Source organism: Chiloscyllium punctatum, chromosome 45, assembly GCF_047496795.1.
Source record: "Chiloscyllium punctatum isolate Juve2018m chromosome 45, sChiPun1.3, whole genome shotgun sequence".
Classification (NCBI taxonomy): domain Eukaryota; kingdom Metazoa; phylum Chordata; class Chondrichthyes; order Orectolobiformes; family Hemiscylliidae; genus Chiloscyllium; species Chiloscyllium punctatum.
In genome coordinates this window covers 7,051,334-7,118,989 of record NC_092783.1, presented here as the reverse complement: position 1 = coordinate 7,118,989, position 67,656 = coordinate 7,051,334, and the positions used below count along the sequence as shown (strand labels likewise).

Below are 67,656 nucleotides of genomic sequence, written 5' to 3'. Positions count from 1 at the left end.
ACGTGAAGTATTTCACTTTGGCAGGAGAAAGAAAAGAAGTATATTATTTAAATAGAGTTCTGAGGTACAGAAGGATCTAGGTGTTCTAGTGCGTGACTAAAAATGGTTTAGTATATTGGTACAAGCCCAGTGAACCTTTTTACATTTGTTTGTGGGATGTGGACGTCACTGGCTGACCAGCATTTATTGCCCATCCCTAGTTGCCCTTGAGAAGGTGGTGATGAGCTGCCTTCTTGAACCACTGCAGTCCACCTGCTGTGGGTTGGCCCACAATGCTATTAGGGAGGGAATTCCAGGATATTGGCCCAGTGACAGTCAAGGAATAGTGAAATATTTCCAAGAAGGCCAATTCATGTTATTCATTCCATGATAGGAATGTAACAAAACATTAAGGATTTTATGCTTTATTTGTATGTGACATTGATGAGAACATAACTCAAAAACTATGCAGTTTAGGTCTTCTTCTTTAAGGATGATGTAAATGTGGTTTAGATTAAGTTTGCTAGATTGATACCTTGAATGGATGAACAGGTTGTCTTATGAGGAAAGATTGAACAAGCTGGACTTGTTTTCAATGGCATTTTAAAAAGAGTGAGGGGTGATTTGATTGACTGCAAAATTCTGAATGGTTTTGTCAAGATGAATGGAGAAAAGATGTTTACACTTGTGGGTTTGTCCAGAAGAAAGGAAAACTGTTTCAAAATTTACACAAGCCCTTTTGGGACATAGATGAAGGGATTTTTTTTCCATTTGAGGATTTTGTGATTTTGGTACTTTCTGCCTCAGAGGGCAGAGTCATTAAATATTTTTAAGGTAGAGGCAAATTCTTGTAACACAAAAATATCAACGGTTGAGAGGAACAGATGAGACTGTGGAATTTGGAACAGCTCAGTCAGGATTGTACTGAAGGTATTTTAATCAACCTGTTCAAGGATGCTATACAAACCTTAAGAACAGCTTATACTTGAACCCAGATCTCTAGGCTCAGAAGTAGGGACATTACCCCTGCACCACAAGAGCTTTTGCTTGAAGAAGTAGGTTATCCATTTAACTAAGACTCACATAGGCTGTTAGAAATGGCATCAATCTTGTCAACATTAAGCCTGGGAGTGATAGTCCCCTGCATCCCACGAACCCTCTTTATTGTAATGACTAACAGAGGGTTGAATGGCCTACACCTGCTCTTAATTGAGATGTTAGTGCCTATGTATGTATGCTATGAAACCTTGTCTGTTATTGGACCTTTGATTCTTACTGCTCTTTACATTTATTTGTTAATAGAAATATTCTTCAACAGTTGAGTCTATGGGAAGATTACTGAGGCCAAGCTGAGGGAATTTTACTCACCATGCTAATTCTTCTGAGAAAATATTGTGTTTACTTTGAGATGTAAATGGTTCTATTTCCTAGCACTGACATTCCTCACTTCATTGAAAACAAACAAAGTTACATGAAATACCCTGGTCTTAATTTAGTGTTGAGATCCATTCAAGCTCTTATCTTGGGTGGCTTTGATCCAGTGAATGTGACTTGAAGCAGGATCCATTCCTTCCTCTCCTAAATTAGTAAAAGCTGCTTTAGATTTGTGAAAGGACATAATTGAATTGTTTGAAAGGTGATAACCAAAGGAATGGGAGACTCTTCCAAAAATAAGAACAGCTGTTCTTTCTCCTTCACAATGACTGCTCCTCAGAGAATTCCAGCTTTCCCCAGTAATCATTCCACATTTCTTTTCAAACCAAATTTAGCTTTATCCTAAACATTAAAACTTTCATTATGTAGTAATTTACTTCTACAAGAAAACTAATTTGTTATAACGTATAGGTTTGTCTCATTCAAATCCTAGAAGCAGAAAAGTGCCTTTTATGATATCTGTTTATTCATAGCACAATTAGAAAGCTTTTTCTTTGGATTTGTAACTTTTTTATAATCAAATTGTTTCAAAGTTTGATCATTTAGAGTTTTTTTGACTTTACAGTATTGTGCATATAAACTTCATAAGAGCTTGACATATGGTCTGTATTGATTGACTTCTTTATTGGTGAAGCTATTGAAGGTAAAGCAAAGGAATTAATGAGTAGACTGCAGCATACTCCCTAAAGTTTTGTTTGTGGTATGGAGAAATTGTCCAAATGCATGAGCCCTTTAATTATTTTTTAAAATTTTGCACAGTTGTACATGCATAATATGTTAAAGAGGGTAACTTAAAAGCCAATATGAAAACTCTGGTGATCTGTCCAAACAGCTTAGAAGGAACTTTAGTGCAATATACCTGTGTGTAGCAATTTATAAATGATCAACATAGTATAGATTGAATATACTTGCCTTTTTTTCATTAATATACTGCCACAGTTGTTACTGTAGCAATGCTGGATCCCCATTGTAAAAGTATCTTTTAGGAATTAGGCCTTTGATATTTAAATTTGGAGAACAGTGGCGAGACTGCCTTCTGTCCCAAATTGACATGCAATTTCTCAATGTTTATTTCCAGCCTCCGAGAGCAACCAAGATGCTAAGTGTGTACAGTCTCTTGAGGTATATTTTGCTACTAGCTAACTGGCTTAAATTGTAATAATAAGTGACCAGCATTCGAAAATTTAATCTAGTTATTTTCTTTTATTAAAAAAAGACAAATCTGAGCTGTTGTCATTTACACATTACAAAAAGCCTTTTCTTCTTAGTTTGATAAATTTTATAACCGTAGGGTTTAAAAGCTAAGAGAGTTCTAACCACAAATCCATTGGATTGTAGACATAAATTCATTTCCCTCATGATTACTCTACATTTCTCTTCAAATTAAATTTATCTTTATTCTACAAATCAAAATTTTAAATATGCAGTTATTTAAAATTATACTCATGAGCAAAGACACTTTTGAATAATTTTACAGAAGCGGTGTTAGCACCTGTTTAAATTCAACAAATAGGCTCCTTTGAGTTTGTGTGATAAAACCCACACTGATTCTTAGTACAGTCAAATCATTATCCAAAATGTTCACAATGTTCATAGGAATTATCACACAAAATTCAATTTATCTGATGCTATTCAATAAATTAGATAAGTTTTGTGGTAGGAATTTTATGTTTCCTGTACTTTTATCTTTTGTCTCTTAATTGTATTAATCAGATAAATGCAGCTCAAATCAACAAAGCAATTTATTATATACATGACATTGTTATGGAATCAGGAAGGCAAAAAGATGAGACTTGCATATCATAAAATTGTACAGGATATAAGAGAGCGTGGAATGAAAAAATGCAATCTGATCCACTAGCTTCTGAAGATATCTCAAGAATCTCCATGAAATAGCAAAAATAAGCCAATGCTTCAAACTTTTTGTTCTTCACAGGAACAATTGTTACTTGTGTCTGAAACCAGATATCTCATCATAAAAATAAATTGACTTCCACAGCTGTACAGATAGGTTGGATTCCACCTCCCTCCACCAACGCCCCCCCCACCCCCCAACTTTTGGTGATAAATCGAGAAAATAATCTTTTTTGAGTTTATTATTTTGATCATATACTTTGCTTATACTTGCCTCCTGCATTATTATGTTTCCAGTCTCTTTCCATCCCCAAAACACATTTATGCCTTTCCAGTGACACTCACCATCCTGACATCTAAGAATAGCAAGATTCATGAGCCATGACAAAGTGATGGTCTTTTATGGATTAGTGACTCGTGCTTCTGTTCAGAACAGGCGAACCAGCATCTTTCTAAAATAGAACATTCAACCCTTCCTCACCAATCAGGAAATATCTGGTCTTGGGGTTGGACTGGATTTTAAGCACAGAATTCTGAAGTAAACTCAGATACTTACAAGTCAGCTGTGGTGTTTATTTGTGCTGCTTTTCTTCTGGGTAAGAAAGTATTCTTTTTTCCAAATTACTTTATTAGAGTAAGTTGTGATTTTATTTGGTTACAATTTGAAATTATTTTTTACGGAATATTCAAGTAACATTTTTACCAAAATAGGTCACATATTTTTATTCTGTTTACTTGATGTGAATTATAAAAGCTGGAAAATTTGAACCTATTTGATGACTTAGATGATTACATTTGTTCACACTAACATGAATAAAAGCCACACTTAGTGCTGCACTTAATGTAAATGTTACTGTGATACTGGTTTCACAACTTAGAAAGATCAATGCTGCTGACATTTAGCATTTCAATTACTAGATGTTTGTTTTGTAGATACAGAATGATTAAATCCTACTAATATATAGTATGCGTATTTTCACGATAATATACTGACTAGGAAAATCACAGGCATATATGACATTTAAATATGATTTTGAGAATCAGATTTCAACAGTATTTAAATTCAGGAACAAAAGTCTGTTTTGCACTAAGTTTTCTCACCTTTGAATACTGAAATGTACTTTAATTGATGGTGTGCATAAGATTTTTAAAAATGAGTTTATGTCCTATTACTGGCTCCTCTTATCTGAAAAGATAAAATTCTTTATAAAACATTTCCCTTTAAAAGGTCAAAGAATTTCAATGATTTCTGTTACGTAGGGATCTAAGTTGGCCACTTGAAAGCAGTCATCACTGCCCAATAGCTATCAAGTGCTTACCTTTAAATGTAATACTGATATAAATACATATTTCTTTGTAGTGTGAAGTGCTTTAAACAGAATTTGAACTTTTACTTTGGGAAAGATTTCTACGTTGACCCTTAATTCTTTCCCTTCAATATAAACATTTCTAAAGCTTAAACAAAAGTTTATATTGATTCCTTCAAAAGAATTAAATTTTCAGTGTTTTGAACACTTAACTGTCCAAAACTGCATGACAGAATTAAAGTCAATAAATTTATACTTCTGGGTTTTTTTCATTGAAGAATTTTATTCTTCAAGAATACTCATTCTTGAATAGGCTGTTTAAATGTACAGAATCACAGAATCACACAGTTGTTACAGAATTTAAGGAGGCCATTCAGCCTGCCATGTCTCAACTAGCCCTTGAAATGTATAATTTACTTAGTTGCATTCTTCACTGCACCTCCTCAAGGGCTTCTTGCCTATTTAATTGAGTGGAAGCTCCAGTACCACCAGCAGAGCCATGGTCAGAGTAATGGTACTGTTAGAACTTCAGCAAGGCCTAACTTCAGAGAAGACAGCATCTATCCTGGAGAGAGGCATGTCTAAGGTTTTGGGATAAAAGAAAGTGAGGACTGCAGGTGCTGGAGATCAGAGCTGAAAATGTATTGCTGGAAAAGCACAGCAGGTCAGGCAGCATCCAAGGAACAGGAGAATCAACGTTTCGGGCATAAGCCCTTCTTCAAGTTTTGGGATAGCAAGTTAACAAAGCTTAACAAGAGGCAGGCTTTGGAGAATGTGGTTTTCAGAGCAGATTGGTGGGAAGAAAAGACAGGTGCTACATTCAGAAAGGGTGCAACAAACACTCCTTGAATATAGCAACCTCAATTTCTTCCCGCCAGTTTCTAAAATTCTTTAAAAAAGGCTTGCTAAGTCCTGTCCAGTTGTTTCTACTAACCATATTTTAGCATGGGCAGTATGTTATGAAGATCAAATGAACTTTCAACAAGTTTAACTGACCCATATTTATTCAGATGTGATGAACAGTTTGCCAGTTTTGACTGCCTACCCTCTGTACTATGGAAATGAGTCTAGGGATAGGTGGGAAGTTACATGGCTGGGTATCTAATATACATTACACACCACCCATCAAAAAAACAACACACCCAGTGAGGATACATCATAGGGACTGCATAAGCCAGCCAACATTTCAATTCAAGTAACCTTGACAGAGTCTTAGATAGGAATTTCCAGTAATAATTTGCTTTCTAAATGTTGCCAATTAGTTTTATCTCTGTATTCAACCAATTTTCATCCTTTTATATTTATTATAGTTTTGCCAACATGCATATTCTCACTGCCAGCGCAATATGCAGCACATGCTACATCATCTTGATTACAACAATAGATACTACAAATCAGTGCCCAACTTAAATCAGAATCAAAATGTCTAAATATTTTATAGCTTTTCAAAATTGGTCAATTGATTGAAACTAGACAGCATTGTGAGCAAGCATTCATTTGAGCCATGCGTTATATGAGAACCAAGCTCCTCAATTCTGTTGATCTTCTGGCAGGATCACAGTGAACCTGCATCTACCTCAAGCAAATGGTAGTGACATAGTTACCTTTGAGGTTCCCAGATTCCTTTGACTGGCCTTTTAAGGCATAGCACCTTGGGAAGGAAACTGGTGGAGGACCATTTACTGAGAGCCTTTATCATGACTCAATGAACCCAAGAAGGCTTGATTGAATAGCTAGGTAGAGGTCTCTATGGTGGGGTCCAGACCAGAGAAGGTCTTCCTGAAAACAAATGGTTTTGTTTTTATGAAAAATTACAACTGGAACCTCTAGGCAGAGGGCTGATGAGGACATAGACTAATGTCAAAGGACATTGACATTTCCAGCCACACGCACCTGTATTGGTGATTTTTTGGTACATATCTCAGCCATGCAATTGAGATGCAATTCACTGACTTCCCAAACTATCGCCCAAGAAAAATTCTTCCCAGCTGTTTTTTGTTTCTTCTAAACAAGGGCAAATGGTTTCGTATCAAAGTGATCCGAACCTCAAATATTATGCTGATGTCCTGAAGGAAGTGCAGCAGTTGTCAATTTAATCTAATTTGGAATTCTACACCTTCATATTTGAATGAGAATCCTTCTGCAAACTCTTTTGCTATGCAAGCGTTTATCTTGTGGTTTATTTCTGAAGCAAAGTGGCAGAAATGCATTATGTCTATTATCTTTTCAGACCCAAGAAATCACTTTTGAGTATGTCAGACACAGAAGACTTTGTGGAGGAAGTTGAGTAAGTACAATTTTCCATTGATGCTTCTTTTTTATTCTGTTACCTTACTCATTGCTTAAATGTTTTCAATTATTCAGTGCACAATTTGTGATATTTTCATTCCAAATTCTTTCCAAACCATTACCTTCTTGGAGCCACTGATCTTTTACCCAATACCTCACTCAAGAATCTATTCGACATAAGAGAACCTTGACCTCCTGTTTCCCTAGCTATGATGCTGGTGGATGTGTTATTTTGAAGCCCAAACCTGCCATCTCTTAACTACCATTAACTACTATTGGAAAAATTCCCATGATTAGGACTCTGGTCCAACTTTTTCTCTCTAACCCAAAGAGCCCAAATTTCAGTACTATGTTAGCATCCCAGCTGGAATCAACTAATTTAACAGAGATTTGAATGTGAATCGATGATTTCTCTGTTTTGCACACTTTTCTCACTTTCTCAGTCAACTTGCTCAGTATTTGAGGAGGTTTTTAATTGGTTATTATTTTATTACAGGGAACAAGAAGGTAAGAAGTCAGATATGAAAATGCTGCAGTCCCTTTTCTTTTCAAAAGGAACACTCTAGAGATCTATAGTAAATATGTTTCTTTATGTTTCATTTGCCCGTTACAACAGAAGAAGTGGCTGAAGGTATGTATTTTTTTCCCTATTTAAGATTATTTAATGTTTCTCTTGTTAATTTATTGATGATAAATACAAACTAGAAAGGCACTTCAACTCACTTTCTATAAGCCAATGATATCTTTAACACAGTATTTAACTATCTCATGATTTAACAATATTATTTTTACTTCTCCTACTTAATATACCGTTCCTGGTATTAATCATTCTTTGCAAAGCAGTAAGTTCTGACATTGGTCTTATAAATATTTAAATTGGTTATTATCTCTGTCTCTTTGGTTTACATTCATAACTTAACTTGAAATACTGAAGAGGATTAAATTAATCTTTTCTGTTTTACTTTGCTTTATATTATATACATATATATATAAAGGAGCCCTCATATTTGTCTTTTAAGTTTGAATGAATGGAAGCTTTTCTCATTTTTTTCCTCATAATGCAGTCCTCCGGATTCTGACATTGGTCCTTTATCTTTCACCAGCTGCAGGACATATTATGGTCCCCTGACCAGAACACAACTCATTATTTCAGCTCAATTGCCTCTTTTAGCTTGACATTTGGTTTTGAATTGTGCTTGCTTTTACTGATTATGCCAAGATTTGGCTCATTTCAAGATTACTATTGTTATGACACAGAGACAGACAGTCCGATCAAAAATCAGCCTCTGTATCCTTGTATCCACCACAGTAAAATGAAAATACCCAAAGGCCATCAAAATTGACCAATGGTTCATAATCAGACTTTGAAAATAACCTTTGTGAATAACCAATACTAGACACTCAGTTTATATCTTACAAGGATTAATTACTAAATACAGTAGCAGACAACAGTAAAAGAACAAAGCATTCTAATTAATGTCTATGATATAAAGCCAATCTTCTTTGAATCTATACTCCACTCACACAAAGATAGACAGACAAACAGACAGACGCAGTTAAGGAATAAATCAAAAGTAAAATAAATGAGATGTAACTGGCCAATTCATTTAAGCAGTGATTGGTAATATTACAGGCACATGGGATCGCATTTTTTCTTGGTTTCTGAAGACACCAGTCAATGTAAATAATTTCCAGTAGGCTCTTTAGAATATTCTCTTAATTCTTATACCTGGATTCTATTCTCTGAGCTTTCAATAAGTTGATAATGGAAGGATAACCAGGGAACAATCCTGTAGCTTACACAGCCACACTTTTTCTGGTAAAGAAAATCACAGTTCGAAACCAGTGTAAACTTTGGTTTCTTGTTCTGTTTCTTTAGCCTTCTCTTAGCATCAACCATTCTGTCAGGCCATGTTAACATGCAAATATTGAAAAATCTTGTTTGAGCATAATGTCTCTCTCATGTCATAATATTTATAAAATACTTTGAACAAGAATAAACCTGCAATTATCTTGCAGACCAGACCTCATACACAAATATCAGGATTTTTGTTCTTAAATAAAATATCAGGCTGCTGCTCACAGCTCAAGCCCTCGGCTCCCAGTCCACAGCTCCAAACCAAAATAATAAAGTAAAGAAAACATTAGCATGGTTCCAACTTTTTCATGACCAAAGCTTATTGGATCATCCGTTGACTAGTCTAGCTTCAGTCATTTAAGAATTTTTCCAATCATTTGTCATCGTGATAAAGTTGTACCATTTCTACATGTTAAATTTAATCTCTCATAGTTTGGCTATTTAGTGACATTTTAACCTTGATTATTTTATCACATTCTACTGTTCTAGCTAATTTATGATTTATATGTCTGAGCAATTTAGAGAGCAGCTAACCTATATTAATCAGTTTTCTCACATCTCAAATGAACCACCTTTTTTGAATGTCAAGATATTTATGTAATAAGACTTTCTAATAAGGACTTGAATGGCGGTTGCTCCAGAGAAAATCAAATCAGGGAGGTTGTTCAGACACTTATTTCATAGATGAAATCTTCCAGGTTATTCCTTGTATAACAACTCAGATTATTGTGTCTATGTTGGTTTATTTTCCATCCAATGAGATCTTCCCTACTATCATTGACATCTGTAAGTATGAAAATTGTGAAATTCGTTCCTAGTTTCAATTAGCATCCATTGGGGATTATCATCTATTTCCTTAGGCTTTGCTAGGCATAAAATTGAAGCTTGCTTGATGTTGCCATAAGCAAATAGACTACTGTTTTACTCTACAACTTTGGTCCACACCTCAAAGTAAATAATTGACTACGATCTGCTTTGGGACATTTTATGAATGACAAAGAATCTACCTAACTGAAAGTGCATTTTATTTTGCAAGTGACATAGAAACCATATTTCTGTAACTTCTTCCTTTGTTGTTTGCTGACATTTAACCCTTTGCTTTTCACACTAGCAGTTTACAAAAATGCAAATTTAAACCCAGACTAGATGATAAAGTAAGGATGTGACTCTGAGGGCATGGCAATCACTTTACCATCACTGGGTCAATTTATGCTAGTTCTTAACAATGATTTTAGTTGAAACTTCTCATTGCAGTTAACATGGGATTATTAACCTAACTATTCTGATGGGGAGAATTGCAGATTGCTTCCAAATCCTATCTCTTTCTCGGAACATAGCACTGCAATTGAAAAAAGGCAATAATGCAAATGTAAGACAATAACAGAAAACATTATAGGTCATCACAATTGATATGAATTATAATCCTATATTTTGTCATGCCTTGTTTAAGCATTAAGTTTTTACAAATTTGAAGGCTATGCTTAAGAAAATGAACACAAAAGGTGGTTACAGCATATTATGTAACTTTTGAGGTAGTAACCTCAAAATCTTGTTGATATTCTATGAAATATGTATTAAATGTGGGCATTAATAGCCATCCAGGAAATTCACACATTCCTTTATTTGCGGACCGACTATCAACAAGAACTATAATATGGCAGACAAACTGCTTTTCAGCTTTACAATGAATACAAGATACATCAAAACTAGATGAATGTGAAATAGACCCCATTGTCTTTTCATTGTACTGTGACAATTCTTTATCCTAACATAAATTTTCAAGATATGAAAAGGCACAACATTTTCATCTAACACACTACCATAATTGGAATAGCGTGCTCGACTTGTAAGAGGTTACATGGTTAAGACAGCTATGTTTGTTGCCCACTTGTAAAGTAATAGCAGACATTGATCTGAGGCAGAGACCATGCTCAATGGTTGTCTGAACCCTGCAAGTGTAAGCACCACCATCTGGTCTCTGTTACCTCACACACAGGGGCCAGCACTCAAGTCGAACTCCACTACTGCAGATGCATCTTAGCAAGGCTGATGCTCTACAGTTCTCCATATTCCATGTTATCATGTCCACTCAAGAATCTTCATCTACTTTATCCTCCCAAACTACTAATTCTTTCTGCATTCAACCTTTCCGAGTGCATGATCACTAATTATGCTTGCATCCACTGCCATCATACTCAATCCTTCTCTTTGTCTCATTACAGAATAAATTGTCCCAGCTCCCAGACTGATGTCTCAACAGAACCCTGACTGTAATCTTCGGACTGCTGATAGTAGCTGACTTCCCATAGTAATTTAAACAAGCCCATTTACCAACACTGGTGGACAGACTATAAACTCTTCTAAGCATCCCACTAAGGTGTTTCTCCTTTGGTTTGCACACATCGTCATTTTCTTGAAGTATATGAAGTGTGTTTGCTGTATAAACTGTTGGAACAGTTTCTGTTGTGTTGTGGTGATATATACAGTGATGTACAATGACATATTCACCTCATCTGACTTATAGAGTGTTCAGTTTTCCCCACTGTCACATGCTGCCTGTCTTTCCCTTAGTGCTGAAAAATGTGTTGCTGGAAAAGCGCAGCAGGTCAGGCAGCATCAAAGGAGCAGGAGAATCAACGTTTCGGGCATAGTGCTGGCCAGCAAGCGAAACCACATGCGGCCTGTGACTGAGCATTCAAGACCTTGTGCATGAAAAGAAAACCAATGTTACCCAGAGGCTGGCAGCCTTTAAATAGGCATTAACACCATGAGTGCTAAGTAAACATGTTCTATGCCATAAGATGAATGTTCTCATGTCAGTGCGTAGCATTCTATGCAGATGCATGAGAGGTGTACTTGTTTTTGTGTACAGAATGACGTGTCAGAAACACGCAATCATCATATCTGTCAGCTCCAAAGTAGAAGTTGAAGACCTGATGTGGTATGAGAGTTGGTCCAAGAATAGATATGCTCATGTTGTGAGGCTGATGATTTTCTGAAGCTGACTCAAATGGGTGAAGGGTCAAGGAGGGTGGTGGAGCAGATGGGAATGTTGTGCAGTAGAAACATTGCATGATGGTTAAAACAGACATGCAGCAAGTAGCCACCAGGTATCTACTTTGTTTTTACCTGTTGGAAACCTGTGCCATTTAATTTTTTTTTTTCATTTACTTATGGGATGTGAGCATCATTGACTGGCCACTATTTCTTGCCTGTCCCTAACTGCTCTTTAGAAGTTGTCTTCTTAAAACGCTGCAACCCACATGTTGCAGATTGAGCCACAATGCCCTAGGGATGGAGTTCCAGGATTTTGAGCCACAACAGTGAAGGAACAATGATATATTTCTGAGTCAGGATGGTTAGTGATTGGAGGGCTATTTGCAGATGATGGTGTTTCTTGGTGAAGGGAGAGAATTAGAAGCTGGATGTAAATAGGATCAGTTGTGGCTTTAATGAGTTGCAAATGTTTGAAAATAAGTTAGTCATTACATCAGGGAAAAATTCTGGTCACCATTTAAGAATCAAAAAGAAAGTAATATGACTTTTTCTCAACATTGAGAATCTGATTTATTTCGATCTTGCCCTGCTTTGCCACCATACTCATCAGTATGTTAATCACGTCACAGAAGGTAAAAGTCCATCAACTAAACTGTATTCGTGAAAATGTCCATAATGTGAAGAAAATTAACTTTCTAAGCACAGTGACATTTGGACATAATTGTAAGAGATACAACATGATGGCATTTATGATGATTAGGCAAGTGTGTTCGTGTTCTTTGAGCAGGGAACTGGTATTGTGAAGCTGTAGATATTGACTGAGGTTTTACGAAACTATTAATCCTAGATTATCATTGTAAACCTCTTCTGCTGAGGTGAATGCATTAATCCTGAAAATCTATGGAACCACCATTTTGTGTAAGCATGGAAAACTCTTCACGCTGTTCCTTATCCTCTGGAGTGTATGTGTGAACAGCAAGAGATCAGATCCTCATAATATGGCTAACAGACAGCTGTAACAACACTACATGGGAGCAAATGACTTCAGATACTGGAACGTAGACTGAAAACAACAAATGCTGGAGATCACAATGGGTCAGGCAGCATCCATCGAGAGTAAGCAAACAATAACACTATCTTATGCCTACCTGACAAGAGATGAAAAATGATTCTTATGATATGATAGTTATGATGAAGGATGTCCAATCTGAAGTCAGGAAACTAAAACTTTGTCAAGAATGCTGTACAAGTGTGACAATCATTCCCTTTTATAGAAAAAAGGGAAGTTTAAAAGAAAAAAGTTGAGTCTAGTACATGACCTGGGCCAGAATCTTCAGTTTCAAGTTAACTTCTTCAAATCCTATTCATCCTGAGTTAATGAAACGTTCAACAGGTCTGGCATATCTCTGAAAAGAAATCAAAGTTAATGTTTCAGGTCCAGTGCCTGAGGACACGAACAGAGTTGGGAGTGTGGTGCTGGAAAAGCACAGCAAGTCAGGTAGCATCCAAACAGCAGTTTCGGGCATAAGCCTCCAGCATCTGCAGTCCTCACTTTCTCCATACTGAACACTGCGTAAGGGTCACTGGGCCCGAAACATTAACTTTGATTTCTCTTCACAGATGTTGCCAGACCAGCAGAGTTTTTCCAGCAATGTCTGGTTTTGTTTCTGATTTACAACATCCCCAGTTCTTTAGCGTTTTATTATGTATTTTTATAACCCTGTTTCAACATGCTACTTTACAATAATAACTGATTCAAACTTTTAATTTATGAAACTGGCTCCCATGTAGAAGAGGAACATGAAGAAAATGGTAAACAAATTTTTAAACTCATTGAATTGCATGCCAAGCAACAAACCTACTAATGTTCTTTGTTTGCTTCATTTCACGTTGTGCTTGTCCTCGTTTGCATTGAGGCTACTTAGATTTTCCATCTCTTGTTTTAATTGTACTGGTTAAACCAGTGATTAACCAAGATTGTTCCTGCTGTGAAAGAACTGGCCTTGATAAATACATAGCAACTCCTTCGGACTTGATTGTTCAACTCTGCATTAAGTAATTGCAATCTCCTAATATTTAAAAGCTCAGTGAAAATGAGTCTGGCTATATAAACCCATGGTGTAAATAGCTGATACCCTAATATTTTAAAGGAAATTTCTAACTTGCGCTTATGTAGACCATTATGATGGTAAGGAATACTGTAACTGGCCTAAGAACCTTTGCTTATGAATGGACAATATAACCAGTATTCCCTATATCCAGTTTCACGGCCCATAGAAACCAATAACATTTAAAAAGAGACTTCCGCAACTGACTTAAATGATCACATGACATGTTTTAAGATTTTTTTCTAAGAAACAAGCAAAATCAATATCAAATAAATACTATATACAGTAGTAGATAAGAAAAACACTAATCTACAGGAAAGTTATCCCCCTTTGATTTGTAACGGGACTGAAGTCCCCACAGTGTGTTTATATATTGAGTACTCTGCAGAACTGTAGCCTTTACAGGAACCAGTCAGATTATTTCCAGCTTCCAACAGATTCACCCTTCCTGTTTTATTGAAATGAAAAGTTCAGTGTTTGTAGATTCCCTCAAAGGTTGTGGTGCCATTCCATCCCACTAACAGGAGACTCTGAGTTTTTGCTGCAATTGGGACTGCAAGATTGACCTAAAGATATTAGGAAGTGGTGAGCTAGAATGCTGATGGGTCACTCTCTGGTTGAAGAGACAAGACCAATTTAGATATAAGGGCACTGTAAGTTTTTTTTTCCTTGGCATAGCCAGGAAGGAATAATTGGAATGGAGTGATGCCATTTTTGCCTATCTCCTTAATAATTTATCAACTGTGATTTTCCATAACTGTTTGTTTTCTCTACTGAGCCTTATCCAGTCTTGATTGCAATGAACTGCTCAAATCTGTAGCCACTGCCCTTTTGTAGCTTCATAGGAGAGAGAAACCCTCAACTGTGATATTGTATCATTCAAATGACAGTCACCTTTTACAACAGTGTTTGTAAAATCTCTGAGCCTTTTGTACTAGAATGGTAAACTCCCTTTGGCAATTAGATAATTCTGTAACCAATAAGAAATCGAGCCACAAAAGAAATAATACAAACAACTCCCTGACTTAAAGGAAAACTAAATTAAATCTTAAATTTTTATTGCAGAATCTTGCTCCAATGTTTGTAAACCGGTAACTTACTTTTTTGTGTTTTTTTTAATGTCAATGTTGTAGAAGAAGAAGTAGAAGATGAACAAGGTAAAATATTGACTCTCTAAGTACTAATGCTTGGCCGCGGTTGAATTCTAATTGAGAACTTTGTCTTACAATTCAGGAATGAAAAGCATGTAATCTGTGTAGCTTCAGTGGAGGGTTTAACTGATAAAATATTTGCTACTCACATGTTATTTTTGACACATCCACTGCAAAACTCAGACTTCCAAAGTAGGATGTAAATCGCAGGAACACAATTAGAACTGGTCTTGCTCAGCCATTCAAAGAGAATTTTAACAAGTTGACATGAGAGACTTAAAGTGAGAGGACTACATTGTGTAATGACCTTTAGTTAGTGTGCAACTCTGTATAACTATAATTGACATGCTTATGATATCATTGTATTATAGCTTGAGACCTGATGTTATAAAGGTCTCTGATCTCATTTTAACTGTGACCAGTTGAATCATGTTAAAAATCACACAACATCAGGTTAAAGTCCAAAAGGTTTATTTGGAAGCACTAGCTTTTGAGGTTGTGGAACATGACCATACGACATATTTGAATCCTGACAAGCTAATAGAGGAGTGCTACTGTTTGCAACCAAATAGTTTAATGTTAGCCCAGACACAAAAGTGCCTGTGCCTGCAATAGAAACATAGAAAATAGGTGCAGGAGTAGGCCACTCAGCCCTTCAAGTCTGCACTACCATTCAATGATCATGGCTGACCATGCAACTTCTGTATCCCATTCCCACTCTCTCTCCATACCCCTTGATCCCTTTAGCTGCAAGGGCCACCTCCAGCTCCCTCTTGAATATGTGTAACAAACTGGCTCCAACAGCTTTCTGTGGGAATGAATTCCGCAGGTTCACCACTCTCTGAGTGAAGAAATCTTCCTCATCTCAGTCCTGAATGGCTTACCCCTTATTCTTAGACTGTGACCCCTAGTTCTGGACTTCCCCAACATCAGGAACATACTTTTCACATTTAGCCTGTCTAGTCGCATCAGGATTTTATATGTTTCTATCAGACCCTCCTAATTCTTCTAAATTCCAGTGAGTACAAACCCAGTCCATTCAGTCTTTCCTCATATGTCAGTCCTGCCATTCCGGGAATCAGTCTGGTGAACCTTCACTGGACTCCCTCAATCGAAAGACCAAAACTGTACACAATACTCAAAGTGTGGACTCACCAAGGCCCTCTATAAGTGCATCAAGGCATCCTTACTCAAAATACTCAAACTTTCTCACTATAAAGGCCAGCATGCTGTTAGCATTCCTCATTGCTTGTTGCACCTGCATGCCAACCTTCAACAACTGTTCCACTATGACACCCAGGTCTTGTTGCACCTCACCTTTTCCTTAACCGCAGCCATTCAGATAATCACCTGCCTTCCTGTTTTTGTGGCCACTTGGATAACCTCACATTTATCCACATTATATTGCATTTGCCAAGTATTTGCCCACTCAGCCAGTCTGTCCAAGTCACCCTACAACCTCTCAGTATCGTCCTCACAGCACACACTGCCATCCAGCTTAGTGTCGTCTGCAAATTTAGAGATACGGCATTCAATTCCTTTGCCCAAATCATTCATGTATATTGTGAACAGCTTGGGTCCCAGCACTGAACCCTGCAGCATGCCCCACATCACTGCCTGCCACTCTGAAAAGGACCCATTTACTCTAACTGTCTGCCAACCAGTTCTCTGTCCACATCAATACATTACCTCCAATACCATGAGCTTTAATTTTCCTTACTAATCTCTTATGTGGAACCTTGCCAAAAGCCTTTTTGGAAGTCCTGAAACACTACATCGACTTATTCATGCCTGCCCATTCTACTGGTCACATCCTCAAAAAATTCCAGAAGATTTGTCAAGCATGATTAACCTTTCGCAAATCCATGCTGACTAGGACTGATTTATTTGATTGTTACCCATATCTAAGTTTCATTATAATCTAAACATTACTATATCAGGTACAAATACTTTGATGGCAGTTCAAGGCACATTATATTGAAAGCAATGTTCTTCTCTCTGGTAATATGGTAATATCTTTTCACTGAAAATTGAATTTCATCTGAGTTATTTTCCATGTAGTATCCTGTTGTGCCATCAGGGATCTTGCCTCCCAGGAGAATCAGTGAGAGAACTGTGTTATCTCTTCACTGCAATGTCCACCCCTGAAGTCTCATACCCCGAACCTTACAAGGATCAGGCAATGTTGAGGTTACCAGGCAACCTTCCCTTGGAATCAAGACACCAGGCCAATCAGAGGCTGGCATCTTGTGCAGTCAGCAGCATCATTGAGGAGGTCATGTCAGTACAGGAGGGATATAAATCAGTGTTCCAAGGTTGCAGTGGATCTAGGCCACAGACAAATAATGTTAGGGGAGGGGCAGTAATTGATAGGATTCAGTGGGAGAGGGAGGTTGGAAACAAGGCCAGGGGCATGATCCTACTTTCCCAAAGTCCAGTCCCTCGATCAGATTGGTTGCCTCTGCTCCCTCTGCCAAGATAACAAGCAGAGGGCATGGTTTTGACTGTCATGTGCATTGAAGAGTGACAGGCCTACCTGGAGGTGTGTTAATCCCTCAATGGCAGGCTGATGCATTTAGACAGTCATTTATTCGTCACTTAAGGCTCCCAAATGACAATGGGCTCAGAAGGTTGACAATGGGTTTTCCCTCTGACTGTTTCATTTTGGTAGAGGTGGTAAGGCAGAGGGTTCAGGTTCTTGTTACTCACTATGGGATGTCACTGGCTGGTCAGCATTGATTGCCCATCCCTAGTTGCCCTTAAGGTGGTGGTGGTGGTGAGTTGCCTTCTTGAACCACTGCAGTCCACAGGCTGTAGGTTGATCCACAATCCCCTTAGACAGGGAATTCCTGAATCTTGACCCTGTGACAGTAAGGGAATGGTGATATATTTCCGTGTCAGGATAATGAGTAGTTTGGAGGGGACTTGCAGATGGTGGTGTTCCTATCGATATGCTGCTGTCAGTCCTTCTAGATGGAAGTGGTTGTGGATTTGGAACGTGCTGCTGTCTTAGGATCTTTGCTGAATACATCAGCATCCCACCTAATTACATGCCTTACCCATTTCCAAACTAACCAGTGGTGGGAACAGAAGATTGTTCCCATCATCTCACTATTACTACATTGCAATGTCAATTTGTTGATTCATATAGTCAAAGAGGAATGGTATTATACTGTTTTTTCCCTTATGGAATAGCTACTGATATGTGCCAATTTATATTTAATGAATGTTCTTTGCTTGAATTTTTATTTCAGATGATGTAGAAGAAGTGGAAGACACAGAAGGTAAGGTGTATGAACCAAAATGAACACTGTCTTTATGATATTTGTTTTGTTTGTCAAATTGTAAGTTCTCTTGTTTGATAATGATGAACATCATGTGTGGCTACTCTATCTTCTCTTCTCTGGATATAATGCTCACTGTACCAACACTATTTCCAAAAAATCAACAACAATGATAGTAATTATTTTATTGTCAAAGCAGTTCTGTAAACATCATTTCTTTCTGTTAGAAATTTACTTTCTCAATTTTTTTGGAACAGCTAGCATCCTCAACTTCAAGACAGCCAGATCATTGCATTTTCATAGTTTAATTGTAAAGCATGCACTTCACTGGGAAATATATGGCAAAAGCCAATACTATCACAATATTAAATTGAAGAAGCTGTAACTGGCTAAAATGAAGTGCAAATCTGGGTTTTAATATTTTTGACTTTTTCTAAAGCTGTATTATTTCAAACATGAGTGATATTTCAGGGGTGGGAGTTTACCACAGAAGTGGATGGGATGGTCAAGGTAATAAAGAAAGTGGGACATATGTTCTTAACAGGTGCTCATAGAATCTAAAGAATATTGCATAAAGGACACACACAAAATACCCTCACAGGATCTCACAGTAGCCTTCAAAATTGCAAGACTTAACAATCACAAATTAATACCATGAGCACAGATATAGAAAACAAACCATTTGGTCAAGTATGGTAATCTTAGCAATATTTTCATTCATCATGTCATGAAACACTCAAAAATGTAAACACTGTGATAGCAATAAAGTGCAAATTATTCTGCAATTTAATAAGGTAAAAGATTTTAAAACAGACAGTGTACCAATTAAATTAATATAGTGTTACTTCAAACCCACTTGAGCTGCACCTTTATTTGTTATTTTCAGCTCAGTAGTTCTACTTGAACCAAAAATGTAAGAAGTTACACATTAATCTTCTAAATATTTATGCACACAAAACACACTAGTTATAAAGTTGTCAAAGATCAAAGTTAAATGTAATGACTATTATTATTCAGTTTGACAGAATGAGTTGTTGTTTTCAACTTTCTGAATCTACAACTGAATAGTTCCCGGGAGTACTTATGCTCCACTGTGAATAATGGTTCAGATTCATTTTCAGACAATGTAAAGTACCCAGTGAGCTGGCTCAAACCACAGTGCACTGAGTAAGTGGAAGGTATGTCCTTCGTAAACATTGGTTTAGAAATTATAAAGGAAAAACAAGACTTGAGGATAGCATTTTTTTCTCATTTTCTCCAAATAAACATTTTAAAAAGCAGTTATATGTGATGTAATATCTTAACATAAGATTTATAAAAAAATCTTAGAGTGCCAATAAAATCCCAATTTTACATCATTCAACAAGTTGTAACCTATTTCAAGTGGGTTTACAGTGAGACTAATAGTGTGAATGGAGAAGTTCTCACCAGTTCAGCAGATTGCAATTTATGGGGTCTTCTAGGAAAGCATTTAATAGCTGTCAGCAGATTTTAGTTGTACATGTATAGACTCTAAAACTGCTGTCAATTTCAGAGGAGTAATGATACAAGGGCTGACAGTTTCACTGTCACTATCGTCTTAACACTGAATCTCATTTAAGATAAAAAATTGCTGAAAATGATTTTAGATGATTAAATAAACTTTCATTTGCAATTTTAATTCCTAGAAGATAAAATTGCTGAAGAGGCTCAAGGTATGAATTGTAAAAAAAACTCAGAATTGTTGCTTGCAATCATTAACTGCTTTACGTATGTCTTCAGGCTTTGTTTGATAACTGAAATGGCCAAATGATTGTTACACATCATGTACTATTTTAGCATTCACCCTTCTTCCTATAACACACAGCTATTGGATAGACAGAATCAGAAATGCTATGTATTGTCGCACAGCTTGACAAATAGATAGGAGACTTGGGAAATAAACTGTTAATTTCCATGTATACGCAAGGAGAGCTAATCTTATCACCATGAAGCATAAAACCATCTCTGTGTGAGTTGTGATACCTCCCAGCTTTATTAAAAATACTAAATCATTACATGGTACAATCCCCAAATTTCAACTGTTTCTCGTCATTTATAAAGTTATTATCTGTCTTTCACCCAAAGCCAGCACTATCTTGTGGATAGTGCAGCTCCTGTACTTCTAGCCCACACTTGTACATATAGGGTTCTTATTTGCTTTTTCTTAACCAACTATAATTTATGGTCCAGATTTTTATTTTTCATTGAAAGATCATTTGAAAAATAATGTTGTTGTATACAAAACCACATAACCCACCATCTCACTATGGCAACCTCAGAAATGTGTTTCTTCCTGAAGTTGTCTCTGAGCTTTTATGAAACAGTTTTACAGAGATTGTATCCCTGGAAGTAAGTATTAGTTATCATGTTTAACTATTGCATTTGAATCACCATACATATCAGAAGTTTCTCGAATTGAGCCTGGCAAAATTTAATATTTTATTTTCCATGGAACAATTCATTGAAATGTTGCACTTGTTAAAACTGACAGGCTTGAAATGATTTAGACAAATCAGTTAGTGCACAGCAGCTAATAGAAATTTAATCAACATCAAGCATTCAGGATTCTGAGCAATAGTAATAATTTAATGAAACTTGCAATGTGGGATTATATGCTTTTCCATAGGGATAGTTAAGCTAAAATGGGGTCAATGATGCTCAGCATAAAATTATGTTATTTTGTGGCCATAAAGCAGTCTATTGCATTGCTGTGTATGTGCCAAAATGTTTGAAAACCTGCTGATATTCAATGGTGGATATCTTACAGATTATAGCTGCATCTCAAGTGCACATCTCTTCGGTAAATTTAAAATAAAAGGAACTTATAGTTAACCAGGAAGGAATTTCAATGATTAATTGATTCATTCAGCACTGAAATCCTCCAGTGTGGGATTGGAATGGAAAGTTGAAGATGCTAACGGCTTATCTATAATCAAATGCAACTACGCAAACATTCTCTCTCATTCCGACATACACAGATTTATACCTACCTATTGGACTGCTCCAATTTTAACTAAGTAGGGGTGGGGGTGTGGTAAGAATGTGTGGAATGTTGTTTTACATTTCAGAATCAAACTCTCACTTTGAAACAGCAAAAATGACAACAGACAGGAGCATTAACTCGAGTGACAACTGTTAGATGCTCAAGAAATAGCACCAAACAAGATGAGAGGTGCGGGCAAGAAGGGAACTTGAAAGAATTCCAATGCTGAGGAAGGCTGAAGTTTATTTGTAGGACCTGCTGGAGCTCTCCTGTTACCCATAGACCACAAGAAATGAATTTAAAAATGGTAAAAACATTCATCTAGGCTAGGATACAATTCACTACTGTCTTCCCTGCAATGGTTGGCAATGTGAATGAGTCAGGGAATCCAAGGTTCAAATCATTTTGAGGTTTGAATGGTGTCATAACCCTTTTAGGTATTTAATAAAGACCTTTATCTGCCTGTGGAGGAAGCCTCATATACCTGCTGAAGCTTGGGACTAGACAGTATAGAGTCAGAGAGATGTTCAGATCCTCCAGTCCAACTCGTCCATACCAACCAGTTATCCTAAACTAATCTAGTCCTATTTGCCAGCATTTAGTCCATATCCCTCTAAACCCTTCCTATTCATATGCCCATCCAGATGCCTCTTAAATATTGTAATTGTATGAGTCTCCACCACTTCCTCTGGTAACTCCTTCCATACACGCACTAATCTCCGTGTGAAAACGTTGCCCCTTAGGTCCCGTTTACATTTTCCCCCTCTCACCTTAAACCTTTGCCCTCTAGTTTTGGACTCCACCACCCCAGGGAAAAGACCTTGTCAATTTATCCTTTCCAAGCCCCTCATGATTTTATAAGCCTCTATAAGGTCACCCTTCAGTTTCTGACATTCCAGGGGAAATGGTCCCAGTCTATTCCGCCTCACTCTGTACCTCAAACCCTCCAATGTTGGCAACATCCTTGTAACCTTTTCTGAACCCTTTCATGTTTCGTATATTCTTCCTATGACCAGAATTTTGTGCAGTATTCCAAAAGTGGCCAAACCAATGTCCTGTACAGCTGCACCATTACCTACCAACTCCTATACTCTATGCACTGACTAATAAAGGCAAGCATACCAAACATTTTCTTCACTATCCTATCTACCTGCAACTCTACTTTCAATGAACTATGAACCTGCACGCCAAGGTCTCTTTATTCAGTAACACTCCTCAGGACCTTACCATTAAGTGTATAATTCCTGCCCCATTTTGCCTTCCTAAAATGCAGCACCAGTTACATTTATCTAAATTAAACTCCATCTGCCACTCCTTGGCCCATTGGCCCATCTGATCAAGATTCTATTGTACTCAGGTAACCTTCTTCACTATCCACTACACTACCAATTTTGGTGTAATCTGCAAACTTACTAACCACACCTCCTATTTTCACACCAAAATCATTTATATAAATGACAAAAAGCAATGGACTCAGCACCAATCCTTGTGGCACCCCACTGGTCACAGTCCTCCAATCTGAAAAGCAAACCTCCACTATGACCCTCTGTCTTCTTCCTTCGAGCCAATTCTGTACCATATGGCTAGTTCTCCCTGTATTCCATGTGATCTGATCTTTCTAACCAGTCTACCGTGAGGAATCTCGTCGAATGCCTTACTGAAGCCCATATAGATCACATCCACCACTCTGCCCCAACAATACTCTTTGTTATATGTGACACTGACTGATGGGATGTTGGTAAGTAACTTGCTCACATTATAGCCTTCATTCCCAAGCTTCCACAGCTCATTATTCACAAGAGGTCAAAACTGAAACATGGATGAACAGAGGAAAAGAACATTTCTGAAAACTTTAAAGATTTTCCATGTTATCATTATTTCAATATTCTCTGTCACATGCTGACAATAAACATTGTGGCAATCATAATTCCCCAACACAATCAATTACCAGTATCAGCTATACTTATGTACCAAGAAGCAGAATGGATTCTAGGCAGTTTACCAGATGGAGGAAACAAATAATGGATGATCTGTGGCCCCAGGTAACTCTCATTCTCTAGAATATAAGTGAATTATAGTTTGTTTTTGAGAGACATATTGGAGTGGAAGAAGGTTACCAAGGTTGGTCAGGTAGTGCATCAGGGCTAAATAACTGGGGCCTGGGGCTCGAGGGACTCTGCTGTGCACAGTCGCGATCATAGCTGCTCTGCGTGGGTCAGAGGCCAGGGACTAAGTTTCTGTCCTTGCTTCTGAGTTTGAGATGGCGCAGCAGTAGATACTACAAAGTCAAAACATTAAAAAGAAACAAAAAATTGCTGTATCGACAGATTTCTATGGAATGTTGACAAAAGCATCAATGCTGAATCAAAAAAGACATTCACAAAAGGAACAAACAGAAATGTGCTTAATACAGAGAACTCTGCTGTGAACTCCACTAGTGATAGCTATTTTATTTTCGTTATTTCTACAAATAATACAAATGATCAGTTTGCTGCTCATTTACTACTAAATACAATTTAACTGCATTGATTTTAAAGCCTTTACAAGATGATTATTGCTAAACTCAGCCATTTCTGAAGCTTATACTTCATCTTGAGGCCAGGTTTATTAAGGATTCAATGTCAAAATGTTAATATTTTTCTGAGCTGGGGCAAACAAATGTTTGAATATAATGTAAAGAAAAGCACAGTAGCAAAGTTTAATCTTGTTTACTGTTGACACAGGTGATTGAAAATATCAATTCAGCTTTGCTTTCACATCTCTAATGTATGTCTTAATGCACTGGCACCTGCTATTGAAACCACAAACATTTATTAATGTAAATTTTATTCTAACTTTATGTCTTCAGAATTATGATACATTGGAATATTTAATGATCTTGGTATTTGAATGGTTTGTTTTTATTCATTTACGGGATATTGGCATCATTGGTACTTATTGTCCATCCCTATTTTTTTTCTCAGAAGTGTTGGTGCACTGTTTTCTTGGCTGTTCCATTCCATGTGACATTTTTACTGAAACAGTTCAAACCTTTATTAGCTCAATGACCTTCAGCTGATGCTACATAGTGGCACTTTTCTCCTATGTGTGGCATTTCATCTGTGTGCTAACTTATCAAATACAAACGTCTTTAAACTGCAGAAAATGCTTCCATGGAATATATACTCTACACTTGATATAAAATTCTGCTTTGTGACATTTGAAATTGCTCTCTGGCACTTCCATGATTACATTACAAAAGTGTAGCTCATTTTCTTAATGCAGCCATTTCATAGCAATCAACATCCTCCTGTTCTCTCCACAGAACCCTGGAGGTTTATTTTACCCAAGGGCTGATCCAATTTCCTTCTAAAATTGTTAAACATCCCAATTTCTACCACACTTACAGGTTGTAGGTCATTGCCAGTTACTGCATAAAATGTTCTTCCACACATTCTCCTTGCATTCTCTTCCCCAATACCACATATCCATGTCCTGTAGTCTTGAACCTTCAGATAACGGAAATGAAATTTTAATGTAAAACTTAGAAATTTATACAATTATATTTTATGACTCACCTTTAATTTCTTTCACTCCCAGGAGAATAATCCCAGTTTCTTCAAACTAACCTTACTACTAAAACTCCCCATCCTTGAATTTTAAAAAAAACTTCTTCATACCCTCAAGCATTCTCACATCCTTTCTAAGGTCTGAGTACTTGGATTAGAAGCATTGCTGTGGCTAACTAAAATGATATACTGGCTCAGTATTCCCTGCTTTTGAATTCAATATCTCCAATTCATGAAGTCCAATATCACATACGTTTGTCTAACAGCTATCTGTATAACCTGCCAGATTCAAAATCTACAAACATTGATATTAAGGTCTCTTAGCCCTTTTGCACTTTTTAGAACTTTTTAGTCTACATTGTATCTCCCTATTCCTTCTGCAAAGGTACATAATCTTACATCTTTCTGCATTAAATTTTGTCTGCGCATTCTACTAGCTATCTTTGTCATCCTGTAATTGATTGATATTATCCTTACCAGATCAAGATGGTGTCAGAGTAGAATGCTTGACACGGAGCTCATCCACTCTGTCAGTTTCTTTCTCTTTCTTTTCCTTTTTTACTCTTTCACTCTTGGAGATTTTTTTTCCTTCCCACTCTCTGTGTGGACCCGGTGAGGCGGCCTTGGTAGTGCCTCGGCCTGCTATCTTGGTGACTCATGGCGGGTCTCGACATGTGAGTGAGTCCTGCTCGGGCATGTTCCAGAGGCATCAGGAGGAGATCGGGGAGGCACCAGCTTCAGCAACGATGGCACCGTGGCCCAGTGTGAGAGGAGCGAGCAGAGAGGAAGGTCATCAGGTGTCTGTGGACGTGTTGCTAAGAACAGGCAGCTGACATCTCCTGGAGAGTGAGCTAAACAGAGGGTTAATCAAATATGGCTGAACTTTTAACTTAATTCCGTTATTATTCTGGTTTAAATATAAGATGGATTTTAACATTAACTATTACTTTATTTTTAAAATTTTTATCCTTATTCTATGAAGATAATGCTTAACTTTTTAACTCAATTTCTCTTACTACTTTGTGCCTAAGTTTTTTGCACTGAGGTATCTTTGAACCTAAGATGGCTCTGTGTGTGTTGACTTATACATTTTTTACTGTACTCTTATACTTCTCTATTTGAGGACACATGACAACAGAATCTAAGTGTAAAATCACCATCAGTCATACTTACAAGTAATCATCAGCATTTGAAATTGTACTTTGCATCCAGTTTCATTTATATGTAAAAAAAACAATAATCCTGACAATAGCAAGATAATCTAAATAATGCCACAATTTTACAGTCAGAGAACCAAAGATTACTCTTTTCTGTCCTTAAGTCAATTTCTTTTCTTAGCTGATACTGGCCCCCACCAGTACAAAACATGTAAAGCATTTGATATAACAACTCACCTCAATAATTCTGAAGTAGAAATGAACACAAGTGTTAATACATTTGAAGTAAATGGACTGAGGACTGTGATATGATTGTATTAGGTATGGTATTTTCTATTACTCACAACAATAAATATTACCATTATGTATGGACACAGTGGGAGAAAAAAGAAAAACAAATGGAACATTTCATACTACACCCCAGTGTGTACACTTAGTTCATTTTCTTCCTGAAGAAATTACCATTTGCTTAAAATTGTCATTGGCTCTTTAGATTTAATAATATATTATTGTCTCAATAAATGTCTAGCTCTGTTATAAGTCAATTCTAAAATTGAGTGAATTCTGTTAATAAGATAAGGAGGTTTTCTGCATTATTTTTGCAGTCTGTCCAGACTACTAGCTTACAAATAAAATAAAAGAATCATATTTGAAAGAATGATGGTTGAAGCTAACAGGTCTGTAATTGTCACAAGGAGGGTGTGAGGGTCTTTTTAAAAAAATATTTTAATAATGTCTTACCTACCTTTTTTTACAGAAACAGATACAAGAGATGGAGGTACAAAAATTTTTTTTCACCTTCTTAAAGAACATTAAGATTTTTTGGACAAAATCCTATCATTAATAGAAGTCACTTGGCCTTTGGTTCATTTTTTGTTTTATAATAGCCTGCAAAGTGCTTCAGGAAATTTTAGTTGATTAATGGTGCTATATAAATAAACATTGTGATTTCTTGCAAAAGTACCAGTTGGCTTAATTATAATCTCTTATTCAGACAACTTACATGGTGGAATTAATAACTGATGTCACAATTTTATAATTTACTATCTCTGATACAAGTAATGGATTTATACACAGGAAACTGTTAAGTCAATAATTATTTTGCTAAGAAAGCTTATACATTTAATTGTTTTATTCTTTCATCCATTCTGTTTTTGCCAAGTTCAGCCAGAAACTAGCAATGGAATGAAAATTATTCCAATTAATGTTATGGATATCTGTTACTTTCATACACTTCATCACAATAAACACTTTACAATGCATCAGAATAAATATTTAAAAGAAATTAGAGATATATAAAATTTATCCCTGACAAGCTGGAAAAATATCAGTCCAGTCAGCATCACAATAGCTTCCATGTTCAACAAAGAAAAATATCTCCTCCCTTGATATAACATTTGTGGTATTTGTAAAGAAAGATATGATCGCAGATTGTAGCCAAAGAATTAGCACTACAATATACAAAATGAATAATCATCATAAAGCTTGACAATTAACATCTGTTGAGCTTGTTTTCACATTAACATAGCTTGTCACATTATTTGCTAAAGCATTTGAAACCCTCCAGCTGATGAGATTTGGGGAGGTGAGAGGATAGGGAAACAGGGTAGGAGTGTGACTGAGGTGTTGAAAGAGAGAAGTGTGGGGTGGATACAGGAGGGATAAAACATCAGGGGATAGGAGACTGGTTTCTCTAGACTTCCTGTTGTTTTTATTTCAGATCTGCGGTACTTTGCTTTATTTAAATTTTTGTAACCCATTTATATATTTTCTTCACTTAATAGATAGCTATGATTGGAAACAGTTGCAAATAGAAATGAATATGTATAGAATCAGGGTGTGGCTCAGGGGTCAGTTTATCTTCCATGCAGGGTCACCTTAGTCCTCACATTGCCAACTTCCCAAACATTTTTCTAACTTCTCTTTTAAATACTTTCTGTGATCTAGCCTTCACAACTCTCTGGGGTAGAAAATTCAAAATGTTCATTAGTTTCTGAGAGAAGTATTTCCTTTGCATTTCAGTCATAAATGAATGTTGCCCCTATTCTGTAAGCATGTCTGTGAGTTCAAGATTTCCCCATTAGTGGAGACAACTCAACATCTACCCTGTCAAAAAAAAAGTCAAAGGACTGCGGATGCTGGAAATCAGAAGCAAAAACAAAAATTGCTGGAAAAATTCAGCAGATCTGGCAGCATCTATAGAGAAAAAGCAAAGTTGATGTTTTTCGTCCATGATGTTTCTTCAGGATGGAAAAAGGAAAGGTCTGAAGAAGGGTCACTGGACCCAAAATATTAACAATTGTGTCTTTTTATCAGATGTTGATTTTAAATAGACTTAGCCTTAACATATTTGGAAGTATCAAGTGGAGACAATCATAAATAAATTTGCTACATAACATTAATTTAAGTTGAACAACACTTTTTGGCTTGATCTTCAGGCAATATTCTGGCTGACTAATTCAATAGACATTTTATGTAACTGGTTGTTTTTTATTCTCAATGTTAAGTTTGAACATTATTCACCATTTATAAGTATTTAATGCATCACTTTCCAATACAAATTCTTCATATTGCAAGCATTGGCAATGATTATCATCCAACAGAAGTAATTCAGACCTGATTAATGTTTTCATTCTGACTTTAATAAAATTTGACTAATTGATGTCTCATTTTCTCCCACTGTTCCATGTGAAGGAAGACCCAGGCCAAAGTAAGTGCAGCTAATTTTGTCAATCATTTTTGAAGCTAATTGCTATTGTATCATGACTATCTGCTGACATTTTGATACTTGTGAGGTTGCCTGCGGTGCAGTATTTTCACACACACACATCCCATTCCAGAAATTTGACTGAAATTTCAGCGCGGTATTTGATGGTGTGCTGCATTTTATTTTAGACCCTGTGTGCACTCTCAAATGGGCATAAATAGCAGAGTCATTCCCTTGATTACATGTCCAATATGAAAATCATCTTGTCATGATCTCATTGCAGTTTATGGTTCCTTGATGTCCTCAGTTGGCTGCTGCATTTCCCTATGTTGCTACCGCAATTAATCTGTTTGACAATGGAGGACATTGTATGTCTGAAAAAGTTAATGCTGAAATGTGTCGCATTGATTTTGGTGGGGGTAGAAACAATTTAGGATTTCAAAGGCATGTGACCTACCATCTGAGTCTTCCTCATGGTCTCTCTAACAATGTTAATTGCATAGAAACATTCAGAACAGAGGAAACCCTTTGGTCAATACAATCTTCACTGACAAAAACAATCGTAAATCTACACAAATCCCACCTTCCAGTCCTTGGCCCATAACTATCAGTGTAATTGCGTCAAAGTTTCCTGGTTGAGCTCAGTAAACATGTGAACAGCGAATATGATCTAATGCATTCTTTGTTTTATCTTCATAGACTCTTTATGACCAACCTTGTGCCACCTAAAATTCCAGATGGAGACAGAGTTGACTTTGATGTAAGTACCTAAACTGTCAATTTCTTTGTTTGAAACTATTTTCCTGAGCTAAATACTTAATTGAATTTTAAAGATTTCTTTCTTGCCCCTTGTATCACATTCTGTCTTGAACATATCTTCCTGTGTATCCTTTGCTCTCTTGCACGATGTTGATCAATCCTTATTTAGGTTAACAAAGGAAAGGGTGTAGGTAGGTCAATCCTTCAAGCAAGTTCTGAGATTCAAACAGATCATTGTTGATCTGTAGCTCAACTTCAATTAGTCCCTTGCCATAAACCTCCTGACCTTCTTGTTTTTCTCTTGCCCCCCACCTAATTTTTGGAGATCTTGAGAAGTGCATACCAATTCCATGGCCATCAGGATCTGAAAGGGAATTTTAACATGGAATTTCTGCTTCAGAGATAGGCACACTGTCACTGCACCAGAAATCCATTTTCTGGATAGCCTGTATCTCTCAAAATCAATTATTTTCAGTTTTGATGGTAACAGTTGAGCAACATCCTTTGGAAAAGTGTTTTTATGATTTTACACTGTATTTTATGTGAAACAATCTTTCCTGATTTCACCCCTTAATATCCTCGGTCTATTTTTCAGAATGTCAGTCTTATTCAGGATTCTTGTCCCAGAAGATATAATTTGCCCTTCTTACCCTCAGGACTGTTTTTGTGTGGTTTCCTGTTATTTAACTGTTTGGACCATAACATCCAAGCTCAATATTTTTCCTTCCCAGTATACAGACATGGAAGTCCTCTTAGCTAACCTAATATCCTAAGGTCAGTTATGACATCTGTAATTTAACCTTGTATATGACTAGCTAATTTAAAACTGTGTAATAAATTAACCCAGACTTTATCACTCAACTTGCCATGCAGATAGCTAATTTCTGCTGCATTGCCATGGTAGCACCCTGACTAATTGGAGTCTACCTGTCCAATCTGAGAACTAAGATTGACAGAAAACTGTTTCTCCATGACAACAATAACTCAACCACTCTACTCCCCTCTTCAAGCAGTATAAATTGGTGTCCCCTTTCCTCAAGCCTCTTTTTTGCATTAGTCCTGATGGATGTAAGACAAAAAAGCTTCAATTTGTATTTTCTTTTAGCAATGGTTATCTGTATGTCAAATCATGAAAAATTTGGGAGATTTTCAAATGTGTTGATGTTCGCTTTTATGACCATCAATTTTTTAGGACATCCACCGGAAACGGATGGAGAAGGATCTTCTGGAGTTACAGACCTTAATTGAGGTGCATTTTGAGAACAGAAAGAAAGAAGAGGAGGAAATAATTGCTTTGAAAGAAAGAATTGTGAGTTGTTTCTTTTTAGGGATATATTCTGTAAATTGTGAAATGTGAGCCTGGAACTTTTATTACTGATTCTGCTGCATTTTCAGGATTTGAGTGTTTCCATTGTTTGTATACCAACAGCATTGTAAAACCTGTGCCCACACCTCCTCCCTCACCTCTATCCAAGGCCCTAAAGGAGCCTTCCACATCCATCAAAGTTTTACCTGCACATCCACTAATATCATTTATTGTATCCGTTGCTCCCGATGTGGTCTCCTCTACATTGGGGAGACTGGGCACCTCTTAGCAGAGCGCTTTAGGGAACATCTCCGAGACACCCGCACCAATCAACCAAACCGCCCCGTGGCCCAACATTTCAACTCCCCCTCCCACTCTGCCGAGGACATGGAGGTCCTGGGCCTCCTTCACCGCCGCTCCCTCACCACCAGACGCCTGGAGGAAGAACGCCTCATCTTCCGCCTCGGAACACTTCAACCCCAGGGCATCAATGTGGACTTCAACAGCTTCCTCATTTCCCCTTCCCCCACCTCATCCTAGTTTCAAACTTCCAGCTCAGCACACTCTCCTTGACTTGTCCGGACTTGTCGAACCTGCCTATTTCCTTTTCCACCTATCCACTCCACCCTCTTCTCCTTGACCTATCACCTTCATCTCCTCCCCCACTCACCCATTGTACTCTATGCTACTCTCTCCCCACCCCCACCCTCCTCTAGCTTATCTCTCCATGCTTCAGGCTAACTGCCTTTATTCCTGATGAAGGGCTTTTGCCCGAAACGTCGATTTCACTGCTCGTTGGATGCTGCCTGAACTGCTGTGCTCTTCCAGCACCACTAATCCAGTATTTGCTTTCCAGCATCTGTAGTCATTGTTTTTACCTCCTAGATAGATAACAACTTAGGGTGCCTGGGGCAAATTAGCCACCATTAAAGGAGAAAGCGAAGTGAGAAGAGATCCTTTTAAATAAAAAACCAGTGCCTTCTCATTCACCTTTGCAAAGATGATTACTAGAAAACATTCAACTATATGTCTCTAAACTACAGGCCCTGAGATTAGTCTGGACTACTTTGGACTCCAATTCAACAATTCACACCTCCTGAATTCATGTGAAAAATTAACCAGCAGTGCAGAAACCAACCAAAGGCTGATGATGTCTACAGTTGCTAAATAGGGATCCCTCTCTTGATTGTTGTTCCTCTCTCAATTGTTGTGTGAGGTTAATGGAGTAAAGCCTGAAATATCATCTTAGGTCTTTGCAAGAAGAATCCAAAAGAAATCTCATTGTCCAAACTTCTTCAAATTTGCCACCAACCCACATTTTTTTCCTGGTAACTAAATATTTAAAATGATTATTTGAAATTATAGTTTTTGTTGTTATAGAATTTCTAGTTGATTTTTGGAGCTTGAGTGACATCTGGTATCACTACAATACATCGGCAAGGTTGAGAATTTTGTTCACAGCACATTTTATTGATGTGCTCACCCTGCAGTTTAAGAGTTTGTAGGAAGAGAGGGAATGAATGAATACCAGGAGATCATTGAGAAATGAGCAGGTCGTGTAGGAGCCTTCCACTTGCACCCCATTTTCCGAACAGTGTTCAATTTTGAATACCTATGAAAGTAATGGCTCATCTGACACATTGCATTAGGTAGTAGTTCTGAAAGAATTAATATTAGAGACAGCGTGTAGTGATTGGTAAAAGGGTCAGGTGGAGCTCAGTGACTGAGATCCCTGATTGTGGTTGTTGACCGCCAATCAGATATATACAGGAGGTTCAGAAGGTCTCCTCAGTCTAAGGACTGGCTTTGAACTGGCTGCTGCGAGCCCACATATTGCACAGATTTAAATAGAGAGTGACTTGATGACTGGCTACCAGTCTCTGTGCAGTTATTTCACAGCACTAAGACCTACCTGATCTACCAGTCTCTGTGCAGTTATTTCACAGCACTAAGATCTACCTGATCTACCAGTCTCTGTGCAGTTATTTCACAGCACGAAGATCTACCTGATCTACCAGTCTCTGTGCAGTTATTTCACAGCACTAAGACCTACCTGATCTACCAGTCTCTGTGCAGTTATTTCACAGCACTAAGACCTACCTGATCTACCAGTCTCTGTGCAGTTATTTCACAACACTAAGATCTACCTGATCTACCAGTCTCTGTGCAGTTATTTCACAGCACTAAGACCTACCTGATCTACCAGTCTCTGTGCAGTTATTTCACAGCACTAAGATCTACCTGATCTACCAGTCTCTGTGCAGTTATTTCACAGCACTAAGACCTACCTGATCTACCAGTCTCTGTGCAGTTATTTCACAGCACTAAGACCTACCTGATCTACCAGTCTCTGTGCAGTTATTTCACAGCACTAAGACCTACCTGATCTACCAGTCTCTGTGCAGTTATTTCACAGCACTAAGACCTACCTGATCTACCAGTCTCTGTGCAGTTATTTCACAGCACTAAGATCTACCTGATCTACCAGTCTCTTGCAGTTATTTCTCAGCACTAAGACCTACCTGATCTACCAGTCTCTGTGCAGTTATTTCACAGCACGAAGATCTACCTGATCTACCAGTCTCTGTGCAGTTATTTCACAGCACTAAGATCTACCTGATCTACCAGTCTCTGTGCAGTTATTTCACAGCACTAAGATCTACCTGATCTACCAGTCTCTGTGCAGTTATTTCTCAGCACTAAGACCTACCTGATCTACCAGTCTCTGTGCAGTTATTTCACAGCACTAAGATCTACCTGATCTACCAGTCTCTGTGCAGTTATTTCACAGCACTAAGATCTACCTGATCTACCAGTCTCTGTGCAGTTATTTCACAGCACTAAGATCTACCTGATCTACCAGTCTCTGTGCAGTTATTTCTCAGCACTAAGACCTACCTGATCTACCAGTCTCTGTGCAGTTATTTCTCAGCACTAAGATCTACCTGATCTACCAGTCTCTGTGCAGTTATTTCTCAGCACTAAGATCTACCTGATCTACCAGTCTCTGTGCAGTTATTTCTCAGCACTAAGATCTACCTGATCTACCAGTCTCTGTGCAGTTATTTCTCAGCACTAAGATCTACCTGATCTACCAGTCTCTGTGCAGTTATTTCTCAGCACTAAGATCTACCTGATCTACCAGTCTCTGTGCAGTTATTTCACAGCACTAAGATCTACCTGATCTACCAGTCTCTGTGCAGTTATTTCTCAGCACTAAGATCTACCTGATCTACCAGTCTCTGTGCAGTTATTTCTCAGCACTAAGATCTACCTGATCTATTGATGCCATACAGTATTAGGCAGGGAAAAATCTACTTCTTGACCCCAGTTGAGCCAGATGTGTCATTGTTCTATGGTTAGACATTATAGCCAAGACTGAATAACATCTTTTGCCTCATTAAGATCCATTATTGATCTATCCTCTACCACTGTAAGTCAAATAAGCCCTTGGGTCTAGTATTGAAAGGAGGGTGGCACACAGCATGCTGACCCAATCATTAGCTGTTAGAGGTAAGCACATGTGAGTTCAGCCTGAGCTAAGTCCTTAGTGCCATGGTTCGTTCAGCTTTATAGAGTACTGTGAAGAGGACTAAAAGACCAAGCATTATAGGTGACTCCATTGTTCGGGGAATGGAGAGGTGTTTAGCAGCTGTGGATGTGAATCTAGAATGATTCATTGACCCCCCAGTTTCCAGATTCAAGAATGTCAATGAATGGCTGCAGAACATGACAGGAAAAGGTCAACTTCCAGTGGCCATCATCCACATCAGTACAAATGACATAGATGGAAAGAGGGATGTAGTACTGCAGTTGGAATTCAGGGAGCGAGGAAGTGAACTAGCAAGTAGAACCTCAAAAGTTGTAATCTGCAGATTACACTCAGTGCCACATGCAAGTGAATGTGGCAAAAGAAAGATATAGCAGATGGTTGGATGGATGAACAAGACTCAGGGATTTAATTCCTTGGGACGTTGAGGTCAGTTCAGTTCTGGGGATACAGCACATGACAGATGGGTCACACCTTACAGAGCCGGAGCCAATTTTAAAAAAAATATAGAATATAGTGTGGAAATAATAAATCCACACCGATCCTCCAAAGGGTAACCCACCCAATTATCCTATATTTACCCCTGACTGATGCACCTAACCTACATATAGCGAAATATTATGGGCAATTTAGCATGGCCTATTCACCTAAGCTGCACATTTTTGTGGGAGGAAACTGAAGCAAACCCACACAGACAGGGGGAGAACGTGCAACCTCCACACAGATAGTTACCCGAGGCTGGAGTAGAACTTGGGTCCCTGACGCTGTGAGACAGCAGTGCTAACCACTGAGCCACCATGTTGCCCATTTCCTTGCAGGGGTGACCTGCTTGTACTTTTTGGAAGTTTTAAACTAACTGGAAAACTGTGCAGGGATCAGGAGGTAGTGTTAGAGAGAAATAAAAATGTGGAGAAAGTGAGGACTGCAGTTGCTGGAGAGATCGAGAGTGTGTTGCTGGAAAAGCACAGCAGGTCAGACAGCATCCAAGGAGCAGGAGAGTCAACGTTTCGGGCATAAGCCCTTCATCAGGAAGTAAAAATGTGCAAAGGGTATCAGGTGATACAGATAGTGCTGCAGTAGGAAATAGTACAGTATTAGGTGGATTCAGTTTAAATAAAAATGTTCAAAAATATATAAGTTATAAAGCCCTAATATGCTATTCTGTGGAACATGTAAATAAGACTGGCAAATTTCAGACAGCTATTTGGAAATATGTTTTGGGATTAACAAAGACCTGAGTCAAAGAAAGTCAGGACTGGTATTCAGGTAAGGCGAAGGGATGGCAGGCATGCATAAAGAGAAGATCGCAGTGCTGGAAAGAGAGGATATTCCAGATTGTTAAGGACAAATCTGTTTGACCAGACCTGAGGAATGCAAAAAGTCTCAGTATATTCAAGTGGGAATGATGAAGAGGAACAAATTTACAAGAAACTTGCATGGAAGTGTAAAAATTGTAGTGTAGTCATCATGGAGAATGTATTATCCTGATATAGACTGGGCTAAGAGGAGTATTAAGGACAAAAAGTATTAGAAGACACTAATGCTAACATATAAGGAAATAATAAGGTGGCAAAAGGTGGAATGGGGTGATTAGGGACAAAAAATAAGATTTGCACACAACAAAGGAGTAAGTGAATATTCGGCATCCGCCTTCCTTAAGAACAGAGAGCATAGAACATTTCAGCGCAGTACAGGCTCTTTGGCCCTCGATGTTGTGCCAACCTGTGAAACCAATCTGATTCCCATCTATCCTACATTATTCCGTTATCATCTATATGCCTATCCAATAACCATTTAAATGCCCTTAAAGTTGGTGAATCTACTACTGTTGCAGGCAGTGCATTCCACGTAGCTACTACTCTCTGAGTAAAGAAACTATCTCTAACATCTGTCCTATATCTATCACCCCTCAATTTAAAACTATGACCCCTTATGTAAGTCATCACCATCTGAGGAAAAAGGCTCTCACTGTCCACCCTATCTAATCACCTGATCATCTTAGTTGTCTCAACTAAGTCACTTCTCAACCTTCTCTCCAGTGAAAACAGCCTCAAGTCCCTCAGCCTTTCCACATAAGACCTTCCCTCCATAGCAGGCAACATCCCAGTAAATCTCCTCTGCACCCTTTCCAATGCTTCTACATCCTTCCTCTCATGCAGTGATCAGAACAGTACATAATACTCCAAGTGCGGCCGCACCAGAGTTTTGTACAGCTGCAGCATGATCTCATGGTTCAGAAACTCAATCCCTCTACTAATAAAAGCTAACGCACCATATGTCTTCTAAATAACCCTATCAACCTGGGTGGCAACTTTCAGTGATCTACGCACATGGACACCAAGATCTCTCTACTCATCACACTACCAAGAATCTTACCAATAGCCCAGTACTTTGTATTCCTGTTACTCCTTCCAAAGGGAATCACCTCACATTTCTCTGCATTAAACTCCATTTGCCACTTCTCAGCCCAGCTCTGCAGCTTATCTATGACTCTATGTAACCTGAAACATCTTTCCGCACTGTCCATAACTCCACCAACCTTAGTGTCATCTGCAAATTTACTAATCCATCTTTCTATGCTCTCATCCAGGTCATTTATAAAAATGACAAATAGCAGTGGCCCCAAAAAAGATCCTAGTACACCCCTAGTAACTGAACTCGTGGATGAACATTTCCCATCAACCACCACTCTGCCTTCTTTCAACTAGCCAATTTCTGATCCAAACTGCTAAATCACCCTCAATTCAATGCCTCTGTATTTTCTGCAACAGCCTTCTGTGGGGAAGCTTATCAAATGCTTTACTGAAATCCATATACACCACATTAACCAATTTGCCCTCATCCATCTGTTTGGTCACCTTCTCAAAGAACTCAATAAGGTTTGTGAGGCATGACTTACATTTCACAAAACTGGGTTGATTATCCCTAATCAAATTATTCCTTTCTAGATTATTATAAATCCTACTCCTTATAATCTTTTCCAACACTTTTCCCACAATCAAAGTAAGGCTCACTGGTCTATAATTGTCAACATTGTCTCTACTCCCCTCCTTGAACAAGGGGACATTTGCTATCCTCCAGTTTTCTCGCACTGTTCCTGTAGACAATAATGACATAAAGATCAAACCCAAAGGCTCTGCAATCTCCTCCCTAGCTTCCCAGAGAATCCTAGGAAAAATCTCATCCGACCCAGGGGACTTATGTATTTTCACACTTTCCTGAATTACTAACACCTCCTCCTTATGAATCTCAATCCCATCCAATCTATTAGCCTGTATTTCAGTATTCTCCTAAACAACATTGTCTTTTTCCTGTGTGAATACTGACAAAAAATACTAATTTAGTGCCTCTCCTATCTCCTTGGACTTTACACACAACTTTCCACTACTATCCTTGATTGGCCCTAACCTTATTTTAGTCTCTCTTTTATTCCTGACATACCTATGGAAAGCTTTTGGGTTTCCTTAATCCTACCTGCCAAAGATTTCTCATGTCTCCTCCTGGCTCTTCTTAGCTCTCTCTTTAGGCCCTTCCTGGCTAACTTGTAACTCTCAAACACTTGAACTGAGCCTTCACTTCTCATCTTTACATAAGCCTCCTTCTTCCTCTTGACAAGTTATTCAACTTTTTTAGTAAACCATGGCTCCCTTGCTCGACTACTTCTTCCCTGCCTGACAGATACATACTTATCAAGGACAAGCAGTAGCTGTTCCTTGAACACGCTCCATATTTCAATTGTGCCCATCCCCTGCAGTGTCCTTCCCCCATCCTATGCATCCTAAATCTTGCCTAATTGCATCATAATTGCCTTTCCCTCAGCTATAACTCTTGCCCTGTGGTATATACCTATCCCTTTCCATCGCTAATGTAGACGTAACCGAATTGTGGTCACTATCACCAAAGTGCTCACCTACCTCCATATCTAACACCTCCATTTCTACCAAGTACCAAATCCAAAGTGGCCTCGCCACTTGTTGGCCTACCTACATACTGTGCCAGGAAACCCTCCTGCACACATTGGACAAAAACTGACCCATTCTAAAGTACTCAAACTATAGCATTTCCAATCAATACTTGGAAAGTTAAAGACCCCCATAATAACTACGTTGTTACATTTGCTCCTATGCAGAATCATCTTTGCAATCCTTTCCTCTGCATCTCTGGAATTATTTCGAGGCCCATAGAAAATTCCCAACATGGTGACCTCTCCTTTCCTGTTTCTAACCTCAGCCCATACTAACTCAGTAGACAAAGTCCTCATCAAACGTCCTTTCTGCCACCATAATACCGTCCTTGACTAACAATGACACCCCTTTCCCTTTTTACCACCTTCCCTGTGGACCGTGTTCAAGGAACAGCTACTGCTTGTCCTTGGTAAGTATGTACCTGTCAGGCAGGGAGAAAGTGGTCGAGCAAGGGAGCCATGGTTTACTAAAGAAGTTGAATCACTTGTCAAGAGGAAGAAGGAGGCTTATGTAAAGATGAAACATCTAAACCCTGGAACCTCAACAACTATTCCTGTCCCTGTTTTATCCACGTCTCCCAAATGACCACAACATTGAAGTCCCAGGTACCAATCCATGCTGCAAGTTCACCTTCCTTAATCCGAATGCTCCTGACATTGAGGTAGACACATTACAAACGACCTTCCTGCTTGCCGGTACACTCCTGCAACCTTGAAACACCTGTGAAGACACCGGCCAAGTCATGGTGAAAGAGAAAATAGTTCAGACATTTAAAGGATTTTAAATTGATAAAGGGGATGCTTTGGATAGGCTGTCCATATTAAGTTGACAAAAATGAGGACTGCAGATGCTGAAGATTAGAGTCGAGTGTGTGGTGCTGGAAAAGTACAGCAGGTCAGGCAGCATCCGAGAAGCAGGAGAATCGACGTTTCGGGCAAAAGCCCTTCAGACTCTTGTCTGTATAAAGTTGCCAAGACACCAGGACTGAATATGATTCATGCAAGGATACTGAGAAAGTGAGAGTGGAAATTGTGGAGACACTGGCCATTGTTTTTCAAACTTCCTTCAACTAGTGTGACATCAGTGGACTAAAGATTTGCAAATGTTACACCAATCTTTAAAAACAGGGGAAAGATAAGACCAGCAGGATAGGCCAGTCAGTTTAACTTCAATAGTAGGGAAGCTTTTGGAAACAATAAATCAGAACAGTTAATAGTAACTGGGTTTAATACTGGTTGATTAAGAATAGCCAGCTTGGATTAATGCCTAACTTGCTGGAGTGACTTTTTTTGTGGTAATAGGGAGGGTTGTTGAGGATAATATGATTTGTGTTTGGACACGGATTTATGCTACTTAATAAAGTGCACACACTGCTAAGCAAAGTTAGAATTAATTCAACAAAAGTGATAACAACAACAGAGATATTAAACTATCTGAGTGACAGGAAACTGAGAGCAGTGGTGAATGGTCATTTTGTTTTGGACGGGAGAAATATTTTGTAACATTTGGAATCTTGCTATTGTGATTTATATTAATGATCTAGTTCAGGGATGCAAAAGTATTGGAGAGATTGTAGAACAGGTTCATAAGAATTGTTACAAGGATGAGAAATATAATTCGGTAAAAAAAAAGAGAATTGGTTGTATTTCCTTAGAGAGGAAATTTGATAGAGATATTCAAAATCATGAGGTGTCTGGACAGAATAGATAATTAGAAACTGTTCCCATTTGTGGAAGGAATTAAAACCAGAAGGAAAGCTTTATACAAATAAACAAATAAGGTGTGAAAAATGTTTTTTCACACAATGTCTGATTGGGAGCGATAAACAAAGTACTGCCTGAGACTATGCTGTGAGCATAGCCATCTGAGGATTTCAAAAGGATGTTGGATCATTATCTAAAGAGGGAAGATATACGGGTATTGGTAAAGGCAGGAAAGTGGCACGAGGTATGTTGTTTCTTCAGAGGTCTAGCACAGACACAATGGGCCATATGCCTCCTTCTATGCTATAGTCATTCCATGTTTCTATTACTTCACATGCCAAAATTTTCTGATTAAATTAATTTCTATTTCTACAGGAGAACCGCCGAGCAGAAAGAGCAGAACAGCATAGGATTCAGGCTGAGAAAGAGAAAGAGCGACAATCCAGGATTGCAGTAAGCAATGATCTTTATTAAAATATCTTCAGGATATATATTAAGAGCTGCAGAAGGACTTGATATTTGTGTACTTATATTACGATAGGAGGAAAGAGCCAGGAAAGAAGAGGAAGAATCAAGAAAGAGAGCAGAAGAAGATGCAAAAAAGAAAAAGACAATGTCAAATATGTCCATGCACTTTGGAGGTTATATGCAAAAGGTAACTATTACGTCTACACTAGATTACATTACAGAAACAGGCCCTTCGGCCCAACAAGTCCATACTGACCTGCCAAAGCGCAACCCACCCATACCCCTACATTTACCCCTTACCTAACACTTTGGGTAATTTAGCATGGCCAATTCACCTGACCTGCACATCTTTGGACTGTGGGAGGAAACCAGAGCACCCAGAGGAAACCCCACAGACACAGGGAGAACGTGCAAACTCCACACAGTCAGTCACCTGAGGCGGGAATTGAACCCAGGACTCAGGCGCTGTGAGACAGCAGTGCTAACCACAGTGCCACCGTGCCACCCACTATTACTTAAGCTGCTACTTCAAGATGTCTTAGTTAGTCAGAACAAGTATTGTTGTTCTTATTATTGTCTATAAATAAATTGTATTAAAAACATTTGCCTTTATGAGATTGTCTACACATACCGTTGCATAATTTAAGCTATCTTTGGTTAAGTCTTCCATTTCAGCTTTAACATAAATGATTTGTTCAGTAATTAAAATTCAACACTCTAATTCCAATGGAATTTGGCAAATCGAAAGTAAGTTTGTACTACAGAGCTAGTTCAATTTAAGCTGATCCAGAATAATCGGTTTCTGTTTAAGCAGCTGGGGGCTAAATTAAAAGTAATCTTTGGATTATTATCTAAATCACAAGCAATTTGATGCAGGATAAATAACATTAGAGAGTTGAATGTGTGGCTCGAGTATTGGTGTGGCAGAATTGGGTGTTGATTTATGGAGTTGTGGCGCCAGGACTGGGGAAAACGGGAGCTGTATCATTAGAATGACCTTCACAAGAATCAATACACTGGCAAGACAATTAGGAGGGTTAGAGAGAGGAGGCAAGGGTGTCAGCCTAAGCGGTGGGGCAGAAGTCTTGTGAGGAGAGATTTGGAAACTTGAGGAGAAATGAAAAAGCAGTGATGCAACTTAACAAAATAAAAAGGGAAAGTTCTGGAGAAACTGAATTGATCTGGTAACGTCTGCAAAAAGAGAAACAAAGTTACTATTTTTTAAGTCCAACATGATTCCTTTTTTTTAATTTCAGTACTTTGCTTTTATTTTAGTGCAGAGTATTGATACAAGTAGATAATAACCAGAGTGTGCCAAGAAGGCATAGTGTACAAGGATGAGTGCACCAGTAAGTAAGGTCAGATTTGGTAAACAAAACAGATTAAAGGCTCTTTATCTGAAAGCACGTGGCATTCGTACTAAGATGGATAAACTGATAGCACAAATAGAAATCAAAGTATGATATATAATATTTCTTACTAAGACATGGTGACTAAAGAGTGAATATTCAATTCCCAGCTTCAGTCACCTCTTTGAATTAACTTATGAAGCTGATACCTCAAATTTTCAAAACCCAAAGGCACAAGCAATAGATTGTTTTTCTGCTTCATTTCCGAGGTCTAGTTGGCCCATAAATTGGACCTCTGACACAGTAAGAAATTTTTCAAATGACCTGAACTTTGAGTAGATATTAGCAGAGCGAGGTATATTCATTCCCACTCAGCAGAATGCCACTCTGCACTCGATAGCCAGCAAAAGGCCCAAACCTTTCTCATTTGGGACTTAAGTCAGATGCTAACATTCAATGAACACTGAAGGTAACATCAGAGGTATGAGAGGGAAAGGGGTTGGAATGAATCCAGCTGATCCTTCATGGACCAGTGACAGATGTAAACAGTTAAAAGGGTAGAATCTTTTTTTTAGCTCAAGTGTGGTGTCAGGCCTGTGTGGGGTTCAGTGATAAATCAGTTTAATAATTAGCCAGGAATTTGAGTAGAAATTTTAATTCTCTGGATTTTTGTGGGTATCTGTTAAGATTTGTCAAGGTAGAATCTTCTTAAGTTTCCAACTTTAAGGGTTCCAGAAACAAAAGAATTGCCTATCAGACATTTCAATTTTCCAGACAGTTCCAAAGGAGTCTGCTGAATCACGCATTTTGTCAGATCCTGATATGCAACTCCAGACTTTGCTGATCCAATGACCCTTTGGCCATGAGAAAGCCCGAGCCCTTTTATTTAAAGTTAACAATGATTATTTCCAAAGTTTATTGAATTTTTTTGTGTAGAACTACTAATTTTGAAGTACTAGAAGTTGGGCAATATCTCAAACTAGAATGAAGGATAAAACACTTTTATTCCAGACAATAAGATGTAGGCCATTCAGTCTATCAAGTTTGCTGCACCATTAAGTTGAGTTGGATCATGGCTGATCTGAGTAAGCTCAACTCCACTTTGCTGCTTTTTCTCCATAACCCTTGGTTCCCTTTCCTCATGAAAAATCTATCTTTCTCAGAGTTGAACATACTTGCGAATTAACCCAGCCTCTATAGTTCTCAGAAGTCAAAAATTCCATAGGCTTACTACCATTTGAGAGAAGAAATTCCTCCTCTTATCTGTCTTAAATGGGTGAGCCCTTACTCTGAAATTATGCCCTCTGGTCTTAGACTCTCCAACAACTTCTCAGCATCTATCCTGTCAAACTCCCTAACAATTTTTTCCCAAGGTTGCTTCTCATTCTTTGAAATTCCAGAGAATACAACCCCAACCTACTTAACATTTCCATATAAAGAAAACCACACATGTTCAGATCAACTTAGTGAATCTTCCCCAGAACGCCTCCAAGGCTGGTCTCACTTTCCTTAGATACAGGCCCAAAACTGTTCACAGTATTCCAGCTGTGGTCTGACTAGCGTCTTATATAGTTTTAGGAAAACCTCTCTACTTTTAAACTTGATTCCCTCTGACTATTCCCTCTTTGCCTTCCCTATTACCTCTGGAATTTGTATGGTAGGTTTTTGTGATTTATGCATGAGGAGCCCCAAAACACTGTCTGCTGCAGTTTTCCATAGTCTTTCCCCATTCAAGTAACATTCAGTTCCTTTGTTCTCCCTGCCAAATGCATAGCCTTGCATTCCATCTGGCAAGTCTTTGCCCACTGACATAACCTGTCGAAGTCCTTCTGCAGACACATGCATTATCCTCAACACTTGCCTTCCCATTTATTTTTGTGTAATCTGTGAACTTGGTGATTGTACAATCACAGTCCTCATTCAGGTTATTAATATATTATTTGTACAGTATGTATGCATTTTATTAGCATGAGTCATTTACATATAGTTGTCTGTTGAAGCATTAAACTAAATTACTGGTAAATTCTTCAGAATTGTTGAAAAGTCAACTATTTTTTGGAAAGTCCTTCACTCCTTCAATTTTATTCTCCCAACAAATACTTTTTAATTGAAAATGTTTTCTTAGTCTCAGAAAAACTAGAATGCCATTTTGTGAGTGACATTCCAATTTGATTAAAACAGCAATGAATTATAGGATTAAGTCAAACTAATCTTTTACAGGCCTCCTAATAGTCCTAGAATCGTTGAAGAAAGGATTGCGAAGATGATTCAGGAGAAGAGTGACAGTAATAGGGTGGTTGTTATGGGGGCCTTTAACTTTCCTGATATTGATTGGGAAAGCTATAGCTCAAGTTCGTTAGATGGGTCAGTGTTTGTCCAATGTGTGCAGGAGAGTTTCCTGACACAATATGTAGATAAGCCAACAAGAGGTGAGGCCATACTGGATTTGGTTCTGGGTAACGAACCAGACCAGGTATTAGAACTAGAGGTAGGTGAGCACTTTGGGGACAGTGACCACAATTCGGTGATTTTTACTCTAGTGATGGAGAGGGATAAGTGTGTACTACAGGGCAAGAGTTATAGCTGGGGGCAGGGAAATTATGATGCGGTGAGGCATGACTTAGGATGTGTGGATTGGAAAAGTAGATTCCAAGGCAAGAGCGTAATTGATATGTGGAACTTGTTCAAGGAGCAACTATTGAGTGTCCTTGATAAGTACGTACCTATCAGGCAGGGAGGAAAGGGTCATGTGAGGGAGCCGTGGTTTAATAAGGAATTGGAATCCCTTGTTAAATGGAAGAGGGCGGCCTTTGTAAAGATGAGGCGTGAAGGTTCAATAGGGGCGATTGAGAGTTATAAGGTAGCCCGGAAGGACCTGAAGAGAGAGCTAAGAGCAGCAAGGAGGGGACATGAAAGGTCCTTAGTTGGTAGGATTAGGGAAAACCCTAAGGCTTTCTATAGGTATGTTAGGAATAAAAGAATGACTAGGGTAGGAATAGGTCCAATCAAGAATAGTAATGGGAGGTTGCGTGTGGAGGCTGAAGAGATTGGGGAGGCACTGAATGAATACTTTTCGTCAGTATTCACTCAGGAACAGGACATTGTTGTCGATATGAATACTGAGGCACGAATAAGTAGAATGGATGGCTTTGAGATATGTAGAGAAGAGGTGTTGGAAATTCTGGCAAGGGTGAAAATAGATAAGTCCCCTGGGCCTGATGGCATTTATCCTAGGATTCTCTGGGAAGCAAGGGAGGAGATTGCAGAGCCATTGGCCTTGATTTTTGTGTCCTCTTTGTCTACAGGAGTAGTGCCAGAGGACTGGAGGCTAGCAAATGTGGTTCCCTTGTTCAAGAAGGGGAGTAGGGATAATCCTAGTAACTATAGGCCAGTGAGTCTCACTTCTGTTGTGGGCAAAGCCTTAGAGAGAATTGTAAGGGATAGGATTTATGCACATCTGGATGAGAATAATGTGATCAAGGATAGTCAGCATGGTTTTGTGAAGGGCAGGTCGTGCCTCACAAACCTTATTGAATTCTTTGAGAAGGTGACTAAGGAGGTCGATGAGGGGAAAGCGGTAGATGTGGTATATATGGATTTTAGTAAGGCGTTTGATAAGGTCCCCCATGGTAGGCTACTGCAGAAAATACAGAGATATGGCATTGAGGGTGAGTTGGAGGTTTGGATTAGGAATTGGCTGGCTGGAAGAAGACAGAGGGTAGTAGTTGATGGCAAAGGTTCATCTTGGAGTGCCGTCACTAGCGGTGTTCCGCAAGGATCTGTTTTGGGACCATTGCTGTTTGTCATTTTTATAAATGACCTGGAGGAAGGGTTAGAAGGTTGGGTGAGCAAGTTTGCGGATGATACGAAAGTCGGAGGAGTTGTAGACAGTGAGGAAGGATGTGGCAGGTTACAGCGGGATATAGAGAAGCTGCAGAGCTGGGCAGAAAGGTGGCAAATGGAGTTCAATGTAGCTAAGTGTGAGGTGATTCACTTTGGTAAGAGTAACAAAAAGATGGGGTACTGGGCTAATGGTCGGATACTTGGTAGTGTGGAAGAGCAGAGGGATCTTGGTGTCCATGTACACAGATCTCTGAAAGTTGCCACCCAGGTAAATAGTGCAGTGAAGAAGGCATATGGCGTAGTGGCTTTTATTGGTAGAGGAATTGAGTTCCGGAGTCCTGAGGTCATGCTGCAGTTGTATAAGACTCTGGTGCGGCCGCATCTGGAATATTGTGTGCAGTTTTGGTCGCCATACTATAGGAAGGATGTGGAGGCACTGGAACGGGTGCAGAGGAAGTTTACCAGGATGTTGCCTGGTATGGTAGGAAGATCCTATGAGGAAAGGCTGAGGCACTTGGGGTTGTTTTCATTGGAGAAAAGAAGGTTTAGGGGTGACTTGATAGAGGTGTACAAGATGATTAGAGGGTTAGATAGGGTTGACAGTGAGAACCTTTTTCCACGTATGGAGTCAGCTATTACAAGGGGGCATAGCTTTAAATTAAGGGGGGGTAGATATAGGACTGATGTTAGGGGTAGGTTCTTCACTCAGCGAGTCGTAAGTTCATGGAATGCCCTGCCAGTAGCAGTGGTGGACTCTCCCTCTTTATGGGTATTTAAGCGGGCATTGGATAGGTATATGGAGGATAGTGGGTTAGTGTAGGTTAGGTGGGCTTTGATCGGTGCAACATCGAGGGCCGAAGGGCCTGTACTGCGCTGTATTCTTCTATATTCTATGTTCTATAATCACTTTCCTTCCATCAGATTGAAAGTCGCCGAGGAGGGAAAAGACAAACGGAGAGAGAAAAGAAGAAGAAAATCCTGGCAGAGAGACGTAAATCTTTAGATATTGATGACCTGAATGAAGATGAACTGAAGTAAGGATGAACTTGCTTTGTTATTTCTTTGTACATCTGTTTCCTTGAGTCTGTTTGAGAAATATTGCAGTCTTAAATTGTTATTCTTTTTTTGCACTGCTTTGCTTCATAGTGTCACCAGGATTCCAATAGGAAAACAGAGGAATTCATAACATTTTAGGCACATACAACAGAGTTCATCTGCTTTTCATGTCATTGCTAACTTAAAATTTTCAGAAAGAACTCCAGTCAAAATTAGAATAATATTTCAAGCATTCTACGATGTTTATTTTACTGTGTGAACAGGGAGAAAGGCAGGGAACTGTGGAAGTGGCTGTACCAACTGGAAGCAGAAAAATATGACTTACAGGAGAAAATGAAACAACAGAAATATGAGGTACATAGAAGTGTGAATATTTTTGCTAGATTGAAATTTTACATGTTTTTAACCAACTATGTACATTCAGTTTGCTTTTTGACAAATACATCACAGTGTCGCACCAAAGCTAGAAAGTGAACCACTTTTTCGCGAACCGGTTACATCCTGTGCATCAATGTGACTTAACTCCAGAATTTTCTATTAACTCCAGAAAATCTTTAAAGTGTAAGAGGAGATATAAACACATGCACTATGAAAAGATTATGAAATAGAGATTATTTATTCCGCTGGCAAGGAATCTTGGAGATGTTAATCAAACTGTGAACCTACAACCCTCCATTTTGATGATAATCGGTTCTGAAAACAGTCAAGCAGTAATAATATTATACTGATCACCCTTGAAATTATGTCAAAAATAGCTATGGATGATGCTGAATCTGTTTTGTTTTTAAGAAAGTAGCCTTTTGCAATCAAAACTTCAAAGGGCAAAATATTTATGTGTATTCACATCTACTCTTAAAAATTGTAACTGTGGGGGAAATGGGCTTTAATCTAGCACTGACTTGTAATGGTCCGCTGTTCCCAACATTGAAATAGTTGACCCTTCCCTTTATGTAGCTATAATATTTAAGCTGTTCTGAAGCACTAGACCTTACCCCAACCCTGAACTGATCTCTAAAGACTCATAATACTGGGTGTTTCAATTGAATATAGCAATGAACTAGAAAAAAAAGTACAGTGGTTCAGAGTTAAGTGAATACACCCTCTTAAGTATACCTAAGTGGAAATACCACAACAGAAGAATGTAGATTTCATTGACAAAATACTTTCTATGCTATATATTTCATTTCAATTAATGTTCATTGGAGATGATTAGAAATAACAAAATGCTCAGGAATTAGGACAGCAATACTCATTGAACTAAGTTGTTTTTTCTCACTCGTGGGATTTCTCACTTATTTGACCTGTTTAAGTATTTCTTGAACTTCTTATTGTCTTGCAGATTAATGTACTTCGAAACCGAGTCAATGATCATCAGAAGGTGTAAGTTTTGAACACTCAATGTCACAGTTATGATGTTGGCATGATCAATACCACTCCTTACTGGACCATACAAATCACAGTTTAGTGTTCTGTAAAAGCTGTGTTTTTTTTTAACCTGTTCCATCATAATGTTCCAAGTTAAGGCATTGTGTAATGTGGAGGGAAAATGAGGGGTGATGATGTGTTGTTCTTGGAGATGGTGTAAGCTGTGGGGTTGAATGATATGGCCTAAAAAGCTGTGGCAAGTTGCTGTAGTGCATCTTCTTGATGGTACACACAGTGCATCGGTGATATAAGTGGTGACTGTTGAAGGTGTTAGATGTGTGCGCAGTCAAGTGGATTGTTTTCTCCTGGATGATGTCAAGCTTCCTATATGTTATTGGAGCTGCTCTCATCAGGGCAAGTGGAAACTATTTCAACTCACTTTTGACTTGTTAACTTGAATTTGAATTTAAATTCCACGAAGTGCAGTGATGGGATTTAAACTCATGTCCTCTTGGGCTTCTGGATTACTATTCCAGTGATAATATGACAATATCACTACCTCCTCCATCAATCAGCAATAATTGATTGACAATTGCCAAGACTATTATTATCTGATTTTGTTCTATAAATTCTGATTTCTTAAATCAATCCATACTGAAATAATCTCTTAGATTATTATTTCATTATAATTCTTCCCATTTTCATCACATGTAATACTTTAACCTCTTGCTAAATAATTAATTGTGACACACATACCTAGATTTGAACAGCAAAGACCCATTTAAGGAGAACTTGGACAAATACATGAAGGTCAAAGGAATAGAAAAATAAGCTGATAAAGTAGATGGAATCAAGTGAGAGGAGACTATTATGGAGCATAATTATCAGCTTAAAAGACTTGTTTCTTTCTTGCAAATTCTATGTAATGTGAGGTTGAAAAAAACTGCAATAACTCGTCGCTATTTTTCCCCCTTTTAGCTCAAAGCGTGGCAAGGGGAAAGTTTCAGGTCGTTGGAAATGAGGGAAGTATGGAATCACGTCTGATATTTGGCAGAAGCATTTGTCAAATGATCCCATAATCTCAATTGCAACTGTTCTACTACTCTCAGTCAACTCCTATCGTGTCCTAATTCTTCTCCTTTAGTTTCTTTGAAAGAACATTCTAATTTGACTACTGTAATTATCATGTCATTCAATGTTTTAGTTTCTATGATGACAAAACCCTTGTTATATTTTAAGTATTTCATTTTTTTGTGGTTCAAAGTAGTCAATGTTTTGCATAATAGTTGTTTCTTTGTCATGAATGAAATCTGACCATTTATTTAAATAATAATGAAGACAGAAAGCAAATCACTGCAAACCACAGTTAAGCTTTTTTTATTTGCTGATGGGCAAATTATTTCAGGATGGCTGTTTACTGATCGACTATCAAGTGGATAAAGCAGATGACTTGAGGCATTTGAACATTTCCAACTAATTTGTAGAGAATGTTTCATGAAAATGCCTAATTATTTTATTTCTGAGCTAATGTTTCTCCAGAAAAGAAACTGCAATTGCAGAGACAGTGAAGATTTGAGCCTTGTTCGTTCTCTGAATTCTAGTTTATAATGACTTAGCATATGGATTGAACCAAAATCCCAAATGTTGGAGACATAACAATGCACAGTCGAAGCAGTGAGCATTTTGAATTTCGAAAGAATATTCACGATCCAAAACCGTTGTTTGAGTTTTAATGTGTAAAATAACTGCCGTGAACAAAAGTCACTGTTAATCACACAATATGATGAACATCTGCACAAAGTCAAATGAATTATGTGCATGTGTTTATTAATATGCCCAATTCTGGCTTCTTTAATTATGGCAAATGCTCTTAATTGGCTCACAGTCATCGAAAATGAGCTAGAGCTGATTTATGATGCAACTTTGTTACTGATATCCTAGCTGTGAAATAGAATTTTTGATGTTTGCCGTATATGAGTATTATCTATTAGATTCAGTTCATAGCTATTTAAGAATATTTAAATTACCTTTCTATTGTATCATTAAAGCTGCAATAGAGAAATGGTTGATTATTAACATTTCTTTGTTTTATTTTCATGAAATCCCAGTTTGAATGCACTAAGTTTCTCCTTACAGAATACCTGTTTGATTAGGTCTATTTAATACATCAATGTGCCAGTCAAGTTAAATCCACTGAAAATGCAATTATCCCTGGTATTAACAGAAATATATATCCAACTGTGGAACACAATACTTCCAAATAGTTTGTTTCCTTATACAACTTAATAAATACTACTTAGTGTACAGGTCTGAGGAGACCACAAACATAGTTGCATTTAATGCACTGGTCTTGTAATAAAACAAAATGCCTGTGGTGCATACTAGATTACTGTGATGTGTAATCACATTTTACATTTTTTTTCCAAATCTGCATATTCATAACCTAAACTCGGTTAAAATATAAACCGTGCGAAACATTTGTTCTTGCATCACACACTGAAGGCTGCCAGCTCATGAGCACTGCACCATGCACTGTGACAGATTAGACTGGCAGTCTTCTGCTTTTGGTCTACTTCATCTTGAAGAGAAGCATCATATTAAAAGGTTTTCTAATCGGTTAGAATCTTCCCAGAATCCAGTGAGCTCTGGAATATGTTGACCAATGCCTCCTTGATCTCAATAGCCATTTTCTTTAAAATCTCTTGGATTCATGCCATCAGGTCTTTGCAATTTTTCTGACATTAGTCCTATTAATGAACTATTAAACAGAAAAGAGGCTTCAAAAGTCAGATCACAGCTTTGTTGACAGTGGTGCTCGCATTACACATTAAAGTGGAGGGTGTGATGGGACAAAGGTAATCGCCAAGATTGCAATTGAGGAAACTGCTGACAACAACCAGATATTTTAATGTAAGTTAATAAATTGTTTCTGGTCCTGATGCTTTTACTGCCATATCCCATCATGCACCATCAACTTTTATTCCTGCTCAGATACTACCATTTCTGCCATCTTCCTCTACTCTATTTCTCTTCTATTCATGTATGGTAAGAGAAAGAGTTGCTAAAGTAAGTGTGTGACCCTTGGAGGATGCAAGTTGGGAATTAATATTGGAGGAGAAAGTGAGGACTGCAGATGCTGGAGATCAGAGCTGAAAATGTGTTGCTGGAAAAGCGCAGTAGGTCAGGCAGCATCCAAAGAACAGGAGAATCGACGTTTCGGGCATCATGCCCGAAACATCGATTCTCCTGTTCCTTGGATGCTACCTGACCTGCTGCGCTTTTCCAATTAATATTGGAGAACAGGGAAATGGCAGATAGTTAAACCAATATATTACACTAGTCTTCACAATAGAGGCCACAAACATCCCAATGATAACAGAAGCAAGGTGCTCCTGGAAGAAAGATTTTATAACAGACTCTATTGTGAGGAGCAAAATATTCATAAAATTAATGGGACTAATGTCAGAAAAATTGAAGGACCTGATGGCCTGCATCCAAGAGATTTAAAGGAAATGGCTACTGAGATCGAGGAGGCATTAGTCAAAATATTCCAGAACTCACTGGATTCTGGGAAGATTCCAAACAATTTGAAAACCTTTTAATGTGATGCTTCTCTTCAAGATGAGAAGGAAACCAAAAGCAGGAGACTGCCAAACTGGTTTGCCACTAGGATAATGCTGGAGTTTGTTATTAAGGGAAAGAAAAAATAAGATATTTAAAAAACGCTCAACACAATTGATTATAAGCAACATGACTTTTTGAAAGGGAAACTATGTTTGACAAATTTGCTGAAGTTCTTTGAGGATCTAACAAACAGAATTGAGAAAAGGGAACCGGTAGATATATTTGGATTTCCGGAAGGCATTTGATAAGGTGTTACATAAAAGGTTATTGCACAAGATAGGAGCTCATGGTATTGGTAGCAATGAATTAGCATTAATTGAGGAAAAAACAGAATTTGTCAGAAGAGCTCTGCAGGTCTGGCAGCATCTGTGAGGAGAAATCAAACTTTGATTAAAACAGTTGAAATCAAACACTACTAGTGGAGTACCAAGAGGATCAGTCCCAGAGTTTCAAATTACACAATACGTACTGCCTGCTTCAAGTTATTAATATAGATAATGTATCCACATTAGTTGACAATACAAAAATAGGTGGAAGGACATTTAGCAATGAGGACAAAAGGAACAGGATGTTGGTGAGGCTACATCTGAAATACTGTGTATGGTTTTGGTCAAATATTTAAGGAAGTTTATACTGGCATTGGGGGCCATTCAAAAGATATTCTTGAAGCTGGCTCCTGAGATGAAAGGGTTGGAAGAATTTCTTCTCTCAGAAAGCAGTAAATGTCTATTAAGCATACCCTGGAGAGTTGTGGATAGATCACTAAGCATTTAAAAAGTAGATGGATAGTTGAAAATTTGGGGATTTGAAGATTGTGATGAGCTGATTCCAAAGAGGATTTGAGAATGAGACTTGTCCTTTCCATAGGATGGGGGATTTCAAGATTAAGGGGCACAGTTTTAAGGTGAGAGGAGCGAGATTTTAAAAAAGACATGAGGGGGCAAGTGTTTTACACAAAGAGTGGTTAGCGTGAGAAATGAACTTCCTGAAGAACTGATAGATGCGGGTGAAATTACAACGCTAAAGAGACATTTGGATAGGTACATCAATAGGAAAGATTAGAAGGGATGCGTGCTAGAAGCAGGCAAGTGAGACTAGTTGGACTGTGCTGTATGACTCCGTGAAACCTTGGACAGATCATACATGATTTTGCTACATTCCAGAGCAGGCTTTATGGGTGCTGAATGGTCTATATCAATTTCTTATGTGGCTATAATCCTGTTGCTGACCCAAATCTCCAATTATCTTCAAGATCTAATTTCAAAGCCATTGTCTAATGTTCCTCTGGTCACATTTCATACACTATAGCTTAAATATAATCTAGTTGAGTGAGGTGTCAGCTTCTAGGTATCCCCAGTTGCCATCAGTATCTATTCAGACTGGTATTTTAGACTGTTATGAAGAATAGATGGGGCAATGGGTGAGGTGAGAAGCTGACTAAACCCAACTACAGGGGCCATAGATAGTTACATGGAAAAGCAGAATGGAATGATGATTGTGTTTCCTCTAATGTGTGTCCTGCATGAAATGGGTCAACAGCTATTGAAGGAAGGTTGTTTACAATAGAGGTGAATTAGTATTGCAAAGTGAAAACAATAGCATCACTGTCTGAGAAGAGATGAGGCATAGACAGAAGCATATCACTCTATGAGGTGGGAGGAGAGTGTCAGAGTTGGGAGGCATGGGCAATATGGCCAGAAGGAGGCTGGTATTGAAGGAAGGCTGTTTGTTGGAGGGGGCTGGATCAGTTTACAGGAGTGGTGGGTATTCAAGTTGTTGGATCAGGTGTTTGGGTTGGGGAGGGTAAATCTGGGTAAATGATTGGAGATCCATCTTGTGGTGAGTTGGAAGTGGGAGTCTGTTTTACAGATTTCCAGGAGTTAGAGCAGATTTAAATCATAGAGTCATAGAGACGTACAGCATGGAAACAGACCATTCGGTCTAACTCATCCATGCCAACCAGATATCCCAACCTAATCTAGTCCCATTTGCCAGAGCTTGGCCCACAGCCCTCTAAAGGCTTCCTATTCAAATACCCATCCAGATGTTTTTTAAAATGTTGCAATTGTACCAGCCTCCACTACTTCTTCTGACACGCACCACCCTCTGTGTTAAAAGGTTACCTCTTAGGTCCCTTTGATATCTTTCCCCTCTCACCTTAAACCTATGCCCTCTAGTTCTGGACTCCCTCACCCCAGGGAAAAGACTTTATCTGTTTATCCTATCCATGCCCCTCATGATTTTATAAACTTCTATAAGGTCACCCCTCAGCCTTTGACGCTCCAAGGAAAATAGCCCCAGCTTATTCAGCCTCTCCCTATAGCTCAAATCCTCCAACCCTGGCAACATCCTTGTAAATGTTTTCTGAACATTTTCAAGTTTCACCATATCCTTCCAATAGGAAGGAGACCAGACTTGCACGCAATATACCAAAAGTAGCCTAACCAACATCCTGTCGAGCTGCAACATGGCCTCCCAACTCCTATACTCAAAGCTCTGACCAATAAAGGAATGCATACCAAACACCACCTTCACTATCCTATCTACCTGTGACTCCACTTTCAAGGAGCCTTGAACCTGCACTCCAAGGTGTCTTTGTTCAGCCACACTGTTATGCATTTCAAAAAATCCAGCACTTCCTCCTCTATAATATGGACCTTTTTCAAGATGTCACATCTATTTCCTCACATTCTATATCTTCCATGTCCTTTACCACAGTAAACACTGATGCAAAATACTTGTTTAGTATCTCCCCCATCTCCTGCGACTCCACACAAAGGTTGCTTTGCTGATCTTTGAGGGGCCCTATTCACTCCCTAATAACCTTTTTATCCTTAATGTATTCATAAAAACTCTTTGAATTCTCTTTAACCCTATTTGCCAAAGTTATCTCATATCCCCTTTTTGCCCTCCTCTTAAGTATACTCCTACTGTCTTAATACTCTTCTAAAGATTTATTTGATTTCTTCTGTCTATACCTGACATATGCTTCCTTTGTTTCCTTAACCAAACCCTCAATTTTTCTAGTCATCCAGCATTCCCAACACCTACCAGCCTTTCCTTTCACCCTAACAGGAATATACTGTCTCTGGATTCTCATTATCTCATTTCTGAAGGCTTCCCATTTTCCAGCCATCCCTTTACCTGCAAATATCTGCCCCCAATCAGATTTTGAAAATTCTTGCCTATTACTATCAAAATTGGCCTTCCTCCAATTTAGAACTTCAACTGTTAGATCTGGTCTATCCTTTTCCATCACGATTTTAAACCTACTGGAATTATGGTCGCTGGCTCCACAGTGCTCCCCCACTGACACCTCAGTCACCTCCCCTGCCTTATTTCCCAAGAGTAGGTCAAGGTTTTGCACTTTTTCTTGTCGGTCCATTCACATACTGACTCAGAAAATTTTCTTTTACACTCTTAACAAATTCCTCTCCATCTAAACCCTTAACACTATGGCAGTCCCAGTCTATGTTTGGAAAGTTAAAATCCCCTACCATAACCACCCTATTATTCTTACAGATAACTGAGATCTCCTTACAAATTTGTTTGAAGTCCTACTAACATTTACTGGCCAACTAATCTAGAACCCTCCAAAGTTTCTCTCTGCAATTCAGAATTAGGGACTTTTTTTGAAGGTTCCAAATGAAAGGTAATTACCCTTTGGGACATGAAAATTCCTGGATAATTATTACATAGTGTATCAGACATCTGAGGATTCCCATAATGCAGCAGTCAGGGTATATCCGATTTCTGACTGTCTGGAGACTGGGAAATTTGAACCTATGTCCAACTCTAGCCACCCAACACTAATTGATTTGCTGGTTACTTAAAACCATTCTAAATAAAATCTCTTGGAAATTCACAGGGAACAGTGAAAACTAAACCTGCAACAGTATATGGTAGTGATTATCAAAATTGACTTCACATCTTCAATGATTAGTTCCCTGACCTTTGTGCTTTGAGTCAGAGTTACATGCTGTGGCTTATATATATGAACTGTTACCCTTCAAACATTGCCTCCCTGCTGGGAATTCATGATCACTATTTATTCATGTTTAACGAGTTGCACCCTTTGGCTACAGTCTCTGACAATGTTTTCACAAGCAATTGACTTTGTCATTATGACCTGAGGAGAAACAGATACTGGATTGGAGGCGGGCCTAATTAAGCAAGAACCTGTTGACATCAACTGAATGATATTTTGCTGCAGGGAAAGCCAAATATAAACCTAAGTATAATAAACTTATAAATAACACTGGCAAGTGTTAATTACTACACACATGAGCACGTTCAAGTTTGTGGCCTCATTCATTCTGGCAAAATATTCGAAAATGATATTTCTTGATTAAATAAGTGAAAGTCGTGCTTCTTTGTGATGAATTGGAAGAAGTGCTGAGACAGCGATGGTGATTCTACTGCTTACTGACCTCCTGAAGGAGTTCAGGTAAGAACAGGGCAAAACTTGATTGTGTATAACAGCAGAAAATGCTGCAAACATGCAGCGTAGCAAGCAAGATTTTGGGAATGAGAAACTGAGCTATTCTATTGTGTCCAAAACCATTCACCAGCAATGTTGCTTTCTTACATTGCCTACATGCAGATGAACATCTACATGCATTCCAGTTAACACTTTCAGACCCTGATCATTCCTGTGTGCAATTTGACTGCCAGTTTGGAACCCAATTCCATTACATCCATTTTCCCTTCAGTATTTTCCTCCTTTTTCTTCTTCACTCTATCCATCCTTGATCTTTTTCTCCTGTCATTAAGATTTTTTAAAAACACTTTCCCCCTTGCGTTTGCTTTCCCAACCTTCTACTCTAACTGTTAAATTCTCCTCATCTTCCTGCTTTCCTGTCACAATTGTAGAGTGAACTTCCTCTTAAATAAATCTCTCCATCTCAGCACGCTATTAAGGGCTCATCAAATAACCCAGTGCCTCTCCAATCTCAACTGCTCCTATCCTAATCACTCAGCAATCATCCCAAACAATACAATAACTGGGGACTAATCAACTCCCTGACCAATTTATCCTTCTTGTTGAATCTGTCACGAGCTTAGTTCTCCTCACTCCTCTCTTCATGCTTCCAAAATGGCTATTCATTTGTATAAAAGGAGCCTTTGCAGTCCATGAATAACTTCGAGACAATTGCACCAATATCCTGACACTGATAGAAAACTTGTTACGGATTGTTGACACCCTCCCTTTATTGAAGCCACCATCCTGGCCATACCTCTCTTTACTTGCCTCACTCAAACTGTCACAATGATCATGCAGCACTTTTCTCTAAATCATGCCTTGGTCTGGCTTTTATTCTCAAGCACATTTACCATTTAAGCAATTTAACTTGTTCCACTCACCTCTCACTGGAAAACCTCATTCTCTTTTGCTCATCCAAGTACTGTGCTAGATTTCCCATTGGGGAGATATCTTTACTGCTTACCTTCCTCAATTTCCTGAGCACCTTCTCATTCTCAATGATTTGGTCATTCATCATAGTTCTTCATACGTTCTGTCCTCACAGCTCTTCTGCATTCCCTTAATCTTTTCTTCCAAACAAACTTCCAACTCATTCTTAGTTAATGACCTTGCATTTCATATGGTCTTGCTGCCTCTCCAGAATTAGTTAAAGAGAAAGTCATCTCTGCTCTCTTTCTTGTAATGTTCCACCCACACTCCCCATTCCCCTCCAAACCTTACATCACTTTGAATCAGTCCCTGGAAAAATCTCTTGCCAATTCACCTAACCCTAGTTGTCGAGTTTTTTATCTTCCATTCACCACACACGGTAAACCACACCCTCACCTTTGGAAGCTTTAGTCCCCATTAAAGCCAATACTCTCTCTCTCTCTCTCTCTCTCTCTCTCTCGTCCTAATGTTCCTCCAGTACAGTCCTCATCTCCACTCGCTTAAGAGTGACACACTTAAATTGGAATAGATGTGGTGGACAATTGATGTAGCTATTCACTGCCAGATCTGAGTGGACTGAATAAAATACTATCAGGTTGTTGTTTTTATCTGGTAAAACCTGATCTGGTATTCCAAGGTCATCCTGTAACAAAAGGGTAAACCCCAGATTATTTTGTTGACTACAAACTGTTTTTTTTTACTCTTGTCTCCTCCTCCTTTCTCTCCAACAAATTGTGCAAGGTGGTCATGAATTTCTTTGTCATCATGATTGAGATCATCTAATCAGCTGAAATGAATTAAAAATAATTCAACAGCCTGACCAAACCCAACAGAAGCCCTGCCTGCTCTGGCACTTAGTTTTTGAAGCACAGGTGACTGGCTTGGCAGGATGACCAATGGATACCATCCAAAAGCCTATTTGTTGTCTTCTGCCCAAATTGCGATGCACCAAATACACAAATTGACTTCTGGTGGAATTTTGTGCCATTGATAATTTGGAAATCCAGTGACATTGGATTCTGGACCATTTTCTGCCCTTCATCCCAGATTGCGCTGCTGCAAGACACTTTGGCTGCTAGGAATTTCAGCATCCTGGTGTTCAGTCTAGTTTACAGTTCATCACAATAAATACAAGCTGAAGAAGGCCAGAGATACAAGATTAGTAGAAGGTAAAATCTAGGCTATGGCAGATGGAAAACAATGAGTAACTTCAGCAAGCAATGCGCTGAGGTAAGGAAATGACCGAGGCACTGTAGACAGATTAACCCAATAACTTTAAGCAAGGACAGTCAGCAGTTTCTAAGGGTTTAGAGGCAATAAAGCCTGGTGTGGCTGCCTCCCAGCCTTGTATAGTGGCCTCCCACTGTGCAGGGGGGGAGGCCCCCTGGCCTGGCATCCTCTGAAGTGATCCCTCAGCCTTGTGATCTTCAAGGTGTGGCCTGGAGCCAGGACCCAGGTGCAGTCTGGAGTCTAGGTGCCAGCATGGTCTGGCCTGGAAGGCCACTCTTCTGGACTTTTATATCTGTAATGCTGAACATTTCATTTCTCTTTTTTCCTCAGATCTTGTAACTATAGGATCTGAATGGAGGTACCTTAGTACCTAAGATGGTGCTGTAAGGGTGACATATAAATGTTTCACTGTACTCACTGAATATATGTGAAAACAAAGCCGAAGTAAATCTAGATAATCACACAGCATCACTCGCACAAAAAGGTCCTGGGTACAGATAAGAGATGGTGCAAATAGACAGCATGGTAGAGTGCACACAAGTGTCGAAGTTCCGATAAAATTGGAAGGATGACAGCACAAACTGTAAGGAGAGAGAGGATACGAAACCACACTTTGACTTGCATGAAATAGCTAACTTGGAGATTTATTTTTAATCAATGTTGCATGTAGCCATTGTAATGTGAAAATGCATAAATATGTTATTTTGAACTGTGGCTGATTCTGAGGTCTGTCCTGTGTTACGTTGGTGCAAACTTGAATAAAGTTCTCCTTGTTACAATTTATTCAGACTGAAGACTCAATTTGTGCAATTTAGTCACTTTCTATTCTCTAAAACAAACTTAAAGCTACAACCGCCGAACATCAATACTGTGTTGTAGTTTCTGTTGATGTATCATTTACTGTCTAATGTATCTATTTGGCAGCTTATAATTTAAGTTACAGTTTAGAAGAGTAGTTATTTGCTGAGGGTGAATACATGAGGCTGTTTGATATATCCAATAGAGGAGTCAAAATTCATTAACATTAGGCGTCTGCTCAATTGTAAAGGAAGCATAAATTTCCTGTTCAGCACTGAGTATAATTTTGGTAGTGAGACTGGCTGAGGACATAGAAAATGAGAAAGACATCTAACATCAAAACTATAATCAGGAATAGTACTAATTAATAATGGCAATAATTAAAAGCGAAGTATATCTGTTCTGATGGGAACACATTTCTGTCTTTGTTACGAAATCTGACTAAACACATCGTTTTGTGCAGGTGGAGACGTGAGTTGACATGTATCAGACCGGGAAACAATGGTTCCAAATAACTTCTAATTTAAATCATGCAGTTACTCACTTAAAAACATCAAGAGGGTGTGTTAAAAATGATTTATCTATTATACTTAGAAAAAAAGCTTAATGCAGCAGTTTTATAGGATTTATTTATAATTAATTCATGCTTAGGACACCCATGATGATTGCACAATAGCATTGATTCGTGCCCTGAGGTATCATTATAGCCCTGGGAGAGACGTACAACAGTAACATTTAACTCTTAAAGGAATTAACATTTTTCCTTACTTCTTTGATCAAACATATTTTCATTTTATTTTTAAAGTGCAAATATGATTTATGAATTATGGCCTTTTTTAATAAACCTTTATAATCTTTGTTTGAACATGACACTGAATAAACCTTGTTGTGGCCAAGTGAGGAGATGGAAAAGTGAGAGATGATTTAACCCTCCTCACATAGTCATAACAAAATGTGCAATAGTTCTAATCAATTAATCGAAAATGAGGCAAAACATATTTCTAGTATTCATTTTTGCAAATCTTGACATCTGTTTCCATTGCTCATTTTTCATGGAACAAATCACTAAACTAAAATCTCGAGCTTGGGAGGCATTGATCTCCATCAAGTTGAACGGGTTTAGAAAAGATTTACAAGGATGTTTCCAGGGTTGGAGGATTTAAGCTATAGGGGCAGGTTGAATAGGCTGGGGCTGCTTTCCCTGAAGCATCGGAGGCTGAGGGGTGACTTTATCGAGGCTTATAAAATTATGAGGGACGTGGATAGGGTAAATAGACAAAGATTCTTCCCTGGGGTGGGGGAGTCCAGAACTAGAGGTGAGAGGGAAAAGATATAAAAAAGACCTAAGGGCCAACTTTTTCATGCAGAGTCTGGTACTTGTATGGAATGAGCTGCCAGAGGAAGTGGTGGAGGCTGGTACAATTGCAACATTGAAAAGGCATCTGGATGGGTATATGAATAGGAAGGGTTTGGAGGGATATGGGACAGGTGCTGGAAGGTGGGAGTAGATTGGGCTGGGATATCTGGTCGGCACGGACAAGTTGGACTGAAGGGTCTGTTTCCGTGCTGTACATCTCTGTGACTCTATGACTCTTAATAAAGCTAACCAGGAGACTCCAGTGTTCTAATCTCCTGCTATAGATGTATTGAAAGATTTACAGAGGTAATCAGTCTGTTTGGCCTGATTATGAAATCATTTCTCACTGTTATCAGATTCTGGATTTGCACTTAAGCTCAGACGTAGGGATGCTTCCCATTGTGACACGCACCCTCCCCTGGTATTCCTGGGTTAACATTAAAATGTAAATAATTTTTGATTCTTTAATGCCTCCATGCTGTAACATATATGGCTTTCTGAATTTTACAGTGCTACATAAATGAACTGGTTTCTGTAGCACCAAGCCTCTTTGTGGATATTTTCTTATCAACCTAATCAGAGATGGTATTACACAACCCTAGAGCAAGTGGGACCTGAACCAAGGTCTGCTCGCCCATACCTTAGATTTTCCAGAGAGACAGGAATATATTTGTATAGTCAGCAACTATAAAGAGTTTATTTTTAAAAATTATTCTATTCAGAGGTGGTATACAGTAAGACATTACGGGAGTAAGTGTGCCTTGAACTCAGCTCTTTCAGCTCAGAGGTAGGGACATTACCATTGCACCTTAAGGACCCCTAAAATCCAGGAACTGCAGTAAGACTCCATTTGGCTAACATAACTTGAACATGCAACTTGCTGATCTATAGTGTCACAGGTCTATTACAAGCTCCTTTGTATGCTAAGAGATTGGGTGAAATGAATTCAAGAAGTTACAACTGAAATTGAAGATTAGCCATAATATACTCCTATTTTCTGTTCTTATGACTCGTATGTGCCTTCAGTAATTGTATCTTTTCTGATCTTATACTGTGAATAAAGTGAAACTAAAATACATGAGCTTGCTGCAATATTATTTGCTTTAGATTCAGATTGAAGTGCATAATATCAGCTGCATGTTTGTTTTAGTTATCTCCACCCTGCCTATGGGCGTGTTTGAGGCTACAAGTCTGGAAATGTTTCATTCCTTGCAGTGCTTTGACCTGTAACAACATAGTAATACATCACCATTATTCACCGAGCTTCCAAAGTTTGAAATCTTCCCTTGGACTATGTGATTGTTTCGATACATTCTACTCACTTGTCAATTAACAGAGGATACTTCCATTATTATCTCTGTTAAAGATACAGAAATAGAAAGAAATACACTGCCATCAAGACAGATATTTGAGACTGAACTTTCTCATTAGAGGCTGTGTTAATCTTGAGGAGTTTCATTGGTGGTGGTGGGTGGGGGGGAGTTTGCCATCATAGTTCACCATGACATTTGTCACACAATCTGTCACTATGATACAATTACAACATTTAAAAGGCTTATGGATGGGTTTATAGGAAGGGTTTAGAGGGATATGGAACAAATACTAGCAAATGGGACTAGATTAATTTTGGATATCTGGTCAGCATGGATGAGCTGGACCGAAAGGTCTGTTTCCATGCTGTACAGCTCTACGACTCTATTCACCACCCAGGCTAGACAGTGTGCTTCTCATGCAGCAACAAGTCAGCTGGGAACGCTTGCTGCTGCTAGGATTTCACCTCATTCACCGGCCTCACAATTAAACCTGAGTTACACTCTAATTTTAACACTACAAGCCAGAAACTTGATATTCCTCTGCTGGACCATTTCAGGAAAGGGCAGGTTTCTGAATGGGATGCTGGCTCCTGGTCTCAGTGAATGGGACCTGTAGGTGTTAGTGGGTGGAGTGGTGAAGAATGGGCCCATTCTTTTCCTGTCAACCAACGAAGGAGGTCCCAGCGAGCCGAGGCTCCAGTGGCAGCCCAGGTCAGTGTTATTTCATGCAGCAAAAGACATGTCCACTGTGCTCGAAGAAGGTGAATAATCATCTAAAGTTGGTCAGTGTCACAATCATCTCCCTGCTTCCTCATGCTCAGTCTAATTTTGCCACTAGACTGTAACATCAGCAAGGTTTATGGTCCTTCCTCATCATTGCATCCATCACCTACACTCAACAGGTGTCACCCATCTCATCCTTCTCAAAAACAAGCCCTTCTTGACCTCTGCACTTCCTACTCACTCAGTCAGGACACTTCACCATCTCTACTGCTCCTATACTTTGAGCTTGAGAGGCCTCACTCTCCGTCAAGCATAGCTATCCCTATCTCTGAGCTCAAAATTCTCTTTTCAGGTCTAAAGCAGGACTTTAGAACAGTGAGTAACAATTTTATGACCTGCTAAACAGACCAGTTATCACTATAATTGCTCTTCCATCCATTTTCTTCTCAGTCAAAGATTCATTTTGACCGATTGCAGTGGAAAAGTTCTCATATCCAGGCAGAGAGGTGGTATGATTGACATTTGGTTTCTCACACCATGGAAAAAGATTTTCAAGATGTTTAGAGAGGATCAGGATTGCAAAAATCTATGCCATGACGAACCAGTCAGTTTTCTTGTGCTATCCTATGCTGTCCTCTCATTGCTGTTAACTTACTCTAAAGATGCTCAAAATAACTCTACAACATAACCAAGAGCCGCTGTTCCCTTATTCAAGCACCAGTGGCATCCATATAACCTTTGACTCAAGAAAGAACAACATCTCAGGTCATCAACCCCTCCTCCATCTCTGAAAAGAAGTAGCTACAGATTCCTCTGAGAATCTCCTGCATTCTCCTCCAGCTCAGCCACTTTCATATCAGAGGGTGCTCTATCCAGGTTGGATTTGGTAGCACAATCTGGTCAGCCCATCACTGGCATGTCCCTGAAGCTAGCCAAGGAAGAAATACCCCATGTCGCTGGGTTTCAGAGGATTGTCAGAGACCAGGCACCTGCTTATTCCCCGACAGACAATGATCTCTTGATGTTGGTCATTAATGGCTTTGTACAAATACTCTTATAGTCAAGGATGCAGTAGGCAGTTTGACAAAGACATCTCGATAAAGTTTCAAAAGAGACAGACGCTCAGCCATAACCCCTCCCAGAAATTCAAGACCAATATTATGAGGAGATGGTTATGTTGTGGTCATATCACTGGATGAAGAATCCAAAGGCCATCCAAAGTTCTGGGACACTAGATCAAATTCCACCAAATTTAAATTCAATTCATAATACTGGAATAGAAGTTAGCCTCAGTTCTGGTTCCATGAAAATACCACTAATTCCTGTAAAAATGTACTTGGTACACTAATTTCCTTTAGGGGAGGAAACTTTTCATCCTTACCTGGCCTGGTCCACATGTAACTCCACACTCACTTAACTGTTCTCTGAAATGGCCTCAAAAGCCACTCAGTTCAAGGGGTAATCAACAAATGCTGAACCTGTTTGCAATACCCACATCTTATGGAAAACTATAGCACAGGATCCTACATTTTTCACTTACAAATTACAATTTTTTTTCCAATTTCACCTCACCTACATTGTAACATTTCCTTTTACTTGCTTGTGAGCATGTCTCAGAACTTGGAAAGCTTTTACCTTTTCAATAATACTTACTTTTTATTTTACTGAATGAGTTTACAATAAAACTAACTCTTCTTTTTATGAACTCAAGATATCTGGCAGGCCTGTTTCTTCCTCGTTATATATTTGGTCAAATATACATTCAACTGATTAAAAAAACATACTTTTTAAAAATAAAATTGAAATCCTGTGTGTTGAAGCTTACCATAAATTGGCTGAACACCGTTTTCATTGGTTTCTTGGAGGAAATTTCTGCATCAGGACAAGTGAAGTTTTCTTGTGTTATCATTCCAAACATGCCTTATTAACTATCTATCTCACCTCTATGCCCCCCCCCCCCAACTCATCTAATGCTAGCCCAATTCCATCATTTGCTGGAAATATTTGCTACTGGTTGGCATTCCCAGGACAGACCAACATCGCTAGCAATGGCGCCATATTTAAAAGAGCGTTGTGCACCTGGTCAACCAGAGCCCTGCATGGTTTGTGATATTCACCTGGGACATGGCAGAGAAGGAAAACTTTGCACATTACTTTGTGGTCAGGTACCTGGAGGTCTTGGTGGATACGATGGAGTAAAGGAGAACATGTGACATTTTTGGTGTATACGTGACTGAAGCATTGTGCAGGTGTGAGATTGTTGTAGCAATGAGCTGTATAGCAAGATGTCCACCCCCTGGCCTAAAGACTGCTGATCATAATGACAAATTGTTCCAGGTACCAAAGTCTTTTTCTGGCAGACCCACACACACTGACAGGCTGACTGACTGATTTTTCCATTTTCTTGCGTGTCCCTAGACCCCTGTAACTAGGAATTAGCACAGTTATTCTTCCTCCATTGTCCATGTATTAAATTACTAACCTTCATTTTTTCACTAAAAGGTTTGGAAGACCTTAATAAAAATTGCATTAAACAAATATGCCTCCAGTACAAAGCCCACAAAACCACTTCCAAAAAACGGCTTTCCCTTCTTAACAAACAAAATATAAATTAAGGTTAGGCTACCTTTTTCTGTATGTTAACCAATTTTAAATCCACACCTTTTACCCCCCTATTCGAATGGTACATCACCCCCACCCCACATGCTCTGACCTTGCTTGTTAATATTTTATGTGGAACATATCAAAAGCCTTCCAAAAAATCAAACACAGCACTTTCACTGGTTTCTTCCTATCCATTCTATTGACTACATCCTCAAAAAAAACTCCAACAGCTTTATCAAACATGATTTCACTTTCATAAATCCATGATAGTTCTGCCCAATCTTATCATTATTTGCTAAATGTTCAGCTAGCAAATCATTTGTAATAGTTTATAGTACTTTTATTACTGCTTATGCCTGGCTGAGAGATCTGGAATTCCCCACTATCCCTCTCCTTCCTTTTTTAAATAGTGAGCTTACAATTATTATCTTCGGAGCTGTGGGAACCATGCTAGAACTCGGAAGACATTGTCCTGATTTTAAAATACTTTGAGTTTGGGTTCAGAACTTATTTCATAAAATATTATTTTTGAAGTATATGTCCAGAGGCACACTTGGTAAAAGTACATCAGGTTTCTCCCTGAAGCAGTCAGCCTGATAATTTATCGTCTTAGTTCTCACATTCCATGACAATGTTTTTATAGCTCATTCGTTAATGACTATCTTTGTGTTGACATCACATATCCTTTTCAATAAACAGGCTCAGCAGATATCTCCTTCCGGTTCACATTATATCTCTTGATAGCACCTTATCATCCTGATTCAAGGTGTGAAGATCATTCAGTTTTACAACTTACTTTCTTAGTTAGGCTCCCATGGAACTGTCTTCATTTCACGACGTGCTAACAGTATTGGCTACAGTTCTTATCATGCCTAGAAAGGGGGCTCATAGCTGCATTCTAAGGAGAAAGGAGAGATATACTTTTAAGTATCAATCTTATCAATCTTGGTCAATGGTCTCACTTCAGTATCCAGATGGAGGAATTGGAGAAACCAAAAAAAAAATGAAGTCAGATAATGGATTCCAGATGGGCACATGTTGTGCCCTGTTCAATTGATGCACTGCTCGGTGTTTGCACATGGAAACATAGAAGTATGTTCCCTCCCAGCATAGGAGGAAGAAACTTGAAGAAAATGTGGCTAAAGCTTGCTAAACTGGGGATCACAGAGTGTATATATTGTCATTTGCTTGCTTAAGTGCAGGAAATGCTTTTATGATCTAACCAAGTCAAGAAAGTCGAATACAATTGTTGATTGCATTAACACACTTGCATTTTGATTTGTCAAACCCCTGAGAACACATCATTCCTCACATTCATTTTCATGCACAGTCACCATTTTCCTTCTATGTACTTCCTCAGACCTGAAGTTATCCAGCCACAACTACCATATGGGGGAGACGATGGCATAGTGGTATTATCATTGGACTGTTAATCCTGAGACCCAGGTAATGTTCTGGGAATCCAGGTTTGAATCCTGCCATGGCAGATGGTGGAATTTGAATTCAATAAAAATCTGGAATTTAAAGTCTAATGATAACCATGAATCCTTTGCTGATTGTTGGAAAACCTATTTGATTCATTTACATCCTTAAGGGAAGGAAACTGCCATCCCCACCTGGTCTGGCCTGCATGGGACTCCAGAACTAGAGCAATGTGGTTGTCTCTTAACAGTCCCCTGAGATAAGTAATAAATTCAGAGTTTGGGAGAAGATTTGTAGCTCGGGTGCTCGTTGTTGTGGTTCTGTTCGCCGAGCTGGGAATTTGTGTTGCAAACGTTTCGTCCCCTGTCTAGGTGACATCCTCAGTGCTTGGGAGCCTCCTGTGAAGCGCTTCTGTGATGTTTCCTCAGGCATTTATTTCCTCCCACTATAAATGCCGGAGGAAACATCACAGAAGCGCTTCACAGGAGGCTCCCAAGCACTGAGGATGTCACCTAGACAGGGGACGAAACGTTTGCAACACAAATTCCCAGCTCGGTGAACAGAACCACAACAATGAGTAATAAATGCTGGCCGAGCCATCAGTGCCCTCATTGCATGAATGAATACTAAAAACCCACCCTCATCTTGTGTAAATTAATACCTCCTCTATGCCATAATTACACTCATCAAGTGCGCTCCAGATCTTGGCAAAACACAGGTTCATTGGTCTGCTCTATCTTTATGAAAGACCAGAGCATACAATACAAGACAGAGGTACAAAGGTGAATTTACACACATGCTCAGTCAGTATGCAGAGGAAGAAGCCTGGAGGTAAATAGAATTTCTGGCAGTCAGAGATGAGGAGACAGGGACTTCAATCAATCTATGACTGACTTAAAAACCAGCAATCAATGTGTCAAAACATATGTAATCATATTGATTTGATTTCAACACGAAGTTGTTATGAAGCTGTGGAGGTACCATATCTTTAAGAGGGTTAGAAGCTAGCTACGTGAGAGTACCAAGTGTTCTCAATAAAGTAACAATATAACATTTGGTTGAAAGCTAGATTAGGCAAAAGCTAGATTAGCTGGGTTGTCTGGAAATGACAAAACAGATTCGAATTAGGCC

General features: G+C 38.7%; 1 protein-coding gene across 5 annotated transcripts; it reads left to right on the top strand.

Annotated features, from left to right (window-relative positions):
- Positions 1–7,439: 7,439 nt before the first annotated feature.
- LOC140467141 (troponin T, cardiac muscle-like) lies at positions 7,440–50,117 on the top strand. 5 transcript variants are annotated; one of them, XM_072563211.1, is made up of 15 exons: positions 7,440–7,494; positions 13,510–13,530; positions 14,960–14,983; positions 18,232–18,261; positions 19,929–19,955; positions 26,728–26,748; positions 28,665–28,680; positions 29,377–29,437; positions 30,629–30,745; positions 40,336–40,413; positions 40,502–40,615; positions 46,542–46,654; positions 46,940–47,030; positions 48,016–48,056; positions 49,020–50,117. In XM_072563211.1, the coding sequence occupies exons 1-15, from the start codon at positions 7,455–7,457 to the stop codon at positions 49,060–49,062; spliced, it is 837 nt and encodes a 278-aa protein (XP_072419312.1). In that variant the 5' UTR covers positions 7,440–7,454; the 3' UTR covers positions 49,063–50,117. The 5 variants fall into 5 exon arrangements, with proteins under 5 accessions (XP_072419312.1, XP_072419314.1, XP_072419313.1 ...); XM_072563212.1 differs by lacking the exon at positions 7,440–7,494 and adding an exon at positions 9,033–12,834; XM_072563213.1 differs by lacking the exon at positions 19,929–19,955.
- Positions 50,118–67,656: the final 17,539 nt, after the last annotated feature.

Coding starts and splice junctions, on each gene's coding strand:
- LOC140467141 (XM_072563211.1), top strand. CDS start 7,455: ATGTTTCATTTGCCCGTTACAACAGAAGAAGTGGCTGAAG. Junction 14,984..18,231: donor AGAAGTAGAAGATGAACAAG/GTAAAATATTGA, acceptor TTTTTATTTCAG/ATGATGTAGAAGAAGTGGAA. Junction 46,655..46,939: donor CTGAATGAAGATGAACTGAA/GTAAGGATGAAC, acceptor CTGTGTGAACAG/GGAGAAAGGCAGGGAACTGT.